Source organism: Lytechinus pictus, chromosome 7 (genome assembly GCF_037042905.1).
Source record: "Lytechinus pictus isolate F3 Inbred chromosome 7, Lp3.0, whole genome shotgun sequence".
NCBI lineage: Eukaryota > Metazoa > Echinodermata > Echinoidea > Temnopleuroida > Toxopneustidae > Lytechinus > Lytechinus pictus.
Window position 1 is genome coordinate 47990972 of NC_087251.1, and position 62468 is coordinate 48053439.

Sequence of the window (62468 nt, forward strand, 5' to 3'; positions counted from 1 at the left end):
AGTTTATGCAACAGGGCCCTGCTGTTGGGAAATATGACTTTAGAAATGGAAATGTACAAGGAATAAAGGGATATAAAGTACAATTTAGTGTTTGTCCTATGTTAAGTTGTATGCATACATTTTCTAATATACATGTATGGAGGGTGGAGCCTTGAGCCTATAATTGTTTTGTTTTTTATGCTAGTGAAAGATGTGTGAATTGTGAACGATACTGATGCTTAGTCTATTGCCTTGTTATTCAACCCGAGAGCTATGGTTTCATCTGGGACTAAATGAAACAAAACAAACAAAAATTTTCATGTTTTCAATTCTCAATTGAATTTAATATATAGATGCATTAAATCACAATTTAAATAATGACATGCAACATTATGCAAAATGAGATAATGCCACACAATAATATGTAATTGCTTGGAAGATATTTTCCTTTTGAAATGGAATGTTATGTTTCATGCAGAGAAATAATGCATAATTTAGCACTTTCTTATTTATGAGATTCTTACTTGCGTTACAATGACAACTTAACCTAATTAGGTGATTTTACATATTAAAGGTAGGAGGTAGCTGTAGAGAACTGACAAAATTCGGAATTTTCTCGTCTGAAAAATTACTTTGCGGATTATTCACTGGAATGCATAATGTTTGACTTATGCTGACTTGAAATAACTTAGCTATATACATGTATATGCAGCAGCAACATCAGGTAAAGATCTGAAGCCACATCACATGCTTTTCAATGTCAGTGTAGGCTCTACCATTCTTGTATATAATAATAATAATGATAATATAGAGTATTTCTAAAGCGCCAAATCCACATTGATTATGTGCTCAAGGCGCTGAAATACACTTGGTATATCATTATTACCCCGGCTGTAGCTGAGCGGCCATATAGGCGCTAAAGCATTCGAGGAATAAGTCCTACCGGGTACCCATTCAGCTCACCTGGGTCGAGTGCGGCACAATGTGGATAAATTTCTTGCCGAAGGAAATTACGCCATGGCTGGGATTCGAACCCACGACCCTCTGTTTCAAAGTCCGAAGACTAATCCACTGGGCCATAACGCTCCACTATGACTGAAAAGTTAATGGATGAGTCCCCACAAGTTATATTTTACTGCATGTGCCATCACTTTCTACCTTTTACTTTTTTTATTTTTATTATGCTGGTATGTCCACAGGAAGACCAACTATCATGTGCAACTCTGCTGACCTAACCAATTCTTATTTTGACTGACTTTGGTAGCCATTTAGTGATCTAAATACTATCTTGAATCTATGTTATGCTGTAATGCAGGAAAAATTTATCCCACTCGCTATTCTTATATGTGGATACCTATCTCCAAAAAATTGTTTGTGGAAATTACTGAAAGTTGGTGTTCTGATAATGCACCATGTATTGGTTATAAAAAAGTAACGAACAATTTTATTTGAATTACACTGCAAGTGACTGGATACGCTTTGGGACGAGGTTGCCCACATTGGATTTGATGTGATGATTAGGCAGAGCAGATAGCCTTGAACTGTTTCAATTGTTTGTATTGTTTTTCATTTTAAGTTGGTATGAGTTGAAATCTAAAAATATACATGATTGTAAGTCATGCAATAATTGTCATTGTATGATAATAGTCCTCAATTCATACATTGTATTTCATGATTGTATGTTACAGTGTGCACTCGTATTAACCACAGCATAATCAATTTCCAAAATTACAATAACACACAATTACATTTATTTCCATTCATCGGCACAGCTTACAAGTTTGCCAGAATACTATCAGACCTCTTGGTAGATCACAACTAACTTTTGTCAATTAGATTGCGATAAAAGAATAATATTAAAACAGTTTTCTATGAAGAACCAGTATGATCTGTTTTAATATTTTTTTATACCAACATACAAATAAATTTCATTTTTTTCCCCCTCACAGTGAAACCCACTCTGTTCACCGGGGTTACCAGTCTTGTTTTTTTTCATTCATCAGACTAGATACCTTCATTAATCAGAGCTCACTATCATGAACAATCTATACTACTCCATTATGTCAGATGAAAGACCAACCTATTCCTGATTGCATGTTGTATAAAGCATCATCTTATTAATAAAATCAGTGAGATTGTGTGTTAAATATTATGCGTACATCGGCACTAAAACATGCCGTCAAGTCGTACTCCAAGGTTTGTGAAACACCCTCGGGTATTACACTTGGTTTTGTTGCAAAGGCAAAAATTCTTGATACTCTGAAACAAGCTTGCATGGTCCACCTGTCCCGTTGTACGTTGCCTGTAAGTGTCCTGCACTTTCTTAAACCCTTCCTGTCCTTCAGCCAATCAATCTTTGACAAGCTCATCTCAATGAGAGCAGCTGTTTGCTCTTGAGCTTTGAAGTCATCTCTTGCTTCCGAAGGGCAAGTCCTCTCAATTTCGCCTGATACAATCGCTCTTTCAAATTTGCCATCTTGGTATCGGCCGGCAGTGCGGCATCGTCGCTTTCGTGAGATGCGGGGTCGTTTTCCTTTCCCGGCATGAAATGGACGTGCTTCTTCGTCTTCAAGGTGGTTGGGTGCTTATCATCAAGGTATTCTGAAATTGTGCAGGAGTAAAAATGAGATAAAAGAGATAATGAAATATGTACTAGTATTGATACTGAACAGGCACCACCAGAGATTTGAGCATCATATCACAATATGGGGAGGGGTGATCTATAAATACAAGTATAAACCCCCCTCCACTTGAATAGGGTAATTATACTATTGTCACTAATCTCCACTCGAACTTCATATCATATTTACTCATACATGTACTTGTGTAGTAGAAGTGAAAAGGGAAGGGGATGGAAGTGAAACACAATAATCATCTGAAGTATTTATACTTGAGAATTAAAGGGGGGGGGGGAGGATGAAGAGTCACTTTGAAACATTCATACTCTAAAACTCTTACCGAAGTGAAAATGGGGTGAAATTTGGGAATAAGAGGACTAGCTAAGTTCAAACTCTAGTACTTTTCATGGAAAGCGAAAACTTGAAACTCATTCATTACTCTACTTGAGGAAATGTATAGCTGGTAAAAGTTATTTTCCCATACATGTGCATCATGTTTCTTGAAAGATATTTGGAAAATAGAATACATTCTGCCCCGATCGGTTTTCTTAAAGACTTTAAAAAATCATACTGCATCCTGTACACGGCCTTTGATAAAACATACATTGTATACTATTATAGCAAAAATTATATTTGCATGAGTTTTGTAATTTCAATAAAATGCATTGAATAGAAAAAGAATCACTCGATCAGATCAGATAAATTATTCTCTAACGCAGTTTATTAAAAAAGTATCAGTGCACGAAAGGGAAATAACATAGAACAAATAGTATTTGTAATAGACACACAAAATCCCAGAACATATTTAAGCTGTAATTGTAAATAAATTTAATTTCCTGTACAATAAGTTACTGTTAAGGCCTAGGATTTAGCACAAAAAATATTGCTAAACTTTGTCACTTCACATTTAAATCACCTTAATCTGAATAGATTCTATTAAACAAAAATAGACAAAAGGGCCATCATACTCTCATAGCTGCATGATTAACTTGAATAACAATGAAACATATATCATGATCTCCTCAAAACAAAGAACAAATGCAAAAGAAAACATCTGTGATGTAATTCTAAACCGTACTGCTGGAGTAAGTAAAGCACACTGTATTGCAAATATTGCACATTGAAATGGTGAATGAAAATGGCAATCTTCTTTCAAAAGGAAATACCTCACACAATTATATGTTCTTTAGAATCTACATAAACTGACAACTAAATACAGGTAATGCAAATACAAAAAAAAATGACATAAATTTATTTAGACATACTGTAACTTATAACACTAGATCTATATAAATACCTTACTTTGTAAATCAGTGTAGACTAACACAGTGACTAAAAACATCCAGCGCAGGACTAATACTAGTTTTGGCAACCTCTTATCAAAATGGCAGAACTTGCATACAATATAATATGAAACAAAATAAGTGGAAGCTTCAGTTTACTGATACAGAATAAAAGTTTGGGCAGAGTCATTCATTTGAACAATACGCTCGTATCATCGAACATTGGACATTACAAAAGCACAGTAGTAATAACATGAACTTTTCGCCCGTTAGAACCCAACTATGGTATTTTTCTGGCTATTGGGATTTAAATTTAAATCACTCTCTTACACAGTTTGAATAGATTTTGCTTTATTGGACAAAACGGCCCATTCTGGTTTAACTGACAAGGTTTAAATGCGTGCTTCAAAAAAATAATATGCGCATCCAATCCCACGTGGCCTGTATTCTGAAGTCGGGTTTAATCAAAACTATGGTCTAAAGTTGTGGTTTAACTATGGATAGGCAATTGTGACATAAATATCTAACAGTAGAGGTTCAAAGTATCAGCTAATTTAACCCTAAACGGACTAAGCTATTTCGACATAATGGCATAATCTACAAAATGATAAGATCAAATCTGAACTGTCTGGGAAGGATAAATGAGATACATTGTAATTTTCTTCACCATGAAAGAATTTAGGAAATAGCACAGGAAACATACCATGTGAACAAATTTTGAAATGTTTGGCTGCCAAGAATTATAGCACAGAGTTAGACCACGGTAAACACAAGTTCAGAATAAGGGCCAATGTGGGGAACCTTCCTGAAAGATATTTCTCTTTGTTTTCCAATGATGAAAAGTTTTCATATTATTACCATAGCTTGAGCAGGTTGTGGAGTCAAGTAAGATTAGATAACCATTGGGGCCTGATGTACGATGAGGTTATTTTCTGGAATTCCCAAGATAATATTTGTACTTCATATTTCCTGAAGGTTTCAACGGTTCAAAAGATGTACTGTTCAAGATTATGTTGAAATTCAGCTATCCAGTAACCCATATTTATACCAAAGATGTTTAATCACCCTAAAATAATTGGTCCATATTCTTAATCCTAGAGGTTTCAATTGCACCATGGTACAAAACCATAGTCTATGTAGATTTCACTCTTTATCGTTCTTCAATTAGGCGCCCTTTGCCGAAAGGGCACACTTATAATTGTACGTGATGAAATAAACATAGTTATATACAAAAATCTGCTTAGAAGATGGTTTTGCACTATAATACTATTGAAACTTCTTTGTGAATACGGCCATTGAGAGATGGCGCCTGGATGGACTGTGTCTCATTAAGAATCTTATGGAGGAGTTAATCTATTTCTCGAAGGCGCATTCATCACGTATCTAGCACACAAATAAGGGAACCCATAGTCATGCTCGGGAGAAGTCCTACCTTTTTGCTTCCGAAGTTCTGCCACTCTGGAGGTAGCCTTTGAAAGCTGTTTCTGTTGCTGTTGCTCAAGTAGCTCTTCTGCCCTATCATTACAAAATAATAATAACCGTTGATAGCATCAGGATAAATGTGTCTTTCCTCTTAAAATTTAATAGCACTTGGGCTATTGTTGTAAAAACATTTCGACGAAATACACAAATGGCATTTTGTAAAGTGTATATATAATAAAATGCATAGCAATTTGTGATGCTATACCAGGATGGCATAACACTAAAGTTAGTGATTAATTGTATGCTTGATTTTCAAATTTGATTGTACATTGTAGTCAATTTAATCAATCGTTCAAAATGTTCTACGATCATTGATAAGCTTTGTGGTACGGGGTCCCTGGAAAGCTATTTCATGATATTCATTACAACATCCATTACTCCCAATTGCAAAGCAACTTGAAATAAACGTGGTTTAATATACTGCAGCACCCCTATTGTAATCAGATATTTAGACAATAAATGGACTTGAAAGGGAGGGGGGGTGGGTGATGTAACAAGTCAATATGACCCCAACCATTTTTAGGATTTTCGTCATCACTTCTTATAGATCCAATCATCATGAAATTTTGTGCAAATGACAGACATGTATAAACTAATAAAGGATGTTCCTATACTAAAGTTTTTCTACCGTTTCAAAAAAAATCATCGATGCATATTTTTTATTGTATTTATTTTATATGGCATAGCTATAAATGTACTAGCTTTTGCCTAAATGAGACTACCTTGACATTTTGTCTTTTGCTAGCCTCTCTCTAGCTGCTAAGCTTCTCTCCCTCATGTCCAGTTCTTTCTCTTTGTCATTCAGCATCTGTTCCCTCTTGCTGGCAGCCCTCTCCCTGACCTTGAGGCTCTCCTCCCGGGCAAGCAAGGCCTCTCTCTCCTTCTTCAGGAGATCTGATTCAGAGGATTTCTTGTCTCCCGAGGAGTCCGGGGAAGTTGGAGGCGACAGTCTCGGATTGGCGAGGAGGTCGTCTATCGATGGTCTTGATGCGGGCTGTTGTATAAAAAAGAGAGAAAGTCGTCTTAAAACATGGTCTAAAATGAGATACAAAACTGAAATTTGTTGGCTTAACGCAGACTTCTATAGAAGGAAAGAAAGTCCATTCAACTATGAACACAGTTTAATATAATGTATAATATTGAAATTTGTATTTTATAATTACATTGTTTGTTTTGGCTAGTGAAATTAAGTTGAAATTGAGAAACAATTTTGATCACCAAAGGAAGCTCGCCCATCACTCCTCAGGAGATTATAACAACTCAAAAAATGGTTGACACACACCGAAATTACAATAACACAATGGCAATGACATATTCTTCATTTATTTCTTACATCCAAGTGTATACTTTCCAAAGAGCATGAAAATTGTATATTGTGGAGAACAAGAGAATCTATTAAAAAAAGGGGTTCTTTGGACAAATTCTATCTATCATGGCAAGAATCTGTTGACACATTTACAACACATCGTCTGGAACCCAGCAAATCATCAACATTGAACGTGTATTACAAGAGATTCCAATTCATCTTGAATTTGGTTATTATTCTACACAAATGAGCCTCTCCAAACTGTAGCCTTTCACCTATATATATATCACAACATAAAACTTAAACAAAAGGGCTAATTCAATTCTCAATCTTGATGAAAAAGTGTGATTAAAAATTAGTCATACATGTAGTTGAATGAAACAATATCAAGCAATTGATTTTACCTTGACTTTTAGCATGGTGGAGATGATATCGTTGAGATCAGATGAATATTGCACAGGCAACCTACGAAAGTGACCACCCTTGATCTTCACAGCTAAGGCAGCTTGGTTTGGAGCAGTGAAAGGAGGACTGAAAGGAAAGATCAGAAAATAAATATGAAAATGGCACTATTAATGACAGACTATCAGAGGAAACGAGAGATTTAGTTCATTTCATCATCCATCCCCAGATATGTTAAATGTGTATAATAATGTATTATAGGTTTTACTACCCATTATGGATGTGTTGAATAATAAAATTTGCAAAATTTTCTATTCAGCTTTTTTTGGAGGTAACCAATTGAGATCTGGCTTCTCCCTTCTTTGATAATCGTGAGAGTTCTAGAAAATTGTTTTCTGAAGAGCTGCACTGAAAAGTTGATGATTTATGAGGTGGTGTATAAGAGTGGTGTACTTGCTTCGATCGATACCGTACATCTCGCAACCCCCATTTTTATGTTTACTCAATAGCAAAATAAAATTAAATAAATGTTTGGTGAACCATCTAAAATTCAATTTTTTTTATTTAATAAGTAACTAGTCAGTAGTCACATCTCATTAATCAAATTTATCATCCTGTGAAATAGCCAAAGAGAATACCATTACACATCATTTAGAAATATTCCCTTAACTCTTTCAACGCGTACTTCGCACCGATGCACGATCGGTGCGGCGCAAACTTCGCATTTAACGCTCAAACATTCAGTCCATTGTATTTGTGCGAATTGTGTTGATTTTCCCGGAGGTGGCGGTTTTCGTTCAGCTTTTGTTATTATCCACACTCACAAGGCTTTCGTATGCGGTAGTTTTCACTATAGATTTAGATTGCAAATTTTGGAGAAAAACAATTTTTTTTACAGCTCTTTTAGTAGTGCCATCATGGCTCCGAGGAGGTTATTTTCCGTAGATGAAGCTCGTGAACTTATACTGGCGGGCTCTTCGGAGTCACCTGCTTCTGTCTTGGATTCAGATTCGGAGTATGATGAACCCATGTCATCTCAAGGCAGTCCCACCCATAGCAATACAGGTGGTGAGTTTGATATCGATGAAGATGAACAGTTTACTCAAGATTCGGACAGTGAGATTGAGGATGATGATGAAGAACAGGATGATGAACGAGAACATTCCTTCCTTTCTTTCTGACTTTCGTTCGTTCTTTTTTTTTTTCTTCCTCTCGTCTATCATTTTACTTAACCTTTTCTTTCTTTCGTTTTTATTGCTTGCTTCCTTTCTTCCTTCTTTGTGTCTTTCCTTCATTATTTGCCTTCCTTCTATCTATCATTTTACCTTTTTTTTTTATTTCCCTTCCTTCTTACAATCACTCCTTCCTTTCATCTATCCTCTTACCTTTTTTTGTTTGCTTCCTTCTTTCTTTCCTTTATCCATTTCCGTTGCTCTTTCTTTCTTCCTTCTTTCTATCAATTTAGTTTCATTTTCTTTCTTTTATATTTCTTCTTTCCTTTCTTTCTATTATCCTTCAGTACTGTCTTTATGTCTTTCGTTCATTCTTTCTCTATTGCATACTTCATTTGTTCCTTTTTTTCTTTTTTGTCCTTTCTTGGGGGGGGGGGGGGGGAGGGTAACAAGAAAAGACATCAAAATAAACTCTTCTCTTTTTAAAATGTTTTTCTTTATTTTGGGGACCAATAAATTTTAGGTTTGGACCAGTAAAAAAATGGAAAACCGGGTATCTACTGGTCCGACATGAACAGGTTGGACCGTTAGAAAAAAATAAATGCACTCAAGGCCCCTCTCAGAGAAAAGAGACAGGATATAGATACAATAGTTCATTGGGTCGCATGGTCATGTACTCTGAATAGGGGGCAGGATATGAGTACAATAAGACACACTTCTCAACCCTAATCATCTCTTTTTCTTTTCTCCTTTATTCCTTCTTTTCTTTAGAAATTCTTTAGAAACATGGTATATGTTTGGTATCAATGGACAGCTTAATATGATCCACTCTGTAAGGACAGTGTTTTATTTGAACAAATGGTTATGTAGATTCTTATACATGTCATACATAGACAGATGAATAAAACATACACATAACTATTTAAAAAAATGATAAACTACATAGACAACAGGAAGCTGGAAATACATATGTTGATAAAGAGAGATAAATACATAGAATACACATGTATAACGATTCAAACATTTATAGAATTAAAAAATAAAGAGGGATAGATAAATGAAAATAGTAATAAGTTTACAGGCAGACATACAGATAGAAAAGGTATATGCAAACAGTTTTGTAATGGACAGATAAAATAGGCAAACATTTACAAATGTATATGGTTGCTATAAAAAAAAAGATAGATAGAAATATACGTAGGTAGATAGATAGAAAGATAGATATATATAGATAGATAGGTAGGTAGACAGATAGATAGATGAATGGATGGATAAATAGATAGATATATAGGTAGGTAGATAGATATATTTATAGATCGATAGATAGATAGATCAATGGATGGATGGATAAATAGATAGATAGGTGGGTAGGTAGAAACAAGATACAATGTGATGCTAAGAAGATATATAAACATAATTCTGCAGATGAAATAGAGCAAATTACAAATTAAGCAAGTGGCAAATAATGTAACTTGTTTGTGTTTATTGGGTTTTGTGTCAAACATTTATAAACCTTTGACGCAAAATATAGAGATATATAGAGTACAGAATGTAATTTTTGACCTGCAAATACCAAACTTGTTGTCTAAAGGGTATTATATAAAATGTTAAAGTATCTCCCAAAAAATCAATAAATGCATTCAAGGCCCCTCTCAGAGAAAAGAGACAGGATATAGATACAATACATGTAGTTCATTGGTCATGTACTCTGGTCATGTACTCTGAATAGGGGGCAGGATATGAGTACAATAAGACACACTTCTCAACCCTAATCATATCTTTTTCTTTTCTCCTTGATTACTATTTTTCTTTAGAAACATGGTATATGTTTGGTATCAATGGAAAGCTTATGGTCCACTCTATAAAGGAAAGTGTTTTATTTGAACACATGGTTATGTAGATTCTTATACACTAGGCTTGAGAACACCCTTTACCATATGTAATAGAATCATCTTTCTATGAAATTATGGGTTATATACAAATTTTTCATCATTATTTCCCCCCAAAATTGATAGTTAGAAAGCCTGTGAAATTTTCTACAACTTTGCTGTGAAGCATTTTCCCTCAAAATGTTGGAGTAAAAAGTTATAGCAAGTTGAAGTAAGCAAGTGTATTTTGTTTACTTCTCCTGATGCCTCCTTGAAAACCATTCAGCACAAAGGGGGTTCATGGCCCAGCGCATAAAGAGTTAAACAAAAATAAAAAGATTTAACAATATCAATTTGTTCCACAATGTTATTGAAAAACAAACACCACACTAGACTTATTCCAATGCTTGTATAATGTTTAAGAAATGGGAGGGAGGAAAAGCATTGCAAAATCTTGATGGAAAGGAAATAGAACTTGGACTAAAATCTTACCTGAGTGAACAAAGTTCATAGAGCAAACAACCTAGGGACCAAATATCTGACTTGTCATTGTATGACAATCTATTCATCTGTTCCTGTGTACATAAAAGAAATGAAAATCATTGTTATTATTTGGTAGTATTTAATTTTTTATCAAGCATTTAAAATCGCATGTCTCTTTTACAAACCCTTGTAGTTGGCCAAAGTGGACATAAATAATAGTTCAATAAATGTTAGTACATTTTCCCCCCAAGGGTACATTTTTTAAGATCACCAATCCAAATTTCCTAAACTATATTACAGTCTGCATGAATGGACACTGAGAATTTCAGTGCTCTGTTTTGAGTGTTTTAGGGCTATTGGGGGATTGGGGGCCAATTTGCCCAGGGGAGCGTTTCATCAACATTTATGTCTGACAAGTTGTCAGATCTGACAACTTTCCTTGAGTTTGATTGGCTGGAAACTGGAAAGCACCGTTCCCATGAAAACTGTCAGATAAAACAAGACTTGTCAGATTAAACGTCCGACAAGTCATTTCATGAAACGCTCCCCAGATCCTGCATGTATTTTCCTGACATGCTCTGGCAAAAAGAACCTTCGACTAGACCAAATAACTACAAATAACACGCTCAAAATGAACTTACAGGAGACATGTAATAAGGTGTCCCAACAAATGTCTTGGCAAAACTGGTATCGTGATGGAGCACCCTGGCTAGGCCAAAGTCACCAAGCTTCACATTGTGATCAGCATCCAGGAATACATTGGCGGGCTTAAGATCTCGGTGAAGGATGGCGCGACCTTTGCCCCTCCTGTGGCACTCCTGCAAGGCCACGGTAAGCTGCTGAAATATCTTCCACACAAAGCTCTCCTCTAAAAATTTCCTTCAAGAAAAACAAAAGAATACAAAAATTTAAAATCTCCTCATTGACCTAATAAACAAAAAACACTAGTCTGTATTATTCATTTTTTTTTCAAATACAGCAAAAAAAGAGAGAAGGCGGATCAATGATCAAAACAGGTTAAAAACCATGAATTTCATCACAGAATGCTTCCAATAATTTGCTTATAATATGTATTATGTAATCTTCGCAGGGTTTTGCACAACATTTTGTAGACCTGTCTACAATTTCGATTTTCAACTGAACCTTAAAAAAAAGTTCTTAGTAAATTTTTTTTTTGACAGATTCTTATTTCATAAACAACTAAAACAATTGGTCTAACTTTGGCTACGGAAAAAATTTCAGACAACCATGAATGTGCAGGTTTACTGATAGAGTACTAAGATGACCAGATACCTGTCTTTCTTGCATTTTGATATGAGACTGCCTAGATCACCTCCTTCACAATACTCCATAATGATGTAGATGGTAGATGTTGAACGGTCTACAATCCTGTCATAGTAGCGAACGATGAACTCGTGTTTAAGCTCCCTCAGCAAGTTGACCTCTGACACAAGCATCTGTTTCTCCGCCTCGCCCATGGTCCCATAGTCAATTTCTTTGGAAACAAGGATCTAAAACATGAGAAAAACGTAAGACTTATTACAGACTTATAAATATAGAAGCAGTGTTGACTTTAGTTTGAGACATAAAAATATCACACCTTTTTTTGAAATTTACTCTTTGATGCAATTTTATAATCCAAGGACACGAAACTGAGGGCCAGTTTGCCGTTTCTAATTTCTCTTGTAGACTTACAGTACCTTCATTCTGGTACATGAGATCCAACAAGAGATCCATCCACATCTCCTGTTCTTTAACCCTATCTTAACTGGGCTATTTCAGACCAGTATATACTGGGGGCAGGTCAATTTGACCCCCCCTCAGATCTCGGCCACTGATCGCTGCAAACATTTGCACGCACGTAGAGCCAGATGTAAACTACAAGACTATTTAGTAAAATTTTCAAAAAATTAATTTGTATTTTTTAATGAATTATTATGCAAATAACACGAAATTTGCCCTAAATTTGTTTTTTTGTGTACATGTTTTTGCCTTTATCTCAATTTGTATAGCTATAGTAGATTGCTAATTTTTGGTGGGAGTATCAATTTCTAACAATATCTACAATTTAAAAAATATATATAATTAATTTCTTATGTATTTTATTGTTTTTTCTTATGTATTTCTTTGTTTTTAAAACTAAAACCTACACTTACCATATCAACATAATTTCTTCAGGATGAGATCAGATCAGTATTCATGAATGAATGATAATAATGACAAACTATCAGCAAATTTTTCACCCAACCTTTTCCTTACTTAGCTAGTGCCCATTAAAAAAAAATCTGAACTTCTCAACAAGCATCAGCAAATAATAATTTTGCAAGCAGATATCAGATAACTTCAAAATGTGAGTAAAAGATTTTGCTGTCCATCTGAATAATAAAGGCTTCTGAGCTCGACTTTTTGTTTAAATCTCAGCAAAACTTGTGTCACTCAGTGTGTCTTCATGGTCTTTGTCCGCGAAGATAGAACACACTACAGACAGTATACCCAGTTGTTGCGTGTCCGGACAGGTTGTGTGTCCGGACGATCAATTTTAGAAAGTCATTTGGAAGAATTTACAAGCGAAGTTTCGTAATTTTTTAGTACAAAATGTTAGGAAATATTATAAAGAACAAAATAGAAGATGATTACAAGTATTGAATTCATATTTTAGTGTAATACAAAGACAAAAAAGAAGGCTTCAAAAATATAAAGTGTCCGGACACCCGACCCCCCATCCTACTAACACTAACAGTTTTCCAAGACACTGCTCACTCGTTGATCGGTATAGAGTAAATAGAAGTTTGAAATCGCCCTGTCCCTGGCTCAATTTCTCAAGCAACAATCATGGCATGATATGACATGTCAATCAATTGCCAATTGCAATCACATTTTCATCAATAATCTTTCCGATCTTGCTCGTTGCTGGCAATTAATGCAATTTGCCAGTTATTCACTTGGTATGTACTAAAATGTGAATAATTTATCAGCCCTGATGAATATTTTTGTAACTGTCTTGATCAAAACTTAAAGACATAATAATAAGCCAGGGCCCAGGTTTTCGGGTCAGTGCAGAGTAGCCTGGAAGCTTCTGGAGAGTAAAAGTACTACTGTACGTAGACCAAAAGCTTCAGTCTCTGTATTTTGGTTGTTCCGCTGAACTACGTTGGCTCCACTCACCATACATAGACTGAAGGGGATGGGGCCCCGTACCTACAGCCAACGTATAGTGAACTAGCGTTTTATAGATCGCGATTTAAAACTGTTTTTTAAGCAAAATTGAAAGTTTCATGGTTTCCATTATCAGGGAAATATAAATAACTTAAGTAATTGCATACCTTGGGCCGGAGTTATTGAAAAAAATCCTCTGGATGATTGAGAAATCTGTCATCTAAGACATTTTCACCTGACCTGACGGTTTTTCTTGCAAGTTGCCATCTTGAATGACGTCATTATCGTATTAACTTAATGTCTCGAATCGATATATCGCGATTATAACTAGTACTAGTACTAGTATAACTAGTATCGTTTATCTTCGGTTTCGTTCGCATATGGAGCAGATCGTATAATATCGAAAGCAATATCGATATCACATTCGTGATTGTTGACGTTCGTTTGTAAATATTTTATAGTTTGGCTGCCATTTTGACCATTTTTATCGTGTTTGACCATTTTTATCGTGTTCAACCCAATTAAACATCGGTAAAGTATATTTTTCATGCCTTTTTCATCTATATCGTTTAAAGTATTTAAATGTTAGAATATCAAGGTCTAAAAGTTTGTTGTTTATACATCCTTAGATTGTAAATTCGATGTGTAAAATTACATCAAACTTTGGACTGTGAATTGACAAAAGGGAGGGAATGAGAACACATGCGAGCCCACACGTACACCCTACCGTAGGTAAATGGCACTCCTAGTACCAATGAGGTCCAACATTACATGTATGGACCTCATAGGCGACATCAGTAGTATTTTTGGTTAGAAATCTCTGAGAACAGGATATTTATATATTATATCACAAGTGCAAGCTATATTCCTTTCTCTTATTTAAATTATAATTTTAGAGTGTAAATGCATCGTTAGCAACAACAAAAAATGAAAGAAATGAAGGGGAACTTACATTTTCACGGCTTTTTCCTGATTTTCTGGGCAGCTGCTCTTCTCTTCTGACTCGCGATCGAAGCTGATATGAAGATCACGTGATTCGCGTTCTCGTCAGCTGATCGGTTGGTTATTCTTTTCGTCAGACGTTAATAATATATATTTTATAATGCTAGCATTCATCGCTAATTTAGGTGAAAGAGATTGAAGTTAAACAGCGCCAGGTCGGAATCATAATTATTTTGGAAGAGTGTATTTATACACTCGATCTCATACCTGACGTAGACGGCGCTATTCAACAAATGCACAATCTTCAATATAAAAAATAAAACAGAAAGAACGCCTTGAACACAGGCCAAAATGCCTAACGATTTCTCCGCGGCATTAACAACTATCGTAAAGGGCGCTCCATTTATCAATAAAGATGGATGCTAAGGCTGTCTATGGCGACAAAATTTGCCGCAAATATTTACGAAGAATTGTGAGAAATGGTCTGAAAATGCAACAAAAGAACCGGTGAGTACCGATTAAACATTATCAATTTATTTAATAGAACATACTTAATGACTACAATGTAACAATTTCTAGATAATATTGCTTAGTTCTAAGCTAGGGAGGCCCAAACGCGCGTGAGCGGAGTCCCACTTTATTAGCACGGGTAAGTATTGCGGTGTCGCCTAGAGTGGTAAATCATAAATGGGGATTACAGTAAAATGTCAGAAATTGTTGAATAAATCCCCAGAAACGACGGTTATTCCTGTCTATACTGTACGTAGGCTTACTCTCCATGAAGCCTGAGACGAGATGCCATAGGCCCACACATACCGAGTATTTTAGAGACAACAATGTTGTCTAGTCAGTGCAGCCAGAGCTAAGCGACCTTCGCCGCATCGCAGGCTCGCTCGCGATCGTCCCGCCGCAGGTAGCCTAGTACCATACCGGTATCCTCCCCACCACACACTATTTAAATGCCCGCCAAGCGCAAGGCGCAAGCAAGAACTTAGAAGCCGAGCCTCGGCTCGAGCCGAGAATAAAAAAGTTTACTTACCTTTCCGTCGCTTTTCCGACGTACTTTTCTGCATTTCCCGTAAGAGCCACTCCCGATCGTATAAAGAATATCATAATCGCTCAATTTTGAAGGCATCTTGGCGTTTGAATGCCACGATTGTAAAAAAATGTGTGGTCGATGGTCGTCCGTGGTTAAGGTTGTCGATCATGAAATATCATGCACGCACAATATTTTGAATTCACGCCAGCTGATTGACATTGTTTTTGATTGGGTAAGCTTGCGAAGTGAGCAGCCTATTATTGGTAGCAAATAATGCGTGGCCAATTTGATAAGTGGAGCACAATTTGGGAAGAGAACTTTGTACCAGAAAAAAATATATATTGGTGAAGGTTTGATGGAAATCCATAAAAAAATTAAGAAAGTCATAAGAATTTTAAGTTTTAGATTTTTACGTCATATACGAGCAGCTGCCCCGTATTTTTTTAATTTCAATCTTTTAATGGTTCATGATGATTAAACTTTTTTTTTTCTTTTAGGAGCGGCCTTGTGAAATAATTATTGTCTATATTGATATACTAAAGGTGACCAAAAAAAATGAAAGTGACAAGCCATTGTTTTTTTACAAAAAATATGGGGAAGCTTATGCATGTAAATAAAAGTTTGTTTGCTTGTTTGCTTGCATTTATTTCTGCGTTCAAAAACACAATACAAAAATATTTACAATTACAATATACAAAATAATTCACAATATAAACAATGTAGTCATATTACATGATAAATACAAATAAGAGTGTGAGTATAAATTAATCTTTTATAAATGTAAACATATATATATAATGTAATAAATGAACGCAGGAGACCACCATCGTGAGCGGTTAGGCTTGAATTGATGGCGGCCTCATAAAAAGATTCGTGACTTAGATTGATATTTACTGGTCAAGTGGGTGCATTGCAGGTGCAGGTGCTGTATAGCAGTTGAGTAAAATCAGAATGTTAAATAGCGAATGTGGATATTTGAGTGAATGTTTTAATTTGGAGCGAGGGGTTGATAAGATTGAATGATAGTTTTCTTTAGAGTGGCTTTTAATGAGTATATGGTAGAACAAGTTTTAATATTGTTTGGAAGATCATTCCAAATGTCTGGACCATGATGTCGAATTGATTTAGAGGCAATTAACAGTCTGGGGTTAGAGAGATGAAAGTTTCCGGATATGCGCGTTGGGTAAGTATGGACAGAACTATTAAATTTAAACATGTTATCAAAAGACGAAGGGAGCAGATTGTTAATATATTTAAACATAATTATAGCTATTTGAATAGTATATAAGTCGGCAATTTTTAATGTCTTTTGTTTAAAAAATAAAGGATCGGTGTGAGCCAAATAATGCGATCCTGTACAAATGCGAATTGCTCTTTTTTGTAATTTAGAAATAGAAGTAAGTTTTGTGGAACCACAATTAGCCCAAACAACGTTACAATATGTTATATACGGGAGTATTAACGAATTATACAATAGAAGTAAAGTTTTATGAGGTAAAATAAATTTCAACTTGGAAATTATTCCAATATTTCTCGAGATACATATAATGATATGGTGCAGATGTTCATTCCAAGACAAAGCTTGATCTATGATGACGCCTAAAAATCTAGAGTGAGTCTTCCGCTCTAATGGTGTACCGTCAATCTGTAAGTGAATTGGAGTATCGGTAATATGAGAATGTTTAAAATGGATGAAGTGGGTCTTTTTTTAGTTCAAGGATAGTTCGTTTGCTTTAAACCACTGTGAAACTTTAATCAATTCAAGATTTAATATGTTATTTAGGGAAGTTATATTTTTATGAGAAAAAAAGATATTTGTGTCGTCAGCAAATAATACAAATGATAAAATAGAAGATGTGTTGATAATATCATTGACATATAATAAAAATAAAAGCGGGCCTAGAATGGAGCCTTGAGGGACACCACATTGAACTGAAAGTGAACTAGAATCGTTGCCATTAAATGTGACATATTGTTTTCGATTTATTAAATAATCTTTAAACCAAAGGAGTGATTGACCTCGTATACCATAATAATTAAGTTTTGAAAGTAAAATATTATGATTAAGTGTATCGAACGCCTTACTGAGGTCACAAAATATACCAATGACATGCTCTTTGTTAGCTATGGCGTTTGTTATTTTATCGTAAATTTGAATTAAAGCCAAGTTTGTTGAATAATTTTTTCTGAAGCCATATTGATTAGAAATTAATAAATTGTGTTTGTTGATAAATTCATAAAGTCTATTATATACTATTTTCTCGAGGATTTTGGATATACTAGGGAGTAGAGATATAGGGCGATAATTGCTTATTTCATGAGGATTGTCTTTTTTAAAAATTGGATTGACTTTGGCGATTTTGAATAAGTCAGGAAATATACCTTGTGATAGAGATTTATTAAAAACATGACTAAGAGGGTTTGCAAGCGGGTGAATTATTTCTTTTAAAAGAGACATACTAATTTTATCATGCCCATGAGATTTTGAGCTATTAAGAGACCTTGTAATGTTGAGAATTTCTGTGGGGTTCGTAGGGTTCAAGAAAAATGAATGTGGATTAGGTTCGGGGAGATAATCCGTGAAATGCGCATTTTGGCTATTGATCTTGCTTGCAAGTTCGGGTCCGATATTTGTGAAAAATGAATTGAATGAGTTTGCGTGAAGGGAAGAGTCAACTTTGGTACCATTTAAAGTGATATTATCGGTAGGTGGGGGATCTGCATTTGTTCCCATTACTTCTTTGATGATTTTCCAGGTAGTATAAGTATTTGAACTGGCATCTTTTATTCTATTAGTATAATACATTTTACGTGATAAACGAATTAATTTTGTTAACTTGTTGCGATATACTTTGTATTTTTTTAAATTGGCTTCAGTAGGATTGCGTAAATGTGACTTGTAAAGGCAATTACGTGTCTGTATCGATTTTAATAAACCTTTTGTTATCCAGGGTTGTTTGGGTGTTTTTCGATTATTTTTTACCTTTCCTATGGGAATATTCTTTTCATAATAATGTTGTAATTTATTATTTAGGAGATTATACGATGTGTTTGCGTCAGTTTCATTATAGACATCCTCCCACCCCTCAAGTAATAAGTCTTGCTTCATTAATTCAATATTACGTTTAGATTCTTTTCGATATGAGCGTTGGTTAAATGATAAATAACTTGTAATCTTTGATGGATTTCCTAAAACCTTCAACAATTTTTTTAAATGCTATTTTTATAATAAATTTCCCCGAACTTCCCCTTTAAGTAGTGAATTAGTATACTACTATGCGAGTGTGATCTTTCAGAACATACATGAGCTAGATGATCAGTTCAATTTCAACGACGAGAGTGGGGGGGGGGGGGAGAAGCTCGAAGCGGAGTTGAAAAGTAAGTGGAAAATGGACCATCGTCATAACCATCTTATCGTCATCAGTCATTATCATCTTCATCTTTTTCATCATCGTCACCCGTCATGATATCACCATCTACATCATCATCATCATCGTCATCGTCACATCATCATCACCATCATGCCTCATCCCCCTCGTCATTAAAGTACAATTACTTTAAAGGTTAAGTCCACCTCAGAAAAATGTTGATTTGAATCAATAGAGAAAAATCAGACAAGCATGATGCTGAAATTTTCATCAAAATCAGATGTAAAATAAGAAAGTTATGACATTTTAAATTTTCGCTTATTTTCACAAAATAGTTACATGCACAGATTTAGTCATATGTAAATGAAAGACTCGACAATGTCCCTCACTCACTATTTCTTTTGTCTTTTATTGTTTGAATTGTACAATATTGCTAAATTTACAGATTTGAGTCATTTGACAATAAAGACCAACTTTACTGAACCATGAAATGTAAAAAAATGGCAATTCCACGTGTTCGATCAGGGCGAAAGAAAACTTTGTTTCACAGGACAATGAGGACAAAAAATAGATCTACAATGTTTCATATTTCATATAATAAAATACAAAAGAAAATGAGTGAGCGAGTGATGTCATCAGTTCCCTCATTTGCATACCAACCGGGATGTGCATATAAATATTTTGTGAAATTTATGGGCGAAACTTAAAAATGTCATAAGGCTTTTTTTATTTTACATCTGATTTTGATGTAATTTTCAGTGTTGTGCTTGTTGGATTTTTCTCTTTTTATTCAAATCCACATTTTGTTGTGGTGGACTTGTCCTTTAACGTTGAACTAAATATCAATAAAATTTAGTCACAGAGTGATACAACTTGCCCAGAGACAGTGTGCATGCACTGATATTCCTCTTTTAACTTTCAGTTTTACTTGCACCATCCCGGCCTCCTTCCCTCCTTCCTCTGCCTCCCTTTACCTCACTTTTATAATTTTATTATTTACTATTAAGTTTGAATATTATTTTCTCTTAATTTTGTAGTCGCGTATCGCTTATTTGCTAAGGGCTAATCCAGTATTTTCCAAGGGGAGGGGGCACATTTTTCAAAGGAATTAAAATTTGACAAGCAAAAAAAAAATAAAACAACAACAAAAAAAGGTTGTCACTAAAATTTGAAAGTCATTATTTCCTGCTTACACTTTGACAAGCAAACAAAAGAAGCCCTGATCACTTGTGTATGAACGACATATTTCCATGAAAAATATTTGCTGTGACCGCAAGGGGGTGGGGCACACTTGTACATGAACGACACATTGAAAATATTGACTATATGACTCTCAAGGGGGGGGGGGGCACGTCGGCACGGAAACGCCCCCCATGGATCTGTCACTGCACTGATGTTCTATAGTGTTTGTTTATAAGCTCGTCCAGTCCGCCCCCTAATGAATGTATACGTATGAAACTATTCTTGTATTTTGTTGAACGGAAAATAAATAAATCTAATCATCATCATCACATCATCATCATATCATCATCATCATCATCATCATATCATCCTCATCATCATATCATCATCATCATCATATCATCCTCATCATCATATCATCATCATCATCATCATCATCACCATCATCATCATCGTCGTCACCATCACCCATCATTATCATAATAGCTTCGGGGCGGCGGGAAGCTAGGGGCAGGGGCGGATCCAGGATTTTCCAAAATGGGGAGACAAATTTTTTTTTGGGAAATTTTTTTTTTGACAAGCCCGCGCCCCCCCCCCCCAAAAAAAAGGTTTTCAACTACAAATTAAGGATATTTCGTACCCGATCAATTTGACAAGCAAAAAAAAATAAAAAATAAAAAATTCAAAAGAGGGGGCACACCATAGCACTTTTACATGACAAATTTTTAATTTTGCTTCTCAAAGGGGGGGGGGGGGGGGGCACGTGCCCCCCCCCCCCCTGGATCCGCGCCTGGCTAGGGGCACCGGGGCAAGCTAAATACGAACCGTAGCTAGCTAATGATTTTTCAAGTAGGCCCTATACGTCTGTTGAACACAGAGTAGGGAGAAAAAGCAAAGAGTATAAAAAAACAGTAAGCGAATTAAATGAGAGTACCCGGTATATCAAAAGCATGGAAAAGAGCGGTCGCGGTCTGTGTCGTATAAATTCGAATTGATATAAAAATGTAAATCATTACAGAGGTATAGATCTTTTCAACAGCAACGCAAAGCATAATCGCGTCGTTGACTTTACGGATGGCAACTCGCCTACAAATAAAAATATTACCCACGGAACTCGCACAGCAGCACCGGCACCACGGCTGGGGTTTCTCAAGCTACCTTTCCAATTCCGCGCCGGGGAGCTGCCGGCGTGCGGCGCTGATGAAGTGCGGTGGCGCAGCGTCTTGTAGCGAGCTGCTAGTCCGTAATAACTAACTTCACGTCTAGCTACATGAGAGAGCTCGAGAGATGAGCTGCTAGATTTAATTTAGATCTAGGCTAGATCTACTAGGAATAGGGATCTGTCAACTCTATCACTAGGACGAATAGGAGTCGAGTCTTAAGCCAGACGAGGCCGAGCTGAGGATGGATTCTATCTTCCATGAAAAGGTACCGAATTAGTTTTTGTTAGAAAGATAAGATAAGATTTTAATTTTTTATTAAACTCTATCGACCCTAACCCAGAGAGCTCCAGCCCGCGTAGCGGGCTGGAGCCCAGACGCTCAGTGTGCAAACGGGCATTCAGGTGAGAGTACCGTGAAGTTTGGTCAAAATAATTTTGATAATACATAATTAAAACAGAAATTAAGCACTTACCACGATTGTATGGATGATAGTCTAACGAGTGGCAGTTTCCTGACATCGAGGCACAGACTGGAACCTCAAAAAACGATCAGTTCTGTCGCGGTGGCTCTCCTTCTTTCAAAATTCATAGCAAAATGGCCGTTCGAGAGGGTGTAGGGCGCATGCGCGAATTTGACAAAGTCTATATGCGCTAGTGCTATACTAGCCCTCGATCGGCCATTTTGTGTTGAATTCTGAAAGAGGAGAGCTACCGCGACAGAACTGATCGTTTTTTGAGGTTCCAGTCTGTGCCTCGATGTCAGGAAACTGCCACTCGTTAGACTATCATCCATACAATCGTGGTAAGTGCTTAATTTCTGTTTTAATTATGTATTATCAAAATTATTTTGACCAAACTTCACGGTACTCTCACCTGAATGCCCGTTTGCACACTGAGCGTCTGGGCTCCAGCCCGCTACGCGGGCTGGAGCTCTCTGGGTTATATCGACCCTAGCCTAGGGCCTAGTAGTATAAAACTAGTAGTAAAGTATAAACCCAGCGCCAGCCCAGGGAGCTCCGGCCCGCGACCGTGCAAAACGAGGGAGACAATCGGTTAGATTGGGGACTCAATAGTAATCTTAATAAAATATGGAAGCAGAAATTATGCATTTACCACGATTATATGGATGAAGGTCAGGTCTATCGAGACACACAAATCCTGACATTGAGGCACAGACTGGAACCTAAAAAAAAAACAAAATATATAATAGCCTCGGTCTCGATTAGCCTGCCCTGGCCCTGGAGGCTTCTTGGGAGTAAAAGTCTTTCTACTCAACGTAGACTTACTTATTTAGCCTGGAGGCTCCTGGAGAGTAAAAATCAGTCTACTATACGAAGGCTTACTCCCCATGGAGCCTGGAATTGCTTCCCATATGGCTACACTCCTACAGTACAAATACCGTCCCAAAACCTGAAAGTGAAACTTTCGCCCCCGAGATTTCTACTATCCCTCTAAAAGATCTAGGCCTAGCCCTAAATCATGTACATGGGGTACAACTTCATTTTCGACATTTCTACGATATTGATTTCATTTTTAAACAAGAATTCATTAAAAAAACGAGAAAAATGTTATGAAAAGACGGGAAGAGCTTACGGCGGTGTTTACGTCGCCATCTTGATTTCTTTGTCTTTCGCTTTGAAGTGAAGTTTGGGCACCCAATCATACAAAGACTCCTCGGAAAGACACCTCAAAGTCAATAAAGTCTCTAGCCTAGGCCTACGTTAGACTCCAGGGGCCCGTTTCTCAACAAATGGACAAGTTAGTCATATCTTTATCCACCAACCACGGAGTTAGTTCCAATCTTACTAAACCTGTTTCTCGAAAGGCTTCCTAACTAGAATACCTTGATATCGATACTATCGGTAAAAAGAGCAGACGAGACGTAGCCTTAGTCACAAAATAGCATAATTTTCAAAAAGAAAAATTATGACATAATTGCAAATATTATGATGAATTGGGAAATAAGTCTTTTCAAAATAGTAGCACAGGTGAATTTAGACCAAAAGCTTCAGTCTCTGTATTTTGGTTGTTCCGCTGAACTACGTTGGCTCCACTCACCATACATAGACTGAAGGGGATGGGGCCCCGTACCTACAGCCAACGTATAGTGAACTAGCGTTTTATAGATCGCGATTTAAAACTGTTTTTTAAGCAAAATTGAAAGTTTCATGGTTTCCATTATCAGGGAAATATAAATAATTTAAGTAATTGCATACCTTGGGCCGGAGTTATTGAAAAAAATCCTCTGGATGATTGAGAAATCTGTCATCTAAGACATTTTCACCTGACCTGACGGTTTTTCTTGCAAGTTGCCATCTTGAATGACGTAATTATCGTTATTAACTTAATGTCTCGAATCGATATATCGCGATTATAACTAGTACTAGTACTAGTATAACTAGTATCGTTTATCTTCGGTTTCGTTCGCATATGGAGCAGATCGTATAATATCGAAAGCAATATCGATATCACATTCGTGATTGTTGACGTTCGTTTGTAAATATTTTATAGTTTGGCTGCCATTTTGACCATTTTTATCGTGTTCAACCCAATTAAACATCGGTAAAGTATATTTTTCATGCCTTTTTCATCTATATCGTTTAAAGTATTCAAACATTTAAATATTAAGTTTTAAAAGTTTGTTGTTTATACATCCTTAGATTGTAAATTCGATGTGTAAAATTACATCAAACTTTGGACTGTGAATTGACAAAAGGGAGGGAATGAGAACACATGCGAGCCCACACGTACACCCTACCGTCGGTAAATGGGGATTACAGTAAAATGTCAGAAATTGTTGAATAAATCCCCAGAAACGACGGTTATTCCTGTCTAAGGTGAATTATGCATCATACATACTTAAACCATGAAGACTGGAGCATTCAATTGCAGAGAAAATTAAATTATGAATAATTCATTTCATGACTAAAAAATCACTTGTGGACGTTGAGATGGGTACCCCCGAAAGACCCAATTTTAATAGTTTACGAAAGTAAACCATAACGGTTTTCTTTGCAAAATGATGATAATTATACGGACTTTTACGATTCCAAACGTCATCAAAATATATTTTAACGAAACATTTTTAATCATTGATACCGAAAGATACGATATTAGACAAATTATATGCAGAAATTAGTGATAGAATTCATCCAACTGTTAATAGGGGTCTGAAAACAACAAATACGAGTTCAGTTATGGATGGCCTGACGTGGTAGAATCTTTATCGATTAAATCATTTTACTATTTCAAAATGAATGGTTTTGTGGCGTTTACCAACAGTTTTTATAGTTTCTTTGTATTACAATTATCATTGAATGCATCAACCCACTTGTTTTGTGATGTAATTTCAACCTATATGATTGATTACGTAAGATTATAATTTATAAATTTCTAGGCACTTTCGCATGTCATAGTCTACCCACGTGATGCCACTACGTCATTAAGAAAGAAGTTACGACAGGTTCGGAGGTGTCATAAATATTTAGTGAGGTTGTTGTACCCGATCTTGGTAAAGAGGGCTTCGTGAAACGGTTAGCGGACAAGTAGCTCACTATCTCCGATTTAGTCAAGAAGTTAGACTTATGACGGTGTTGAGAAACGGGCCCCAGGCGTATGTCCAGCGTAAGGTGACCAGATCAGGGCAGTCAAATTACGGGACACTTTGAAGTAAATATGTCGACAAGGGCCCGTTTCTAAACATATCTAAAACATTCTAGCCTATTCTAACCATTTTTGTCTCGCCTGCATAGCAGAGCGAGACTATAGGCGCCGCTTTTCCGACGGCGGCGGCGGCGGCGTCAACATCAAATCTTAACCTAAGGTTAAGTTTTTGAAATGACATCATAACTTAGAAAGTATATGGACCTAGTTCATGAAACTTGGACATAAGGTTGATCAAGTATTACTGAACATCCTGCCTGAGTTTCAGGTCACATGACCAAGGTCAAAGGTCATTTAGGGTCAATGAACTTAGACCATGTTGGGAAAATTATTTTCAAAATCTTAACCGAAGGTTAAGTTTTTGAAATGACATCATAACTTAGAAATTATATGGACCTAGTTCATAAAACTTGAGCATAAGGTTAATCAAGTATTAGTGAACATCCTGGTCGAGTTTCAGGTCACGTGATCAAGGTCAAAGGTCATTTAGGGTCAATGAACTTTGGTCAAGTAGGGGGTATTTGTTGAATTACTATCATAACTTTGAAAATTTATGGACCTAGTCCATGAAACTTGGACATAAGGTTAATCAAGTATTAGTGAACATCCTGGTCGAGTTTCAGGTCATCACGTGATCAAGGTCAAAGGTCATTTAGGGTCAATGAACTTTGGTCAAGTAGGGGGTATTTGTTGAATTACTATCATAACTTTGAAAATTTATGGATCTAGTCCATGAAACTTGGACATAAGGTTAATCAAGTATTAGTGAACATCCTGCCTGAGTTTCAGGTCACAAAACCAAGTCAAAGGTCAGTTAAGGTCAATAAACTTAGGCCATGTTGAGGTAATTGTTGAAGTGCCATCATAACTTTGAAAGTTTATGGATAGAGTGAATGAAATGTGGACATGGGTGTAGTTGACAGTCTTAAGTCTCTGTTCAAATGTCATTTATGGTCAATGAACGTGGTATTATGTCATTATATGAATGATGTTTTTGTGAATGATTATTTTATAGTAGTTTTCAAAGTTAGCACTGCTGCTATATTACATTGCGTAATGCAGGCGAGACTGCCAGAGGCGTTCCACTTGTTTAAAATATGCCTAGGCTAGGCTAGATCTATATTTTCACTAAAACATGTATTTCATTGAAAACATAACCAAAAGAATCTTTCTTTCCTTCCTTCCTTCCTTTCTTTGTTTATTTCCGCCTTTCTCCCTTTTTTAATTCTCTCCTTGTCTTTAAAATTATCTTTCCTTCCTTCCGTTTATTCTTTCTTTTATTATTTCAATGATACACGTACACCTTTTTAAATGTTTAGCATGGTCTCCTACAAAGTACATGGAAACGTATGCTTATGATAGGAAATAAATTACAGAGCTATGATATTTTTGGTCATGATGGACAAGACAAATAACTTTGATATAAAGGAAATACAATTAAACGGTTTCATGTTAGTAGTCATGTTAAAAAAAGTGGAAAAATTAGTCAATGGTATGTAATACTGTAAAGCTGCTAAACTTGTAAATTATTTTTGGGAAAGTTACATGTAAATATATTTTCTGGTAAGTATTTTCCTACTATCTGAAAATGTATTTGCTCAACCATGCAAGTACGTCTCCAGACAGGTCCTCTCATTTTTATTTCTTCTCAGCTTGAATCTTTCATTTGGGTTTTGGTTTCTTTTAAATGCAAATTAGTCAGGAGCAAGAAATGTTCTGAATGTTTAAAAAGTTTTTGTCTGGACAGGAACAAAAGAAATGTACAGGTCTATTGAACTTTATAAAGAGGAATGCTACATGTACATGCTCCAGTGAACAAGTGCTCACTGCACAGGTTGAACTTGAAGCTGACTACATGTACATCATGTGTACATGAAGTGTTGAGAGACACACAAGCTGTTTGTATTTTACATTGTATGCTGTTTTCTGATGTCTGATCCTGATATCCTACAGTGTAAATATGTACTTTGTTGATTTTGGACACTGCATTGAGTCTTTTTATTTCCGTGACTTTTGTATGATGTAGGCCTATATTCATAAAAATAAGCCATGTTTCTATTCTTTAATGGAATTCATGTTTGCGATTTTAAAAGATAAATGGAGCTCATTTTGCTTCAATTTTAATGGGTTTCCCCCCATCATTCTAATTTTTTCTTTTAGTTTTGTACATTTTCATAAGTTTTTTTGCCGTTGTATGTTATGATTTATTTAATCTTTTTTGTATTGTTTGGTATCAATCGTATCTACCATACTTTTTAGAATCAAGTCTACTTTTTCAACAGACTTTTTCAACATATTTTTGGGCCATAGAAAACACCTTTTTCAGGTAGGAAAGGGGTTATGTTTTATTATATGCTTTTCAGATGCTTTTTTATCATCCCCGCAGAACGTTGGGTCAGGGCATCAGAAACGTTTGGACCATCTTAGGGAAACCTCCGTCTTATTCAGACAGATGAGCTGTCCAAGCATATGATAACTAGGGAGAGTACTTTGCAGTCTGCAACCAACTATCTGTGCTAAGAATACATGCTACACAACACAATGGAATAAAGTCTTAAGTTAGAACATGATTTAAATGAAGGTTTCCATGGCGACGAAGAAGAGTGTAGTGGTTTCACGGTGTGACGGTACACCATGTATTCTTTCATGGTCCTGACAAAATAAAAAAAAAAGAGATTGATCCCATCTCATTTTCATTGGTCTTTCTTTTGCCATTTTGTGACTTTGGATTCAGACCAACATATGCCCACAAAGGAATACATATGATGATGTACCGTGAAACCACTACACTCTGGAACATGATTATTGTAACGAAAAGGATAAAAAGTAATCATGTGATGTATTTTTTTGTGTATTCTATTTAATCTATTAACAGTTTTACCCCCCTTTCATTTCTTACAGCAAGAGGGCTCTCTATGTGCCCAACATTGTCTGAATTCATTATTACAAGGTGAGATAAGAATGATTCAATTTTTATCATTATTTATAATTCTTACCCTAATACTCGGGGGGGGGGGGGCACTGTCAAATTTACATCGGTACTTCCTAGTGCCTCAATATTTCAAAACAAGATTTCATGATTTCAATACCCAAGAAAATTGAAAACGATAAAAAAATACATAAATAATTACCAAAACTTTTTTTTGAATTGATGAGTGAGTTATGAAAGACATTTGTACCAAAAATTGCTGTTTTTTAAGGCTTTATTTTAGTGAGAAATACCAAAATCTATGATTTCTTGCATTAATAAGCATAAATTAATTTATTTAACCCTAATTCTCCCGGGGGGGGGGGCCATAATGGCCCCCCCCTTGACAATTTTCGCGATATATCTGCTGCGCAAATTTTTTTGACCTCGCCGCTCACTGACTTTTTACTTTCAAGTCTCGCGCAAATTTTGAGACCAAATTTGTGACGCCCGGGTACACGGTTACGACATTACGCAACATTATGTAAGTGCATGTCAGACCCAAAATTGCTCATAAACGTGATTTCATGTACAAATCCAATGCAAATTGTGTATTTAGCCAAAATTCATAAATGTATCATTATTTCTACTTTTACTGATTAAACTGAATTAATTTTGCCTTGTTTATGATCAGAACTAAGTCTGGAATGATTTCCATTGAAAAAACAATAAAAAACAAAAAGTAAAAAAACAAAGAAATACATAAGAAATTCATAAAACAATAAAATACATAAGAAATTGATTTCCGAACCGAAGTTTTTTTAATTGCGATTGTTAAGATTGCTACAAAGAATTTTTTTACCAAAAATTAGCATTCTAGGAGCTTTATTTAGTGAATTATAGCAAAAAGTATGATTTATGCATAAATTAGCATAATTAATTCATATAAAATAAAATCTCATTATTTTGGAAAATTTTACCATACAGCCTTGTAGATTACATCGCACACTACCAGTGTGCAAATTTTTGCGTCGCTCGCGCAATCGGCGGCCGAGATCTTAAGGGGGGGCCATAATGGCCCCCCCCCCCGGGATTGACAAGAATCAAAATACCCCGGGAGATTGAGGGTTAAAACAAGTTAAAGGACTTTCGTAAATTTAGCTATATAACTTTGTACACTACATAGTTCTTGACCCTTCTGCAAAATTTTGAGGAAATCAGGCGACCCATGGCTGAGATCACCGCAGGGGGGGGGCATAACCTTTATTATATATGTACAGTATAGAATATAAAATATTTTTATTTTTACAGATTTGGCAATATGTGATTATCTTCATTGAATCACTACAGGTTGTAATACTTGCAATCCCACATATTGCATAAGAGGAATTATTAAGCATGGTAACAGTTTAATGAGGAAAAAATTGAAATATTTCATATCGACATTAAATGTATGCAATCCAAGTGATAGGCCTAATGGTTGGATAATGTCATTGGTTAATACCTCATTCGCATACTGACCAGGATGTGCTTCTAGCCATTATATGAAATTCAGTGGGACTTTAAAATGTCATAACTTGAAAAAAATTTTTTTTTACATTTTTGTATATGATTATGATGATATTTCAGCATTATATTTGTTTGATTTTCTCTTTTCACTCAAATCAATTTTTTTCTTCAATGGTAATATAATGTAAATTGGTGTTCAATGTTATGCAAATAATTAAAATATAACAGACCATGCATTATTATGATTTCTCATTCTTGCTCCTACTTTGCAATAGGTTCATATTAAAATTTTTTTTTTTTTTACATTTTTGTATATGATTATGATGAGATTTCAGCATTATGTTTGTTTTCGATTTTATCTTTTCACTCAAATCAATTTTTTCTTCAATGGTAATATAATGTAAATTGGTGTTCAATGTTATGCAAATAATTAAAATATAACAGACCATGCATTATTATGATTTCTCATTCTTGCTCCTACTTTGCAATAGGTTCGTATTTCAGTGCAGTAGATCTTGCTACCATTGCCCAGGAGCTAGATGATGTTGAAGGGGCTCACATGGCTGAAGGAGGAGTAGACTCGGTGGAATACCTCAGGTTCCAAGAAGTAAGTACAAGAATGTACATCTACAAGGGGAAGGCCAATGTCTCGCTAACTTTATATAATGACGACCCTGACCGGACCCAAAAATTCAATTGACAAATCATACATGTACCAATCGAAAGCTTGAAGTACTGAAGACAGCAATGCAAGCTTTATGCATATTCACTGCTTTTTAACACCAGCTGAATATTTTGCTTAAGAGTTGTCACACTTCGGTACTCTATAGGCCCATATGCCACCATGGGCGGAAATCTGTCCCCAAAGGTAGGGGGGACCAGGGGCTGGAAAATTTGACAAGCAAAAAAAAAAAAAAAAAAGGTTTTCACAAGAAATGTAAGGTCAAAATACGTATATTATATCGATTGTGAATGATGTATTTCTCTCCATCATAAAAGACCCAAAATAGGGTACATTTGATATTCTGTCCCCCCTACTATTTTTGGTAGGGTTTGATCCGATCAATCGTAACTCTGGAAATCCATCAGTGTCATAATTTTTGCTACATGTCAAAAATGTCCTTTGTAAACAAAGGAGAACACACCGAACTGTCAAGAAATCAATGAATTTATGGATGTACATTCATATCTAGAAAATTTTTGAGCAAACATGCATTTTATATGTTGACTTTGTTGGCTTTCCATAGTTGCGATTGATCGGATCAATCGCAAGTCTTTGTAAGACGGGCCCCTGGTTTCTATTTTGCTTCAATAAATTCGACTCTTTCTTTTTAACAGCAACCGTCTTCAAATATGGATGATAGTGGTTTCTTTTCTGTGCAAGTCATCAGCAAGGCTCTATCTGTTTGGGGATTGGTCAGTATTCCTATTGGTAGTTCAGAGGCTGGTTCCGCTTCAGTTTTTCCTGAGTAAGTACAAATCAATTAGAGGGTCGATTTCATAAAAAAACTATGGTATCTTTGCCATTATTGCAACTTCCATGGAAACCTTGATAGTGATTGGCTGCTGAGCTCTTTCAGGTATAGTTTCCATAATGGCAAAGTTACCAAAGTTATAATTCTTTTACGAAATGGGCCCCAGGCTCTTTCATATTTTACAAAACTCATTAAAATCCTGTACCCGTATCACTACTTCATATTTGCCATCCTACATCACGTACCTGCATAGCGCCAACTTAATGTGTTCCGCCATCTTGCTTGTTGGTCGCCGATAAAATGCGCATTTTCGGATTTTTTTACGCTCAGTCATTATCCATGACTGAAACATTGACCAATCAAAAACTAAGATTCTACAAGAAATATGAATATTCATATAGACATAGATAATTCAGTTTTATGTGAAATTTAAACCCAATAATTCAAAATAGGGTTAGTTTTATGTCTCTAAAATGACCCTCAAATAATAATAATAATAATGGTCTTTATTGGTACATCAAAAAACATTCGTTGCAGCCAAAGGCTGAATTACAAATGCTAGTACAAGGTAAAAAATATGACATATAAATTGACAAAATAACGCAAATATACAAACAAGGTATATATTATATATGGATAAAAACAAATAAATAAATAGATAAAACAGCCAGTCAATATACACAATAAAGAGTGACCTCTATTCGACCTTGCAAAAGTAGCAAGAAACATAAATGAGTGGCGATATGGAATTAGGTTGATAAAAAATTAATAAGTACGTGTGGAATGGAAAAAGTAAGAACAGGGAAAAAGAAATGCTTAACAATTGGCATAGTCATTGAATAGCATTGTGGATTACTGGGTTATAAAGAGAACAATAAATCGGTGTAATTGAACAAAAAGGCGGTTAACAAGGTCGAATGGAGCACTGAAACATATAGATTGTTGGACATGCATCGAAGTTTTAACAAAAGTACAAATCCGCCCCAGCAAAAAGTCGACCCGAACGAATAGATAACCGAAATAAGCATATACATGTAGCACTCTACATTTTACATTCTAGCCGATCCACCTCTATTCATTCAAATCAACCTGCAGTCGGGGCAGACTTTGCTTACAAGAGGAAAGGGAAAGGGAGAATGGAGAAACAGAAAATTGAAGGAAAGAAGAAAAAAAAGATATAGGAGAGAGGAAGAGAAAGCAAAGATAGATGCAATGCCAACAGTATTAAATATTACATATTGCGAGTACAACATGCTATTAAAAAAAGGAAAACGTAAAAAAATGTAAGAGACAAAATTGCAACTCTTCTATCCTGTTATACGTCACTGTAATTGCACTACATGATTGCACTTAATACTGGATGTGTATGTATATAAAGCATTCAAATATCAATTATACCATGTATTACCTTACTTCATAATCAAATTACTCAAGTGTTTTGTGTACTGCAAGATAGAAAAAGAAGGAAAGAAGACAAAACGAATGAGAGAAAGGGAAAAAAGGTGATGGAGGAATATAGTATCGAGACAATGAAGGTGGACATGATAAGGGGATGACAGAGAGAAGAGGAGGAAAATGAAGATGAGAGAAAGAGAGAGGGGAGAGGGTACAAGAGGAAAGATAGGGAAGGAGACAGAGTAAGAAATGAAGGAGAGGAAGAGTAAAACTTGCAGTCAACACTATACATGAATGAATGAATGAATTGAATATATTAGAACTTCACTGGCAATTGCCAATATTTTGTTCATAACAAGAAGTACAAAATGATACAAGACAAATATACAATGCAAGGAATATAAGCAAATAAACAAAAACAAAATAGTATTTCGTCAAAAAGAAAAAAAAGAAAAAAAAAGAAAAAAGAAGCAACTTGTAAATTATATACAAATATACACAATAAACATAGGAATCATTCGGATAGATATTTTGACAATGAATATAGAGACTGATATCCAAGAAAAGGTAAAGAAAACATAAAGAAAGTGAGAGAGGAAAGGGAAATAAAGAGGAAAGAAGTTCGAAAATGGAGAGAGCGGGAAAGAGAGGAAGAATGAGAAGAATGGCATTACATGTAAACTCATTGTGTAAAAATATTGCGAATATATAATAGTAATATAAGTGTTTACCGGTTGATATTTTTAGTACTTAGAAATCACCCCTAATAGCAATTATGTTTTGGACAAAAGAACAAAACAATTTAATCAAGGCTTCAGTTTCTAATTTCATGATGTAGATAAAAATTTTCCTGGCAGTCCATTTCAGTAAACCTAATATTGAAGGTAATTATCTTTTCAAAAAAATCTTTACGCAAATCTTTATATTTGTTACATTTCATGATAATGTGGAACTCGTCCCCGACAAAATTCAAATTACAATCTTCACAAAATCTCAGGTTAGGTGGTATCTTCTCCGGTCTTTTGTACCTCCCTGTTTCTATTGGTAGATTATGAGCGCTCAGTCAGAGCTTGGTTATATTTTTTCTCAAATTGACATTGTGTATTGATTGAATATAAATAATTTTCTTGTCTTATATTGAATTTGAATTGCCTAAAAGTTCTTAGTTTATTTCCTTCCCTAGTGTCCCTGTCGTTAAATAAATCCAATTCAAATTGTTCGTCACATCTTCTTTCCAATGATGTTTTGCATATTGTAATAAATTCTTTTTGGGAAATTGGTATATTTTCTGGATCAAGTATGGGGGTGTCATTTTTCCGACAAATATCTAGTATGTTAAAAATATCCTGAATTGTCTTAAGCCAGCAATTGTTTCCGTTATTCAATAGACTTACATTTTCTACAAAAGCTTTGTAAACCAAACTATTTTCGTCCATATTGCGTATTCGAATCTAATATTCAAGTATATTTATGGCAATTTGGATGACTTTTGGATATCTACCGATTTCCGATGTCGCTGCTAAATTACTGCATTTGCGGTTTACCCCAAGAATATATTTACAAAATTGAATGTGCACCTTTTCAGATTCGTGTTTAAAATATAGCCCTGTTTTCCCATCCATTAATTGTAGATTTTTTTCCATGTCTATAACATTAGCACCCCAAATTTCAGATCCATAAAGTAATATCGGTTGTATCGTTGCATCGAAAAGATGCAACAAGGTTTTAGTGCTAGAAGTATAGGAACCAAAAGATTTGTACAATTTGAACAATGCTCTTCTCGCTTTATCAGCTAAATCCCTTGCGGCCATTTTAAGTGATCCATTATTTGCAAAAACAATACCAAGATATTTAATTTCCCTAACAGTGCATAGTGTTTCTCCATTAATTTCAAATGAAACCCCTTCGTTCGATCTCCCTGATTTTGAGCACACCATAATCTTAGTCTTAGATACATTTATGTTTAACATCCAGGATTTACAGTATGCGGTGAATTTATCTAAACAGTGTTGCATACCTTTAGGGGATTTCGACACAATAACAAGATCATCAGCATACATTATACAATTTAGTTCTTTATCAAAAAGTGTTACTGGATCGCTTACTGATGTATCAAATATATTAGTTATGTCATTTACAAATAAATTAAATAAAGTTGGATTAATTACGCAACCCTGTTTTACTCCAATATTAGTATGGAAATATGGGATAACACCTTCGTCTAATTTGATCGATACTTTACATTTTGAATACATGTCACGGATGACTCTTAAGAAATTTCCACCAATTCCATGTTCTAGTAGTTTGTACCAGAGACCATCCCTCCAAACGTTGTCAAAAGCCTTTCTTAAGTCTACAAAGCATACATATAATTTATTGTACATATACATGTACATATCTCATACATTTCAATTAAGTAGCAACAGCTTCTTATAACAATAACATGGGAAAAACTAGTGGAAGATAAAAAGAGAGAAGAAAATGAAAGAAGGAGAGGGGTGACAGAGAAAAATAGGATAGTAAGAGGAGAGAGGAAAGAGAGTGCAAGGTTTTCCCCGACATCATTACAAGGTATTAAGTGACTCAATAAGGTATGGAATAGGACTCCTCCTGTACCTTTCTGTTCTACATCTCACCACTGGGTACTGTACTGTATTTCTTAAGGCTGAAGAGTACCTATTCTGGCGGGGTGTTGGGAGCCAGTCCCTGAACTGAGTTGACTTTAACAAGGACCCTGCAAATCTGCACCATAAATCATGCCTACGAATTTCAAGAGAGTGCAGTTGTGTTAGCTGCAATGCATTTGGATACGACACGTAATGTTCACCTAATATTATCCTTAGGGCTCGTTTTTATATTCTTTCAATTTGGAGGGCCTGTTGTTTATTAAGGCCAGGGTGCCAAGCAGGGACAGCGTATTCTACCATCGGCCTCACATAACCTGTGTATATTATAAGCAAATCTTTCTCAGGAAGCTTAAAGGGTTTCAAAGATCGTAACATGAACAATCTTTTGCCAGCTTTGGAGAGCATGGCACTCACGTGATTGTTCCACTAAAGGTTGGACTGTAAGATTATGCCAAGGATCCTTACAGCATCAACTTCAGTCAAGGTCTGGCCATTTAAACTACATTGTACAGGGGGCAACATAGCTCTACCGAAGTCAATTCTCATTACATGACATTTAGAAGCATTCAGATTCATGTTATTTGTAGTACACCAGTTATCTAGTTCCCGGAGGGTGGTCTGCATCTCACTGGCCGATCCCCGCTGTGTTGACTCCGCTATCGTCATGTCGTCGACGTATTTCCAGTGTTCAACACATGATGATGTTAACGCATCATTGATCAGGACCAGGAACAGAGCAGGGCCTAATCGTGTTCCTTGCGGTACACCTGCATGGAGATACCTACTAGAGGACAGACAGTCACGGTAGCGAACACGCTGGGATCGGTCAGTTGGGAAGCTTGCAATCCAAGATATCAGGAAAGGGTTGACATGTAGATCTACCAGTTTTGATACGGTAACAGTATGGTCTACCCTATCAAATGCCTTAGAGAAATCTGTAGTTACCATCACAGTCGTTGTACCCTGCTTATCTGCATTTTTACAGAGAAAGTTGACAATATCTACTAAGCAATGTGTACATGACATACCAGGCCTACTACCAAACTGTTTAATGTCAAGGGATAGGGAAACAGCTGACATTAGCCACCTAGTAATGAACAACTCTGCCAATTTTGCAAAGTGATCTGTGAGTGCAATTGGTCTGAGTTTATCAAATCTGGCAGGTTTCTCTTTTGGAATTGGGACTACAATTGCTTGCTTCCACTGAATTGGGACAATACACTCAGAATAAGAACAGTTCAGAATGTGACTAAGTGGGGAACTCAGTTCCGGTGCGAACATTTTGATAAGTCTTGCAGAGATTCCATCCGGTCCCGAAGACTTTCCTGGGGTCACTTTCTGCAGTTCTCGCATTACGTCCCATGGTTCAACTCTTGGAAGAGGTTTATAGGGTATTCCGTGTGATGGAAGTTTGGACGGGTCCAAGGGTGGTATACCACTAGAGACGTTGGTGAAGTGCGCATTGATATATTCAGCTACAACATCAACCTGTGACTGGTCAACTTCAGGAACAAAGATCGACTTGTCGGATCGGTGATGCGATGTCATGAGCTTTATGTGTTTATACCATGACGCAGGATCATCATTTTTGTCTCACCTGCATAGCAGAGTGAGACTATAGGCGCCGCTTTTCCGACGGCGGCGGCGGCGGCGTCAACACCAAATCTTAACCTGAGGTTAAGTTTTTGAAATGACAGCATAACTTAGAAAGTATATGGACCTAGTTCATGAAACTTGGCCATAAGGTTAATCAAGTATTACTGAACATCCTGCCTGAGTTTCATGTCACATGACCAAGGTCAAAGGTCATTTAGGGTCAATGAACTTAGACCATGTTGGGGGAATCAACATCAAAATCTTAACCTAAGGTTAAGTTTTTGAAATGTCATCATAACTTAGAAAATATATGGACCTAGTTCATGAAACTTATACATAAGGTTAATCAAGTATCACTGAACATCCTGCATGAGTTTCACATCACATGACCAAGGTCAAAGGTCATTTAGGGTCAATGAACTTTGGCCGAATTGGGGGTATCTGTTGAATTACCATCATAACTTTGAAAGTTTATGGATCTGATTCATGAAACTTGGACATAATAGTAATCAAGTATTACTGAACATCCTGTGCAAGTTTCAGGTCACATGATCAAGGTCAAAGGTCATTTAGGGTCAATGAACTTTGGCCAAATTGGGGTATTTGTTGAATTACAGCCATAAATTTGAAAGTGTGTTGGTCTAGTTCATAAAACTTGGACATAATAGTAATCAAGTATCACTGAACATCCTGTGCGAGTTTCAGGTCACATGATCAAGGTCAAAGGTCATGTAAGGTCAAAGAACTTTGGCCACGTTGGGGGTATTCGTTGAATTGCCATCATATCTCTATAAGTGTATTGGTCTAGTTCATAAAACGTGGAAATAAGAGTAACCAAGTATCACTGAACATCTTGTGCGAGTTATAGTAGTTTTCAAAATCAGCACTGCTGCTATATTGAATCGCGTGATGCAGGTGAGACGGCCAGAGGCATTCCACTTGTTCAGTTTAGCAACTCGGTCATGATAAAACTCCTGTTTCGCCCGACGAATAGATCGGCAGATTTTATTGCGACATGCTCTCCATTCACTTGGCGGGCCATTGACAAAGAGACGTTGTCGTTTATTAATCAGCGATTTCACTTCAGGGGTTATCCACGGTTTGTCCCTTGGATGAACTCGAATCGTCTTCAGGGGAAAGAATGTCTCAAGGCCTTGCTGGAGGATGGAATAAAATTCATCACATTTAGAGTATCTGGGGCGTCATGGACATTCGACCAAGACTGGTCCGAGATCCACCTTCCAAAACATCTTGCATCCGAGTCCCGGATAGGTCGTAAGATGCGTTTTCTAGTCACGTTCGGCTTTCGGGGAAATACGTCTTTTGGGATCCATGTTACCACGTTATGGTCGCTACTCCCGAGAGGAGACGTAACGACAACTTCCCGATAGTAGTCACTAAGATTGGTTAAGATCTTATCCAGGATTGCGTCGAGTCTTGTGGGCTTATCAACAACCTGTCGAAGCGAACAGTTGACACAAATATCATCTGTATTCAACTGGTTGAAGTCACCGAGAACAATCAAACCACATGACGGATGAGTCGATCGCAGATTATCAACTGACTGGACGATGTCATTGATTAATTGTTCTTCAGTTCCACTATTTGGAGGAGAATACACAACAGCTATGTAGATACTGGATATTTCCCGCGGGAGGCGACGGGGACGTACATGTATTTGCACCCAGGTGATTTCAAGTTCATCAGGAACAGCAATGCCTATAACAGGAGAAGGGTTAAGTTCATCTCTTATGATCAAAGATACCCCTCCCCCTCTCCGTCTGGTGCGACATTTTGAGAAATGTGAGTATCCTTGGACTGAAAAACATTCCACAGTATCTGATGTCATCCATGATTCAGTCACAGCACACGCATCAATGTCATTATCTCTAAGAAATACCTCAAGCTCATCAAACTTATTGGTCGTGGACCTCAGGTTACTCATGAAGAAATGTGGTAAATTGTAGCTTACCCGACATGGTTTGAGGTCTCTACCAACTTGAACAAGATTCCGATGGTCTGCGGTCCCTTTTGTTTTTGTTAAAACAGGAACATGTCGATTTGAGATACGGGTATCAATACGACGAGAATCTTGTGATAAATAGTTTAACATTCATACAAAAGAAATACTTGTATTGAGTGTGTGATGCCAAGTGGTTGCCTCATTTGCGTACATGTATCAACCAGGATGTGTATATAACTCATTTTGAAATTTAGCCAACTAAAAATCTTCCTTATTTTACATCAATTTTAATGAAATTTTGAGGTGAGTGTTGTGCTTGTTTGATTTTTTTCTTTTTAATCAAAACGATTTTTTATTCATTTATTTTTTATTTATTTGTTATTCATTATTTTTTGGGTGGGGAGGGAGGGGTGGTAGGTTTTGTCTTCTACGTGTTGATCTGTGCATTGAATCAGACCATTTGGCCTTCCTGTTAATGTAAAAGTTTTGTGACAAGATTACTTTCTAGGAGAAACGATATAGCTGGAGCTTAAAGATATCAAACAAAAATGCCCTGAATGTTGGATATTATGACTTATCCATTTTTGTCTCACCTACATAGCAGAGTGATACTATAGGCGCCGCTTTTCCGGCGGCGGCGTCAACACCAAATCTTAACCAAAGGTTAAGTTTTTTTAAATGACAGCATAACTAAGAAAGTATATGGATCTAGTTCATGAAACTTGGCCATAAGGTCAATCGAGTATTACTGAAGATCCTGCCTTAGTTTCAGGTCACATGACCAAGGTCATTTAAGGTCAATGAACTTAGACCACGTTGGGGGATCAACATCAAAATCTTTACCTAGGGTTGAGTTTTTGAAATGTCATCATAACTTAGAAAATATATGGACTTAGTTCATGAAACTTGGACATAAGGTTAATCAGTATCACTGAACATCCTGCCTGAGTTTCGAGTCACGTTACCCAGGTCAAAGGTCATTTAGGGTCAATGAACTTTGGCCATGTAGGGGGTATTTGTTGAATAACCATCATAACTCTTAAAGTGTATGGATCTAGTTTATAAAACTTGGACATAATAGTAGATCAAGTATCATTGAACATCTCATGCGAGTTTCAGGTCACATTATCACAGTCAAAGGTCATTTAAGGTCATTGCATTTTGGCCATTTTGGAGGTAATTATTAGATTGCTGTCATAACTTACAAAGTTTATAGATATAGTTTATAAAATGTGGATATAGGGGTAATCAAGTATCACTGACAAGTCTTAGGTCACGTGATCAAGGTCAAATGTCATATATTGTCGATGAACATAGTATTGTATCATTATATGAATGATATAGTAGTTTTCAAAGTCAGCACTGCTGCTATATTGAATCGCACGATGCAGGTGAGACTGCCAAAGGCGCTCCACTTGTTCTTTTGTACATTTCCCAGAGATGGAGTCAAGGCAGATAGGTTCAAACCACAAAGCCGCTGGAGAAAATACACGTGACTCGGGCTGAGGCTGGCAAATCGTGGCCCTTGAGACTGGCTTTGACTCCATCCCTGTCAATTTGGTGGATTTGCAATACGGTGCGCCATCTATTGGTTGAAGCGGACAGGCCAAAATTCGCAAAGCCTCATCATGGGAAAAAGTAGACATCTGTTGCCCGCGCTAGTACTATTGTGCATGCATGCATGAGGTTATTCAGTGCTGGCCGACACGGCTTGACGGATATGCTGTTTACTAGGGTCCAGGAGGTGGGAGATAAAATTTAACTGCATATTTCTTGCTATATGGTTTTCATTCATGAAGCATCACAGTCACATTACAGTACACTAGCACTGTGCATTGCGTGCGTGTGATGTTGACCCTGTAGTTAGAAATTTGGCCTGTTCACTGCAACCGATTGATGGCGCACCATGTTGTGAATCCACTAAATTTACAGGCCAAATCTCATTGCCATTTCTTCAATTAGTAATCTATCAATATATTTTCCTATTTGTCTTATTTCTACAGGAGAGAATGTGCCTTCATATGTAATTTCCGGGAGCACTGGCTGACTATTAGAAAGCTTGGGGACCAGTGGTTTAATCTAAATTCTCTGTTGACGGGTCCAGAACTTATATCACATACATATTTAAGCATGTTCCTTGCGCAGCTTCAGAAGGAGGGTAAGATATTTCAGACACAATGCAGTGTTTTCTTGTTTTTATTTTTCCTCATTGTATTCAAGAAAGGTTGGAACATTGCATTTTGAAGAAAAAAAAACACACTTTTTCTGTGTACTATTTTGCCCATCCTTATGATAATTTGGATTTGGGACTGAAGAAAATTAACCAGTCTCTCCAATAATAATCACATTGCATGATATGATTAATAATAATTATAATAATAATATGGACATTTGTAATACGCTGGTATCCATCATAAAGATGCTCATGGCGCAGTAAAGAAAGAAGAAAAAGAAGGGAAGAAGACCAGGGAAATTGAGATTATGACTTTACCATAAAGGCTCTGTGTATAATTTTCAGTGGTTATAAATGATATCTGTTTGTCATAAATCTCATTCACTCTTGGTGATCAGAAATTTGCACAATGTTCTTTGTAAACAAAGAGGAAGTACACTGAATTGTCAAGACATTTGATAAATGTATGAGTATAAATTATATCTAGAAAACATTTTGAAGAAACATGCATTTAGATGTTGACGTTGCTGGCTTTCCATATTTTGTTCGGATCAATGCACTCTTTGAAAGATGCAGGTTATGCATGTTTATACTTTCCAATTCCCCATGAAAACTTATGTGAACATACCTGGGGCCATTCTTTAAAAAAAGAAAAACGCTGGCTTTTTTTTGGGCTATGTGTCAATGGCATAATTTTGTTTGCCTGTGTTATTTTATGGCAAATATTTTCATATTTTTCATATATGCTTTTTTTGAATTATCCATAACTTTATGGATCGTAACTGCTCCTTGGATGCCACTAATTTGGATTCTCATTGGCTAAAGTTGAATTCCAGTCTTTGTGGATTAAAAGTTTAGTTCTGAACAACCACTGGAATGCAAAATTCATAATTTATTATAGAAATTTGATTAGGGTTATAGGGAATTCACTCCCACCATGTAAAAGTAACATGGATTTGAAAGGAAGACCCTTGGGTTATAGTCATTTAGTTAATCTTTTTTTTTGCAGCGTCCCTGTGACTGTCAGGACTTATTCTATCGTTTGTTTATGTCATCTTCAAAGATAATTTATGATAGCCTAATGCAGTGAAGTAGTTTCTTGAGCCAATTTTAGAATTTTAGAAATTGGCTTGTCAATTAATACCATGTTACATCCAAACTGAGGAGTGTATGCAAACAGACACATTTGTTACAATTACAAAAGTTAGGCTTGTTCATTGTCTGGCAGAGGCTTGAATTTCTACTGTCCGCAGTCTGGAATCTGTCTAGTTTCTTTTTTATATGAAACCAATTGTCAAGCATGGAATGGGCCAACATTTTCAGGATGTAATCTGTGTATATGGATTTTTTTAATGCAAACACTATTTTTTTTTATAGAAAAATGATACTGTATCAAGATAGTAAAATTCTAATGTTCACATAATAAGTGGATGGAAATAGATAGTAGTCACTACATTTTGATAAGTTTGGAATGTCAGTCCAACACATTTCACATTAATCCTTGTTTTGTCAATCGTTTGTACAACTTTACTTGATCTTTAATTAATCTTATTCTTTGATTTTTCTGCTTTCAAACAATTTTAAGGGTCCTTTTCAGGACCAAATACATGCCCACAAAATTAATAGAATACGTGGTATACCATAAAACCTCTATACTGAATATTTCTTTGCCATAAAAATTGTTTCCAGCCTTGATTCCTTTCTCTTTTTATTTGATAAATATACATCTGTTATACACCCTTGACATGTGGCTCATTTTTCTCACCAATCCAAGGGTATTCCATATTTGTGATCCGTGGTAGTCTACCGGAATGTGAAGCAGACCAGCTTTTACGCCTGATACCTGCCGTTCAGACTCAGCCACCAAAGCTTCTCTCGGACCTTGTCCAGTCTTCAAACCAGAGGGTTTCCACCGGTGCAGGGGTGACCCAGGATGACCTTCAGAAAGCGCTTAACGAAAGCAGGAATTTAATATCCGGTGACAAAGCAGACGATGATCTGCAAGCTGCTATTCAACTCAGTCTTCAAGGTGTGGAACTTAATTCATTTTCAATTAGCAGAAATTTTCTGCCAAAAGTTTCAAATTAGTCTTGTTAAAGGTCAAGTCCACCCCAGGAAAATGCTGACATGGATAAATAGAGAAAATCAAACTAGCATAGTGCTGAAAATTTCATCAAAATCGGATGTAAAGAAGAAAGTTATGACATTTTAAAGTTTAGCTTATTTTTCACAAGACAGTGATATGCACAACTAGGTGACTCAGTCAATGATGTCCATCACTCACTGTTTCTTTTGTTTTTGTATTGTTTGAATTACCGTATTTTCCGGTATATAAACCGCGGCCGTGTATAAACTCTTTTTACTCTTGGAAAAAAGAAAAAAAAATTGAGGAAACCAGAAATAGTGAAATCTGTGTAATATTCTATATATTTGAAGGAATATCTTCATGCATTCTCCGTGATACTGAAGCAATAAAATATACGAAAATATATTATTTGTTCGATGCAAAGTGTTTTCACTTCGACAATTTTGACGCAATTATCTCGCTCATGCAATACACAGCGATAATGCCTGTACGTGGTGCTGAGTCTACGGGCAGCTGCCGGCTGCCCGAGCTCTGCCTCTGGTACGTCCAAAGTGATTCGTCCTGACGTATGAATTTTGCATAAATACTCATAAAACAGACTTATTACCTGTTGACGACGAATTGGGATTGTGTTTACTTAAGCAACTCAACACCATCACATGACCAAATAATTTGAGAAAGGACTGTTGGCCGAGCGAGACGAGCAGTCACGTTGGGTTTTAACTTTTTTTTTCTGAGCATACATGGAGGGAGCGCATGCGCGTTGCTCGTGAGTCGCCGCAGCCAGGGGGGGGGGGGATGGGAAGGGACGATCGGGCATTGCATCTTGCATTGATATTAAGTTTTTTTTTTTAAATGAGAAAAATGATGTGATGTGGATGTGGATGAAATACAATTTTTTTAAAATTGTTTTGTTGTCTTCTTGATAGTTTTGTTAATGATATCGTATATTATTATTTTGTAATGATATCGTATATCATATAAAGGGAACATTGAATATTTATTTCATATGGGGTATTAAGATTATTCTTTCTTGGAGAATTGGTGGCCCTGAAGAGGGCCCGCCCATAAAATGGGCCAGAGGATTAAGGATTTAAAATCCTAGGAACTCCTTGTCGGATGAAGAAGCGTTGAAGATGTCAAGCAACCTCTCGTCGTTGTAAATGAGGTCAGCATCATCAGCATCTCCATTGCTGCAAAAGCAATCAATACCGGTAGATGGCGCTTCAACACGTACAGTCTTCAAGTTTAGTTAGCTGCACATTAGAAAGGCCTCGAGCAAGATTTATGTTTCTTTCTGGGATTTTTCTTATTTTTGGTTTGGAAAAGCGATAGTAGGCAGCTTCAAAATTTAGTGCCCTACTGTTCAGTATTAGAGGTATGACATTAGCTGTCAATTACACTAGCAGATCAGTCAAACAGAACTACGTCTACGGTACTGCGCGACGCTCCGCCTTTAGTTTCCCTGTCGCTAGGCTGCGGCGCGCCCAGCGCCGGCCAGCCATGCCAGCAGGCGCTACTGAGGTGCGCTCACCGAACATGGATTGGCCGTCCCGCGAACGCCACAACAAAAATCATTAAATTATGAAAAGAGAAAGACAGAGATGAAGTGAGTTTTATTTCATTCTTTTTACAAGTCCACGTTTCAAACATGTCACACATTCATTATATATGCTAAATTTTCGTCAAGTCAATCAAGTTTCTGAGGTCGGATTTCTCTGTGTTCGTGTATAAACCGCACCCCCCATTTTCGAGGTTTTCCCTGACGGAAAAAGGTGCGGTTAATACACCGGAAAATACGGTATACAATATGTCATTTTTTATAGATTTGACAATAAGGACCAACTTGACTGAACCATATAGCATTAAACAATACTAATTCCACATGGTTAGGGAGGAATTAGTCGCTGTGTCATTTGACAATGAGGAAAAAATTAGAATATTTCATATTTCATATAATAAAATACAAAATAGTGAGTGGATGACATCATAGTCTCCTCAACCCGGCAGGATTAATTCCTTGCATGCACTGAGCGCCGGTGATGGTAGCTCGAGCTGCAGCCGGGGTCATAATAGCAGCGCTTTGTATCCTCAGGCAAAAGGCACTTTATAAATACAGCTATTATTATTATTATTATTTGCATTGGAGGCAGGATGTGCATATAACTGTTTTGTGAAATTAAGTGAAACTTTAAAATGTCATAACTTTCTTATTTTACATCCGATTTTGATGAAATTTTCAGTGTTATGCTTGTTGGATTTTTCTCTTTTTATTCAAATCAACTTTTTGTTGGGGTGGACTTGTCCTTTAAGCAATAACCCAAAATAGTGTAAGATTTGGGAACTTCTGCTGTGTTTTAGTTTCAACTTCAGGTGACCATGTGATGTCAGTGTGGTTATTTATGTAAGTTTCATTAAAAAAAAATATTCTAGGTATGCGCATCAACTGCAATGCGATTGGCTAGGTATCAACATGTATATTTATATCATCTTTACAGCAGACATACAATATTTTTTTAGGTCATCTATGACCAGGCCTCAAATAGAATGCTGTAACATATTAAATTCTTTTGAAAATAATCTCCAAATTTTCATTGTCGATATGGTACCTGCAACCTCACTTACTTGGCGGTTTCTGTGAAGCATTTCAATATCATTTGTCGTCTGACAAGTTTCCTTGATTTTGACTGGCGGAGAAGTGCAGTATTTATAATGGTAACTGTCAGACGAAACATAACTTTGTCAGATAAAACATGTGACAATTCTTTTGTTGAAACTGTTTCCCCGGACAATGCCCATCTGTATGATACAGTTGGAAATATGAGAAAGTGGTGTTGGTGGGATGCCACCTCTATGAAAATTTCTAGGCTTTGGAAGTTTGTTTCAAAATATAGATTTCCTTGGAACTATGGATAACTTTAATATATTAATGTTTTGTTCATATAAATCAAGGCTTGATATGTGCAGACAGTATGTCAGTAAATTAATATAAATAGTGAAAATTATTTCATCAAAATATATTTAATAATCATGATGAGTAATGCTTTGTCTCTCAACCTTTTATTACTTGAAATTACAAAGAAGGACATTATTGATGTTTCCCATTTAAACGCATGATAACATTCTTCTGAAAATGTGTCCTTCACGGTTAAGCTTATTTTCAGATTTTTGCAGATTTAGATTGCTTTTTCATTTGAATAGGTACAGAAAAACAAGTTCCTGAAGCAAGCAAACCTGTCGATGTTGATGAAGTGAGAAGGAGGAGAGAAGCTTTTTTTAACAGGTGAGGTGTTTAAAACAGTATGTCATTCATGAAATATCTAGTCAGGCTCTTAAAGAGAATTACAAATTAAGTCGATGGCATGATTAATTTGTTTTTAGTTGTCTATCAGTCCTGTTTTTGTCTCGCCTGCATAGCAGAGTGAGACTAGGCGCGCTTTTCCGACGGGGGTGGCGACAACATCAAATCTTAACCAAAGGTTAAGTTTTCGAAATATCATAATTAGAAAGAATATAGGTCTAGTTCATGAAATTTGGACATAATGGTTGTCAAGTATTACTGGACATCCTGCCAGAGTTTGAGGTCACATGACCAAGGTCAAAGGTCACTTAGGATCAATGAACTTAGACGATGTTGTGGGAATCAACATCAAAATCTTTAATAACCAAAGGTTAAGTTTTTGAAATGGCATCATAACGTTATAGAGAGTAAATGGACCTGGTTAATAAAACTTGATCATAAGGGTAATGAAGTGTTACTGAACATCCTTTGTGAGTTTCAGGTCACATGACCAAGGTCAAAGGTCATTTAGGATCAATGAACTTTGGCTATGTTGGGGGTATTTGTTGATTTCCATCATAACTTTGAAAGTTTATGGATCTGGTTCATGAAACTTGGACAAGAGTAATCAAGTATCACTGAACATTCTTTGTGAATTTCAGGTCACATGACCAAGGTCATAGGTCATTTAGGGTCAATGGCTCAGTTTATGTTGGAATTAAAACAAAATCGTAACTCTGAAAGTATATGGATCTAGTTCATGAAAATTGGACATAAAAGCAATCCAGCATCAGTGAACATCCTGCATGAGTTTCAGGTCACATGACCAAGGTCAAAGAACTTTTGCCGTGTTTTTTGGGAGGGGGTATTTGTTGAAATGCCATCATAACTTTGAAAGTATGTGGATCTAGTTCATGAAGTGTGGACATATGGGTAATCAAGTGTCACTGATCGTCTTGCACAAGTCCTCGGTCACACAATCAAAGTCAAATGTCATTTAGGATCAATAAACATAGTATTTTATCATCATACAAATAGTGTTTTTGTGAATGATTATTCTATAGTCGTTTTCAAAGGCAGCACTGCTGCTATATTGAATTGCGTAACGCAGGCGAGACTGCCAGAGGTGCTCAACTTGTTTGTTTAACCGGGCGACCATGCAATGATGTAAACACAAGACAAGAGGTGACATACGTATAAACTTTTGGACCCAGGTCACATTGGAAGCCAAAAAAGGTATACATTATTAGAAAGCTGGGAAAAAGAAATACAACAATTAAATGCAAGATAATATAAAGTTGGTGTTGTATTATTTGACTGATTAGATTCTTGTAGTAAATACACTGTATGATTTGGAACATTAATGCTAGTTGTCTTTTTACTATAACAGATCCATATATATGTTATTTTTAGGATGGGTTGATTTCAGTTTCCAGTGAAGAAAAGCAAGATTTGATTTCTCAAATTTGTCTCGTTTTATAACATTCTAATTTTTTTTTTTTACAGACAAGCCCAAGGTCCAACGCAATCATCAGCTGAAAGCAACCAGTCCTCGTCCTCAGAAGTGCCTTTGCCACCTGGGAATAGAACAGCCAAAGACAGACTTGAAAGCAATACTAACAACTCAGCTCAGACATCTAGCCCATCCTGTAAAGCCGTTGCCGAACAGGAAACCGGAGAGATGGACAGTGATATGACCGAATCCGCTATGCTTGAAGCCGCAATCAAAATGTCGATAGATTCTGTGGAACAGAAAACGTGAGAATCATTGAAGCAGCTTTGTCAGGAATTTAATTAATCTTGTTGTGATGTTACTTAAAATGACAGAAAATTCTGATGTCAACAGTAGAAGCAGGTAGAGACCGGATCAGACAAACCCATATTGTGATGGGATGAATAATCCTGCCAGGAAATTGAGTTGGTTGTGTACATGTATTTTCTGTGTCATAATTTGACGATGATATGATTTTAGTCATTATGTAGGAAGTTGTCATTATTGCTGACTGGAACTGGAAAGATGTTGACTCAGAGATGGGTGAATCAGAGGATAATTCGCCAAAATATTTTCTTTTATTTATCCAAGTTGACAGATCTCCCCTAAAATTTACAAATAGTTATAATGAAGAAAGGTAGATTTTTTTTTCAGGGGGCTATTTGATTTATTTCAAGGGTTTCTTTTTTGTGCAATGCACAATTATGCAAATATCATTCTGCTGTAGTATGTAGAATATTGATTTTCTCAATATTATTGAATATTGTTTGTGGGAGATCTAGGAAAATTCATCCCAAAATATGGTCCGGAGTCATAAGTGACCTGCTACCCCAAAAGGGTCACTGCAAATAGTAAGTTCGCATTTAGCAAAACAGTAATTTGGTCTTCAAAGAGTGAAAGGAGAAAGTTTAATAACTAATATTGGATAGAGTTAATCTTCTTCATTCTATCAAAATTTGAAGTTGGAAAGTCAATAGACAAGATGCAAGAGTTTGTTTGACATAATTTTTTGTGGACTGCTTTGATATTTCACTGAGATAGCTGTTTGCGCATCTCATGCTTGAGTGAACCCTGAATTTCAAACCTTTTCTCTTTATTCTTTGAAGCTCTCACTGGATATCTTCTGCATTCAATCTAGTACTTGTGTGACAAGTTGTATATCATTTTTCAAGTTCAATAAATCAAAATATCAAAATTGATTTGGGCATCTTATTGGCTTTGGGGAGGCAGGTCACATATGGATTATTAATAAGATTTTTAATTTGTATTCATTCATCAAGGTAGGTATATATCAAGTCCAACCTCGGGTTCGTCTCTGATAGCTAGAATTATAACATCATGTCTTTAGCCTAATATCTAGTCAGCGGCTGCAGCTATTCTGCTGTAACATGAAAAGATCATTGCACACTACGCAAACTGAAACAACATAATTTTTAACAAATCATACTTTGCATATAATGTGTTCCAAGAAGTAAATTGGAATACTTATGATTGGAGATAAATCAAAATTGACTTCAAGACCCAGCTGCTGGTGACGGTACAGCTTGGAATTATATTTGTTTCTAATCTTGCAGGAATGCTCGAATTAGATTGGAATTTTGATTTTAGTGTTCATACCACTATTAGGAACAGATTTTATAGGTTGGAATGTTAACTTGTATGAAAAAAAACAACAGAAAATAAGATTGATTAAAGTTTTAGAACAATCGAATAAACAATAAGCAATTTATGAGCATTTGAATGTTCAATATTGAAATCACTAATGCTAGATCCTTTCATTGATCTTTGATGTCACACAAGTACAATGCCCCCCCGTTTGTACACTGAAAATATACACCAAAACGAGATATATGTTTATATGAAACCGCTATTTAGCATCTGATCTATGGATAGACTTGACAATGTGACAATTTTTGTAATTGATTTGTGTAAAAGTAATTGAGGATGTAACTTCTGAAGGTTTCCTTGGCGAAGAAGAAGAATGTAGTGGGTTTCACAGTACACCATGTAATCTTTCATGGGCAATTGTTGGTCCTGAAAAATGACCAGTGTGTTCTTGTCGTCTTCAGAAGTAATTAAGGAGTTATGCAAGTATGACATGATTGACATCATACACGTTAGTTGCATTTCCAACATTCAAATGCTCATAGCTTTCTTATACCTTGGTCACATTTGCTCTACGGCGGCCGTACGGCGAGTCGAAAACAGCCGTTTTATTAATTTTGATTCAAACCACCTATATGTAGTTGGACAAAAAATGTTAAAACGGCTGTTTCCGACTCGCCGTACGGCCGCCGTAGAACAAATGTGACCATGGTATAATTGGTTCAATTTTTTGTCTCGCCCACCAGAGGTGAACATTATTCGGATGTAGGCGGATTTGGATAGCCTCTTTAACACACTGTGTGTACCAGTGCTTATCCCGCGCTATGGAGCTTACTCCGAATAATGTTAACAGGGATAACGGCATTGACATCCCCGAGGAATGGCTTCCGACCATTCACGGGCATGCGCCCCCTACGACCGCCCAATACTCATCAGTGAACCGCCCTCTGTATGGGAGCAGGAACATGTGTATATTAAACAAAATATCAGGCTTTGAGAAAGTATAGTGGAATTATTTATCCGAGGTTGGTCTGGCAATTACTATTTTTCATGAGAGACAAAAATATAGTAGTTTTTGCCAGTCCAACTGAGGATAGATAATTCCACTATACTTTCTCAAAGCCTGATATATTTGTTTATTATACACGCTATGCTTTCGAACGAAATGCCTGATTTATTTGTTTTATATCCTACTTTTAATAATTCAGAACAAAAATCTATGCGCTGAGCTCGCAGATTCCGGTTATTTGCATTGAATGACCTACTTTTGCTCAAGCCACCGCGCTCAGCGGAACGCAGATTGGTGCCTGCGCCGACGCATCTCGGGACTTGCTCGGGAGAGAGAGCTCGCTGACCGGTGCACCCAAGAGTTTAGCTAAATATCAAGTTTTCTGAAATAATGATGTCAGAATATTGGTATAGCAAAAAATATAATTGAGGTCTGACGTCACGCAACATCATAGTTAAAATATGTTTGGTCACATGATGCTATTTGAACCAATCACTACAGGATTGAATCTACATGTATGTAGGATATAATGTGCATTATTAAACTATGAATATAAAATGGTTGTGTGTTTATCAGCAAGAAACAGACGAAACCAAAATCTTCCATTTTGTTTACAGCTTTTAGATTTTTCTCACGCATACAGCTGTTTAATTTAATATAATTGTGATATGACTGATAAGATTATATCTGATTTTGAGTTGGATTTAATCCAAAGGCAGTGCCTTAGTGGTATTTGTGCTGTACTTGGCCTAAATGAATTATCTTGTGCTTTACTGTGAAAGAGAACTATTGAACTGTAATGCAAAAAGGGATATTTGCAGAGCGATCATTGATATGACTTTCATTGGAGCTAGTGTTATTGCTTGTTTTGTCTTCATTTATAAATTCATTTTAAGTAATGTGTATATAACACAAATCAATAAAGCCTAAAACAAATAATACAACTGTTGTAGGGTTTTTGTCTCACCTACATAGCACAGTTAAACTACAGGTGCTGCTTTTCCAACGGCAGCAGAGACATTCGCCTAGGTTTTTCAAACCATATTCATCTGTTTGTCTATACTTCATAACCATTATATTCATGTTTCATGGACTAAGGTTTTATATTTCCCAAATTAACTTGAAAAAATTGAAATCTGCACTTTGGTTTTAAGTTTTTGATGTTGATACCACAACATGGTCAAAGTTCATTGACACTATTAAAATGACCTTTGACCTTGATCATGAAACCTCATACCAATTGATCAGTGACACTTGCTTATCCATGTTTCATGAACTGGGTATGATGAGATCTAATAACAAACTTAACCTTGGTTAAGAAGTATAGGGCAGTAAGCCATTTTCTCTCAGATTTCAATTCAGATAGAAAATGAAAGACTGTTAGTGCAAAAATTGCAATGGACCTGATTGTAATCAAGTAAAATTTATAGATATTTTATTTCCTGGGATATATATGGATATTCTTTCCTTGGAGCTGAATGATGTATTTCTGACTGGTAACAGTTATGATTTTTTAAGGTTGTCAAAAGTAAGTTTTTAAGGAAAATTATGATATGAAAAGTATGAAGAATATTGTACCTTTTTTTAATTGCTGGTATTTCCCAAATCCTTGTTTAAGAATGAATTGCAAAAGACATTGAGGTAAATTCTTAGAATTCGTTATTTTGCTCAGATGGTTCATTAGTAAATATTGTGTTACACCTTTTTTGGCTACTTTTATTTATTATTGTACCAATTTCATATACTCCTCGAGTCCTCTCTCTCTCCCTCACTCCCCTGCCTCTCTATTCTCTTTCTCTCCTCGAGCTCTCACTTCCCTCTCTTCTCTGTCTCCTCTACCACCTCCCCTCCCCCACTCACTTTCTCTCTTCTCCCCCCCACCCCCTCTATGTGGTTCTTCTATGTGGTGCAAACAGCCATTGAAAGGAGCTTTCACAAGAGGTTGTGTGACCATTTGGTTGCATGATATTTTGCGCATGATAGCATTGCTCACAAACGATCAAACAACCAATTGTGACAGCCCCTTCTTATACACATGTACATCTGGTGAACTTCATAAAATGTTTGTTTAAAGTAATCAACCTGATTCCGCAATTGCTTCAGCCAATTAATGGAACAATCTTTCAATTATCCCCGTATCTAAAAGTTCTTATTAAAGATGTAAGAAACATTTGAAAATTAATAGATGAATTACATTTAGCCTTGCCAATTTGAAGTAATAATCTATTTTTGCTTTGTGAATGGTGTAACATGTTTTTCATGCATTGCGTTCTTAATGCATTAATCATTAAAATATGCAAATAGAATTTGCGACAAAATATGTAGCACATTGTCAGAAAATACTTTCAATCAAATTTAAAGTGTGATCAAATGTTTGTTCATTTTTTGAAATTCACGTTTGTAAAAAAAAAAAAAAAATGAAGTATCCCTATTTCAAAATTAATTTATATCCGGAATGTTGCAAAGTGCATTGATGTTGAGTTATTCACTATGAATGAGACCTATAAACGATTTTTCTTTTGGATTATGGTAAATTTGTTGATTTTACCAAGCTTACTTACATTTAGGTGGATATTAAAAATATTTCATCTGAAAATAACGGGATAAGTCAGCATGCTGCTATTGGTATTGTAAACTATTCTTTTTCTTAAAGAGGAGTAAAAAATTGCCAAAAATTTCAGTCTTATTTTGCAACATTTCACCCCCTTAAAAAATATCTGCATGCCAAAATAGAACATTGTTCTTGAAAGTTCTCTAAGTTTGGATTATATAGTATTTCGGTTTTACTAATTTTATACAGTACAAAAAAGAGTAATCCACATGACGAACATTGATAATTCAAATAAAATAAAAAGAAATCCTTAGCATTTTGATATCACTTGTCTCTCTGAATAAATTGGTATGGAATACTTTCAGTACCCATTACTAATCTAAGGCCCGTATTCTGAAGTCGGGTTTAACTTTAACCTCAGTCTAAGTTAAACTAGAGTCTAACTAATCCACACTTAGACCGCGGGTCCAGTCTAACTCCAGTTTAGCGCAATTTGTGTTTCTGAAACTCTGTTTTAGTTAAACCCCGGGTTTAAGTTGCATTTGCTCTCCCCGCCGCAAGGCAGCCAGCAGATCAGCCATTTTGAAAGTTAAACCATGGTTTAAACTACCCCTAGGCGGAATCTAAATTTTGCGCAAGATAGACTCGACTTAGACCGGGGTTTTAAGTTAAACCAGACTTCAGAAAGTGAATTCTTAACCCGCGGTCTAAAGTGAGATTTAGACTGGAGTTAGACCGAGGTTTAAGTTAAACCCGACTTCAGAATACGGGCCGAAGTTGCTAAGAGCTGGGGGTTTCAGGAACAATGTCTTTGGTTTGCAAAAAAACAAAAAGGTTCGTTGACGTATGCTCCTGCGACAATTGCTCTTCTGGAAAAATCCAGACATGAAGCCAACCATGGCAGTACACAGAGTCCTTTTTCGGGGGGGGGGGGGGGAGAAGCATACTACAAATTTTGAAGAAAGCAAGGGAGCAAAGTGACCAAGCTTTTCATTTTGTCATTGGGGGCACTTTTGCATTTTTAAAAAGTGAAATTGAAGGATTTAGGGCCTTTTTCAGGTGAATTTGTGAAAATTTTCAGTAAAAAAAATTATGTGGGGGGGGGGGGACACGGCCATGACCCTAACCTCTGAACGAAAACCCTATTGGGGGGGGGGGGCAATTGTTGCAGGAGCAAATGTCAAGGAACCTTTGTATTACTGCAAAATGGATACAAAAAGGGGGGGGGGAAATCACAGGAAAAGGAAAGGGAAGATCACAATGGATAACACAAATGAGCAACACTGGGATGCAAGAATATCATTTTCAAGGGATTTAATTTTCTCAAAGATATGTACACATGCAAAAAAAAATGACCAGCAGCCAAGAAGATTCATTCAAGTAAAGAAGTTACCTTAGCTACTGACTGCTTGATTCCATGGAGCAAAACCCCAACCCTCACAATGGCCAGCAGCCTGATTTGAACTGGGTTCTCCTTGACAAAAACCACACAATACAGGACACCACTACCAACAATCCTCTTTTCAAGTGCACAGAGAGGGGCACTAGACACTGCCATGCAATGATATACCCCATCTTATAATGTAGGTGCTTTTTCTTCAAGTTTTATGATACTGTGTAAGTAATAGTATGCAAGACAATGCAAAAAATAATCCCATTTTCTTTTACCTAACCCTATTCATTTAATCTGCTCCCCCCTTGACAAGTTTACCTGTTAATCCACTAATTGTTTTCTCTCCATACTTCCCTGTACTATCCACCTAGGAGAGTGTTTCAGGAAGGCTTTTTTGTCAGTGATTATCACAAACAGATGTTATAAGCTTCTGTAAATCATCGTATCTGATTGGTTGAGAGTAAATTAGTGATAATCACTAACAAAAGTGAAAAGCTCCCCATATCTGTCCACTTTCCATCATTTCTCATCCTTTCAACATTTATTATCCATGACTGGTATTACAATGTTCTATGGGATTAATTCAATTTTGCAAATAAATACACCCTCTTCTGTACATGACACAATTGTGATTCTCCAAACTTCAACGAATAATGCATGTTGGTCATTATTTAGAAATAAACCAAACATGGAATAGTATAATTTGTTTTTGTTGTTTCTTTTCTTTGTTTTTCTAATCAAAATCTTTTATGTATTCACCATCATACAAGAACCACATGTTTGCTTGCATTATGCATCCATCATGCAACCATGAACTCTGAGAGATCAGGCGAGGCACCGACAATGATAGATAGATCTAATAAGGTTAAACCCTTAACATAGGCTTGTCCTGAGGGAGTGCACTTCACATCACACAATGGTTTAATAATGACCCATCAATCATGACAGTACAATGCATGTATCCTAGTCATGAAGTGCAATGTCAAATTTCAGAGACGGCACCCAATGAAATTTCAAAAATCCTTTAAAGACTGGGATGTTGGAAGACAGTTTTTTTAAGCCAAAGGTTCCTTGACAGTGAACAATCTACCAGCAGAAGCAATGTCAAATTTCAGAAAGAGCACCTTATACTATGTTCAAAATTCCTTCCAGACTGGGATGTAGGAAAGTAGGAAACCATTTCTTTCCCAAAAGGGCCATAAAGAAGCAATGTGAAATTCCTGAGATGGCATCATGGCACCCAATAAAATTTCCAGAACTCATTCCAGACGTGGGTAGGAAATCGTCCTTTAGTTTAGCCAAAGGGTCAATAAGAAACAGTGCCAAATTTCTGAGATGGCATCCAATAAAATTCCCAGAACTCATTCCAGACTTGATATATGAAACCTTTAGCCAAAGGGTCATTGACAATGGGCACAGTCGAAAAGAAGAGGCCATCCTCCAATCCTTCAAACAGAAACTTACGAAACTAGATTACTTTGACTAGAAATCCCCAAGAGCCTACCACACTTATTCAAGAATGCTGGTTTCCAAGGAATTACAAGCCTCTTTCATTGATCATCATGGCCGGGACTTGGGGGGTCTCAAAGAATTGTTCTGGCTCCTCATCATAGGACATGTCAATATCCTTTGAATGACAACTGGATCAGTCGGTCAGATATACTAAGTTCCATAAAATGCCTTGCCAAATAAAGCCATGTCCCTACCACAGGATAGCACTTTAGAAGTTACCTAAGGAAAGCAGTCTAGACAATTGAATGATTGAAAACATAACTTGGAGAATTCAGAAGGCTGATCATCAGGTGGATCACAGCCCTATCCACAGATGGGAAGGTGAATGAATAGACAGACACCACCTCTTGTCAAGCTCCAGGACTTGGTTGAAAAACTTCAGCTTTCTTGAGACACAATCAGAAGGACCCCCGACCAAGGAGGAGCCGTGGTGTAGTGGTTTCGACTCTGGCCTTGTGAACAGAGGGTCGTGTGTTTGAATCCCACCGCGGTATGGTGTCCTTTGGCAAGGCATCAATCCAGACTTTGCCACTCTAGACCCAGGTGCTAAATGGGTACTCGGTAGGATGTGAAAGTCATCGTAGCTTGTCCAATAATGTGTGCGCCTCACCGGTGACTGACTGGAATACTCCCGAGGGAGTGGAGGATGTGCACACACTGTTGTGCAGGAATGACTGATTGAATCCGATGACGGGGGTAATAATATATTGGTAAAGTGCTTTGACACGTCGTTTCCGATGTATAAGCGCTATATACCGGTAAAGGCGGATTATTTTTATATCATTATTACCAACACAGAAATGGAATGTCGACAAAATCTTCCAAGAATCAGAATTCAAACAAATGCTGTTATTCAAAACAGGTTGTACTTGCAGACCAAGACAGAAAATGCACCAGATGTACATGTGCAGCTTCCCTTTTGGTGACAATATTGTCGTGTTTACAGAGCACAGAATGGTCTTGCTGACAATGACTTACCGAGAATCTAACTTCATCATAGTCAAATGAATCTAAAGATGTTTAGCATTTGAATTTGAATATCCCATAGAAAATCAGCTGAAAGAGAACACCACCCCTCTTGTTCTTGCAGTACTCGAGGATATCACAACATAACAGACTTCCACACACCAAAAACAAATAATTCAATATGCAGTTGAAACAAATATCCCTAAGTCAGCAATGCTCTCTTCAAATCGCAGGTCAACAGTTCATCTCTTCCTTTCTTTGTGCAGACACAAATGGTCCTGGGTTAATTCAAAGTGTAAACCAATCCTTCCTTGATCAAGCTTAATCAATGTTTCTGAGCCCCACAGCCGTCTTGACGATGTTTGATGAACATGCATAAGGCCCATCATATATATATATATCCATAGGAGAAAAATAGAACCACTAAAACGCAAGGCTCTTGTATAACTGCTTGAAAACTAACAGACAATTGCTGACAAGAAATGAGAAATTTGACATTGCACTTCTATAACTTCGATTCAAGACTAATATGTACTGCTGTGATTGATGGAGCATTTTTTTTTCTCTTTATACACATTGTGGAAGAACCATTAAAAGCACACAATCCTCATAAAAACGGGTAAGATGTGTATTTTTTACGACAGACAAACCTATATTGAGAATCAACCTTGATCATCACTATCTAAACATTCGTGCAGTCCACATTATCTCTTCACATTCATGATGTCATGATGGATACACACTCGGCACTCACACAAACCTTATATTTCTGGTGGTGCCATTAACACTAGCACAAACCTGAAGTTCATCTAGGTTCATGGTGAAATCACCGCATAAATTTTTTAATAAAAAAAATAAATTATGTACAGAAAAGGGGAATAAATATATCGCAAAATAGAAAATATTTTCATACGGCTCTGCAACTGAAGTATGAGAATGAAGTATTTAAAAATTTATAAAGTCCTTTGTAAAAAAATTTGTTTGTGATTCTTCTTAGAACATTATAAAACCAGTCATGACGAATTTCATGTTGAAATGGTGTAAAAAGATGAATTTAATGTGGCAGCTACAGCAGATAGTATAGGGAGGTACAAGAGAGACTGCAATTAATGGATTGACAGCTAATACAAGTATTGTCAAGGTGAAAGTAGAGGGGAGGGTTTTGAATTCATGATATTGTTTTTATAGATTTTCATGATAAGAATTTCATTCCAAATTTGAAAGGAAATGTCATGAATTTAAAAAGTGCAACTGAGGTAAACCCTCAATAAAAATCCAGATGTAGGAAAAATTTTACCCAAAATCTCTGTGATAGTTATTGCCCTCAGAAGACGATAATTGCTGAAAAACCGTTTGCATTGTCTCACATACTCTAGGCTACACAAAATATCATTTAAATCATCAAAAAAGCACTTACATTATATGGAAGTTGCATACCATACACAACAGTATCCAGTGCCCTTCTCTGCACACTGAAAATAGGTCTCTTGGTAATGGTGTCACTAATTGTGTGATTCTGGCAGGAAAATCTCAGCTCAAACCAGACAGGAAGCCATGTTTGCGAGGTCTAGGGCCTACTCCATCAATCAATGATGTCAACTGCTATGGTCCTCCAACTTGAATGAATCTTGTTGGCTGCTGGTCTTACATTTTTTCAAGGCAGAAAAAGAAAATAAAAATCATGAATAACAAAGCAAATATATAGTACAGACAATCATACACTTAAAGGCAGGTCCAAGCTATCTGGTATTACATGTGAAGTAAGATACAAATCAAAGGGGTGTTTCAAAAAACATAAATTTTCAAAGTTCAGTAACAAAATCAAATATGAGAAGTTGAACTATTTGTGAGGGGTTCAGTTTACTTCTTTTTTAGGTCTAATAGGTCTGATATTATGAACCTTTGTTGTTTTATAAATATGTTAATGACAGTAATTCCTCTGAAATATTGAATGCTATCATGTATACAAATGATATTAATGCTAATCTTATTGATTGAATTAGTTAATAACAAAACTTTCCTTTCCTTGCTCGTTCTGTATGCCTATACAAATAGGTTAAACTTATAATATGGATATATAAATGGATATATGATATTCTATGGATTTGAAATACCCTTTATCTCTAATCTAGCAAATTAAAATAAATGAAATTCCATGTTCAAACTTTCTTTGGGTAATAGTGGATAAAAATAGCATATCATATCCTTGAAAAATAACCATGTATAAAGGCATTGAAATGCAGGGTTAAAAAAAAGGAAAAAAAAAAAGATAAAACTGAATACCGGTAGGCAAAAACTCTGGAAAACCTTTGAATCCACTTTTGCAGAATAGTTTAAACTAAAAGAAAATATACACAAATACTATCTTTATCAAGATTAAGTTTCACCTATTAAAGTTAACACCAATAGTTCCCAAGGAATTTTGAGTTTTGTCAGTCCAGGGGAAGGGGGAGGGGGCATTATAGCCCCCTAAGATCTCGGCCCGGATCATTCAATCGCAACAAAATTAAGATACAAAATTGTATGACTAAATTTCACCAAATCTTTCTATTTCATTTTAGATGATGTTATTATGCTAATTTATGTATGAAATCATATTTTTTACTCTTATTCATTAAATAAGGTTCATAGAATAGTAATTTTTGGTGTAAACATTTCTTATCGCATACCGGTACAAAAATAAATCTCTTCTTTATTCATTTTTACGTTAATGTCTTATGTACTATGTTTTTTGTTTTTTTTTACAAAATTTGTCAGTGATGTTTTTTGGGGAAATAGAAGGATCAAATTAAATGACTATTATTAATAAAAGCAAAAATAATCACTAATTTTTTAACTGTAGCTGAAAATTTTTTTTTGTTTTGACATGAAATCAAATTTTTTGGGAGCAATTTTGGGTCTGTTCCAAAGCACAAAATTTTGTGCAACTCTCGAACAGGGTAACATGGCAACAAAAAAATGTGCAAGACTCGAAAGAAAATAGTAATGAAAAGATGTGACGCGATCCTCTAAAGTTACAGATTATTCACGAATATCGAGAAGCCATAATGCACCCCCACCCAACCGGGACTATTAGGGTTAACTCCACAAATATCTTCTAGGCCTAATTACATAACATGTAGATAGACCCTTGACATTTGATTGGTTGTTTGATATTGATCATTCAGCCCATTTTAAAATCAACCATGCAATTTTGGATCCATATGATTTTGTCCATTGCATGCGCGCACCAAGACAGCAGGCACCACAAAACCACTCGTGTTTGAAGTGCGTGTGTTGTATGTGCGCGATAATCAGCAGACCGAGCTCACAATGCATGACCATATATTTTGCATCAATATTCATAAATTTCATATGAAAAAAAAAAAATCAATTTTTAGGTGTCATATAAACCAAATGAACAATGTTCTTTTCATTCGTGCAATGGACAGAATATTTCATGAGGTGAAAGATGAAATGAATGATCCATTGCACTCATGAACATTCATTATTTGTATATTACCAAATCATCTTAATTCTAAGCCTCACAGTTCTACTCCTTGTAACCATGCCCTACATAGCATGCATCCATTAATGAAATTACAGTTTTATTCAGATAGTTTAACCCCACTTTTAACTGGGATATTTCAGACCTGGCTCGGCCGCTAATAGCACGATCAAAGTGAAAATTTCAATCAATTAATTATACAAATGAAGTGTATGAAATCATTTTTTTGCCTTTCACTCACTTTTAATAGCTAATGGAATGCTTCTAAAGTTTGCCAAAACATAATTAATTTCCTATGTATTGTTTTGTGAATTTCTTATGTATTTTCTTTGTTTTTTCCACTTTTTTGATGAACTTTGTCAGTGAAACTTTGGTGATTATAAATGACATAAAATAGATTCATTTTAAAACAGAAAAATTAAAAATAATCATACATAATATGATTTTTTGTTGAAATTACAATTTGCATTGACTTTGTACACAAAATTAAGGTTTTTGAGCAATATTGGTCTGACATGTACTAACAAAAACTAAAATTTTGACATCGCATACCTGGGCATCGCAAAATGGTCTCAAAAGATGGGCAAGACTTGAAAGTAAATAGTCAGCCAGCGGCACAGTGAAAAAAAATTTGTGTGGCGGCGTAGTCACAAAATTTGTCGAGAGGGGAATCAATATGACCCCCCCCCCCCCTCTAAAATCCCGAGTTAAAGAAGTGTTAAACTGTCTTCAAAGACATGATAGATTGGACCTGCTCATTAAGGCTACACAAAAGTCATAAAAACACATAAAAAATTGGTTCATGAGTAGAGAAACCATATCAAAAACACATAATTGAAAACGAGTGAAATGCCCCTGGCAGTCTCACCTGCATACACAAATCAATATAGCAGCAGTGTTGACTTTGTTACATTGAAATATCAAACATTTCTCTTTTGTTATTTATTTACCCTTTGATTATACATTACAATAATCCAAGGGCGGGAAGGGGCTATGCCACTCCTATCAGCTTGGGAATTCCATACTCATTTTATTACAGCCCAATGGAATGTGAAAGAAAAACTAGATGATTAATTCCTTAAACTTAAAAAAAAAATCATTTATTTGATACTAAAGGGCTAATAAGTTCATTGACCTCAACTGACCTTTAACCTTGACTAGTAAACACATTGTTCCTTTATTTTGATTAAATACTTTTAAAATCATGAACAAGATATAGAGTTTTATCAGTTAATTGACCTGTATTGATCTTTGACCTTACAATATACTAAAAAAATTGATACCATCATATTCAAGTTTAACTGAATATTGAAGGAGTTAAGATTTCAAAATTAACTTGAGAATTCAAAGTCTTTGCTTTTGGTTGATTATTGAAAAGTTGATACCAGTTTAATGATGCCCAAATAACATTAACAGTGACCTGAAATTACTCTTCTCCATTTGCTGATAATTGATTATCATTATATTTAAGCTTTAAGAAATAGAGACTTAAATTCATTAAATGATCTTGAAAAATAAAAATATCAATGTTGGTTAACTATTTTAGGTTGATACCAAAACATGATCAAGGTTCAATGACCCTGATCATGTGAGCTGGAACTCATGCTAAATGATTATTGACAATTGATCACCTTTATGTCTAAGTTTGAACCTTATACTTAATGTTGTAATGTAATAAAGCAATGTTGACATTTTAAAATCTTGACCTTGCTTTTACAATTTCAAAGTTGACGACACCGCCCTGTCGGAAAAGTAGCGCCTGTCTCGCTTCTGCCATGACCTCAAATGACCTTGACCTTGTCTTGGAAACACATTTCTTATCATTAGTGATATCCAATAACAATCTGATATAAGTTTTATATAATTTGATTGATACTTTTGAAGACAATGAACAAAGCATCAATTTTCATGCAAATTGATCAAAATTTACTTTTGACCTTAACCAAAACATTATCATTCTTTAAATGATGATACCTGACAAACATTATATCCAAATATAAAATATAGGATTTTAATGTTGATGCTGCCGCTGTCAGAAAAGCGGAGCCTATGTCTTGCTTCTGCTTTGCAAGCAAGACCAAAATTCATATTTGTTCATATTCGTTGATATAAATTAAATTAATTTTGCACAAGATATTTATTGGAAATCACAAATGATGTTAAATAATGGGCCCGTATTCTGAAGTCGGGTTTATGTTAAACTCAGGTTTAAAGTTGTGGTGTAAGTATGGGAAGCCAAAAGTATCAAAAATTTTATTAAGTTGTATGTTTCTTATATTTACTGTGCTCTTTCCTGATACATCGATGGTGAACACAATCATCTATTTATACTTCCT

The 62468-nt window shown here is 36.0% G+C and overlaps 2 protein-coding genes across 3 annotated transcripts; one reads left to right on the forward strand and one right to left on the reverse strand.

Annotated features, from left to right (window-relative positions):
* Nucleotides 1-1705: 1705 nt before the first annotated feature.
* On the reverse strand, nt 1706-16027 carry LOC129264286 (serine/threonine-protein kinase Nek2-like). The gene is made up of 8 exons (XM_054902136.2): nt 15731-16027; nt 11887-12104; nt 11235-11472; nt 10603-10685; nt 7073-7199; nt 6085-6356; nt 5313-5395; nt 1706-2580 (listed from the first exon to the last, which is right to left on the reverse strand). The coding sequence occupies exons 1-8, from the start codon at nt 15824-15826 to the stop codon at nt 2345-2347; spliced, it is 1353 nt and encodes a 450-aa protein (XP_054758111.2). The 5' UTR covers nt 15827-16027; the 3' UTR covers nt 1706-2344.
* Nucleotides 16028-21146: 5119 nt separating this feature from the next.
* On the forward strand, nt 21147-51942 carry LOC129264285 (ataxin-3-like). Of its 2 annotated transcripts, none has more exons than XM_054902135.2 (8): nt 21147-21708; nt 28007-28055; nt 30014-30129; nt 30861-30991; nt 40582-40736; nt 42526-42780; nt 46039-46120; nt 47624-51942. In XM_054902135.2, exons 1-8 carry the CDS (start codon nt 21685-21687, stop codon nt 47877-47879), a joined length of 1068 nt encoding a protein of 355 aa, XP_054758110.1. In that variant the 5' UTR covers nt 21147-21684; the 3' UTR covers nt 47880-51942. The 2 variants fall into 2 exon arrangements, with proteins under 2 accessions (XP_054758110.1, XP_063959035.1); XM_064102965.1 differs by lacking the exon at nt 21147-21708 and adding an exon at nt 26931-27059 and having other exon boundaries at nt 47624-49857.
* The last annotated feature ends 10526 nt before the right edge of the window (nt 51943-62468 follow it).

Bases quoted from the DNA above. Each gene is read 5' to 3' on its own strand.
- LOC129264286 (XM_054902136.2), bottom strand. From the start codon at position 15,826: ATGCCTTCAAAATTGAGCGATTATGATATTCTTTATACGATCGGGAGT. The intron at 7,200-10,602 runs GTAAGATTTTAG...CTTTCCTTTCAG, and splicing joins TATGAACTTTGTTCACTCAG to TCCTCCTTTCACTGCTCCAA. The intron at 2,581-5,312 runs GTAGGACTTCTC...GCACAATTTCAG, and splicing joins AGAACTTCGGAAGCAAAAAG to AATACCTTGATGATAAGCAC.
- LOC129264285 (XM_054902135.2), top strand. From the start codon at position 21,685: ATGGATTCTATCTTCCATGAAAAG. The intron at 28,056-30,013 runs GTGAGATAAGAA...ACTTTGCAATAG, and splicing joins TCTGAATTCATTATTACAAG to GTTCGTATTTCAGTGCAGTA. The intron at 42,781-46,038 runs GTGTGGAACTTA...TCATTTGAATAG, and splicing joins TATTCAACTCAGTCTTCAAG to GTACAGAAAAACAAGTTCCT.